Source organism: Equus przewalskii, chromosome 1 (assembly GCF_037783145.1).
Source record: "Equus przewalskii isolate Varuska chromosome 1, EquPr2, whole genome shotgun sequence".
NCBI classification, from domain to species: domain Eukaryota; kingdom Metazoa; phylum Chordata; class Mammalia; order Perissodactyla; family Equidae; genus Equus; species Equus przewalskii.
Genome location: NC_091831.1, coordinates 93,583,352 through 93,652,364, shown reverse-complemented (window position 1 = coordinate 93,652,364; position 69,013 = coordinate 93,583,352). Strand labels below are relative to the sequence as shown.

Here is a 69,013-nt window from a genome sequence, read left to right as displayed (position 1 = left end):
CACTGTGTGCAAGTTTGGTGGGTGACACACGCTTCAGGGGAGGAGGGCCTGGGGCTCCAAAGGGCTGGGGAGAAGGCTGTGTCCTCCCTCTGCGTCCGGGTCACTGAGACAAGGTGACGTGGGAAAAGGTGGCATGAGTGTGGCTGTCTGGGGACCACAGGGGTTTCCACTCCAGGAAAGGGATCACGATGCCCGGGGAGCGGGGCACCATCCCTGCAGAGTCTCTGAGACCGGAGATCCGAGACTGGAGCCAGGTGGGGAAGGCCACCACGGCCCTTCCTGGCCCCTTACCTGCTTCTCGAGACACCTGCTGGCAAACACCGAGCCTGCCAGAGAGCCTGCCAGGGCGGGCCGGCTGCCCATCAGGTTTTTCCAGTTCAGGCAAGAACATCTCCCCACACCCCATTGAGGCGCCCACACGCCCTGGCCTGGAGATGAAAGGGGACCCTGTCCTGTGAAGGCAGCTGGCGCCTGGCAGGGGCACGGGGCTCTGCATTTGGGAACAGCCTTTGGAGGCGGACATGGTTCCTGGGCCCCAGTTTCCAGGGTGACCGAGGACCGGGTGGTCAATCCCTCCTTCGAGAACTGGCATCAAGGAGCGTGGCTCCTACAGGAACTGGCTTTGTGGCCCCAGGCAAGTTACCCAGTGCTAATAATAGGAGCCACCAGGCCTGGTGCAGGTTCTGCTGCCAGCACTTTGCATATTTCACTGGGAAGGCAGGTGCTCAGTACCACCCCTGTGTAGCCAGGAGAGAGTCACAGCCCTGGGAAGTCGCAGACCTGGGATCTGAACACACGTCTTCAGGTCCCAGTGTGAGCTCCAAACCATTGCTTCTCAATCTTTTCTCTTAATTGTTATGATTTCTAATCCTCGCAGACTGGTGACTTATCAACCCTTCCTGGCTATCATGGCAATGTCAAATTGCTATGGAAGTTTCAAAATGCTACTGTCATTGCTGTGGAAGCTGTCACCAGGAGCACAGCTCTGAAGGCGTTCTTAACCTTTCTGTGCCTCAGTTTCCTTATCCGTAGGACGAGGGTGATGGTCAGTATTAAATTAGATAATGCACTTTGAGTTGGCACAGGCTGGCACTGTAACTCTTAGGACCACCAGCCAGTCCGCTGACATCTGGATTTTGCCATCTGTCGAATGAGAACAAGAGGGTTGCCCACACAGATGCTGCCCGTATGGATAGCTGCTCAGAACCCGGCAGGGAGGACCCCGTGGCATCATGCCTGGGAAGCGCTTTGTAAACAGTAGAGGGCTGTGCCGGGGTGAGTGGACGTGCTCCTTCCCATGCCCAGCCTGTCTTTCTGAGTTCCAGGAGAACTTGTGTTTCATCCTGCGCTGTGGCACCCAGCAGGGACTCCACCCTGAGTGCTCCTGGCCCAGGACACTGCCCAGCCAGTCCTTGCCTCTCAGCAAGGTGAGTGTGTTGTGTGTGAGTGTGCTTGATTTTCACACAGGAAGCCTCCTGGGCATTTAGTGTCAAGGAACAGGGGCCAGCACAGGGGGGTCTCATTCTCGGAGTCTCCCCTCCACCCTGTGACCCACTGGGGCTGCTTTTGCTCAGGGGTGAGATGAGAAGGTGCCCAGGGATCCCAGAAGAAGACTCCACACTCTGGTGAGGAGAGCTGGGTTTTGTAGTTTGTTTAGGAGTTTGGTCTGTTGAGCTGCCTTAATGAGTTGTGAAATTTCGCCTAGTGTCTGTGACGAGGGCTTCTACAAGCCGCCGCAAAAGCCCTTCCCACCTCTCCAGGGCTCCACTCTGGCACTGGGGTCCGGAGCGCCTGTCCCTAGGCAACCCAGGGCTCTCGCGTGAGCCACAAACTTGAGCTGGAACCTCCCTTTGAGTCCGGGTTCTTCTCCAGCATCTCTTTCCTTGCATCTGATTTGGTTACTTTTTCTCCCCAAAAAGAGGAGCTGCTTTTCTCAAGTGGCCATGCTCCCGCCACCCCTTCGTGGAGTTTACTCCAGGTGTTTCCAGTGCTAAGAAGAACATGCCGGGTCTCTCAGGGCCCTGGGTGGGTCACACCATGTGTGTACATAGAGTGCAGTGTAGAAGCACGAAATTACCATTTACCAGACGCCAGCCCCCAGGCCTGGCGCTGTCACCCGCATAGGCTTATTTAACTTCTCTGTCATCCTGCAGGAAAGGCAGCTGTTATCCCATTGCACAGTTGAGGAAACTGAGGCTCTGAGAGATGAAGCAGCTTGTCCAGGGCCGTACGGGAAGTGGCTGAGCTGACTCCAGAGCCTCCTGCTGCCCTCAGTCAAGGGCCTGCCCTGAGGGTCCCCAGACCCCACAGGCTGTCCCCACAGCAGGGCGAGTGGTGAGGACACCATCACCTCCACCACAGACCTCTAGTGAAGGCCAGACCTTTGCTTGTTTCATAATAGTCACCTCCACTAAAATCATTTTGGCCTTTGGGTCACAACTCCACGTGCGTTTCGGTTTTAGCGCCTGGGGACACGTGGCCCAGAGCCCACCGCTCTACAGATGAGGTCTTCTAAAGCCCCTAAGTGTCATCCTTTAGGATCCGGACTGAAAAGGAAATCAGTTCCCACTCTGTGCTGAGCTGGCCACTTGAGCACTTTCTCCTCTGCCATGCGTGGGCCGCCCCTCTATGGGGACCTGCCCTCCACTCTCCTTCCCAGGCCCCACTGCCCCTCCAGCCAGGCCTCCCCAGGGATTTTCTTGTCTCTACCCTCCATCCTCTTGCTCCCCTCTTCCAGCCTGCATCCCGAGGCCCACTTCAGCCCTCCCCATTAGCTCCTGGTAATAGACAGATGGACAGACCCACAGCGCAGCGCCCGGCTGGGGCACCCCATCCTGTGGCCCCAGCCTCCTCCTGCCTTCTCTGCCGGGTCTCTCCCCTGAATGTCTCAGATCTCAAGTGCATTGTGGGCTCCCTCCTTCCTCATGGCATCTTCCCTCCCCAGCTAGACTTCAGGGGTCCTCAAGTGGGTGTGTGCACGTGGGCTTCCCCCCCATTTCATGGTCCTGCCCCTCAGCTCACCATGTGAAAGTATCGTCTGGTCGGGGACTGGGGAAAGCGTGCATTTGCACGTTGTTCCTGCTCGCCGCTGATGACAGCGTGTGTGGTCGGCCGTATGTGTGTGATGTCTGCGTGTGTACACTGTCAGCCTAAATGTTTCGCCAGCTATCCCTCCCCCAAGGAGATACATGGAGGCATTACGTGAATGAGAGAGGCATTCTGTGCTCATCTCCTGGCATAAATCTGTACTCAAGTTGGATGTGTGGGTGACTGCAAAATAAATGTTGATTACGGCATCGGCTTCAGGAGGCAGCCGCTGCCAGGGGCTCTGCCGGGGTGGAGGCCCTGGGATGAATCACGCGGCTGCTGTGGGAAAGAGGGAGAGGGCTCAGTGCCCAGGCCACGCTCCTCGCCCGTGCTCGTCCCTCGGCACCTTCCCTGCCATCTCTGCGCTCATCTTTCCTCTCTACCTTCCTTCTCCATCCTGTGCCTCCAGCCTGGGCAGGCTGTGTGCATCTCTCCCTGCATCTCTTCTCGCATCTCTAGGCCTCCCCAACCCCTCTGCCTGCCCTTTGTGCACCGAACACTCGGATCATGCTCCCAGGGCTAATGGGCTCAGTGAAGTCTCCTAACAACTCTGGGAAGTGGGCACCGTTACCCTGTGTCACCAGTGAGGGCACTGAGGCTCACACAGACTCACGTGTAAGGGATGGGGCCAACTCCGCAGCCCATGCTCTGAGTCTCCGTTGCCTCCAAAGTGCCAGTTTACCTGGAAGAATGTTCCCGACCCCTTAGGTTTAAAAAAAAAAGCAAAGTTCCATTGTTGTTCTGTGGTACCCCACACATTTAGTGCGTCTTTCCTCTCTGATACTTTGCTCAGCTCTTCCGTGGTTTTTAGTCTTGTCTCACTAGCCAAATTGTGAGGTCGCTGAGGGTGGAATCTTCATGCCCCACCAGCCGCCGGCACCAGCCTGGCCCGTGGAGTGGATAATGAGAAATAATAATAATGGCCATAGCTCCTTGTGACTGAGTCCTCATGACGCACCAGCCTTGTCATCCAACACTTCATTCCCCTTAGCTCCCTTACCTGAAAAGCACAAGCATTTAAGTTACACCCAATAATGGAACCCAAGCTCCACCTATTCTCTGGTGTGTCTGGTGACCTTGGGAGGGTCATTCAACTCCTCTGTGCCACTGTCCCTGCTTTACATACATGACCTCCTCAGGTACAAGTCTGGCCTGAAGGAGGGGCTCAATACATGGTGGATCCTTCTCATGTCACTATCCCCATCTTACAGACAAGGAAACCGAGGCCCAGAGAGGCCTCTGGGACTGAGGAAACTGCCCAAGGCCACACAGCTCGGCAGTGGCAGAGCAGGTGGTGCCGGCCGGCCTGCCAGCCTGAGGGCCGGGTCCTTCTCCCTCGGTTCCTCTACAGAGCGAGGGGCTCTTCCCCATTCCCCCATCTCTGCTGCTTCCCCTCTCCTCCTCCCCAGGCCTGCTCCTGGGGCTCCTGAGGTGCTAAGCCAGCCTTTTAGGGGAGAGGCAGAGCTGTCATGTCATTGGCACCTCTGAGGGCTCGGCAGGCCCAGAGCATCTTGGGGCCAGGCCTTGCCAGCTGCACCCAACGGGGCCAGGCGGGAACTCCTCCAGCGGGGCCTTTGGGTCCCGGGACTTAGGGGCGGCTGGTACCTCCCCCTGGCCCAGCAGCACGTCACAACTCCAGCAGATGCTCACACGGCCTGCAAGGTTCCCGAAGGTGAGGGCCCCCTTCTTCTCCATTTGACTTTCGTTTCCTGGCAGACTTGCTCCCGTTTTCCCCCAGCCCATCTCTTCTCTGTCACTGGGATGCTGGGCCCACAGCCATAATCGGCTTGCCTGGTTTTCTGTGGTAAATCTCTTTGTTTCTCCTGTCGCTTCTGATCACGCCAGATTAAACACAGAAACGTAGAAAGCAGGGATTGAGAAGGCTGGCCCAGGGGTCCGTGTGACCCTCCCCTCCCCTGAACACAGGAAGAAGGAAGTAAAAGGGGAGAAACCTGATTCTAACCAGCTCAGATCCTGCCTTTACCTCCTACGTGTGATGGCCTTGCCAAGCCTCAGTTTGCTCATCTGTAAAATGAAAATTAAAATGCCCATCTCCCTGGGTGGCCTGGATCGTGCGCCTGGTCCATGACAGAAGCTCAGTAAGTGATGGCTGAAAGGAAATTGAAAGCTGCTGACAACCGTCACTTCTGCCTTACACTGTGGAGACACAGATGCAGTTAGCAGAGCCCACAAGCTTCGGAGTGTGGGGAGCTGGGTACACTGAGCATCCGCTGTGTGCCCGGGCCAGCGGCCAGGCACTGTGTCTTGTTCACGCATTCCGGCAAGGCAAGGTGGGGCCTGGAGGAGGAGCACAGAGCCGTGGGTGGGTGGGCTCTCCCTGAACTGCGGGGGATTCCTGCTGGGCCAGCACTGGGAAGGATGCTGGGCCTGGCTTAGCCCACCCTCTAGGTCCTGCCTTGCTCTGTCCTCAGGGGGCCTCCAGGGTCTCCCCCAGCCCGGCCTCAGGGAAGCAGGGCCAAGTCCCGAGGGTGAGCCCTCACCCCCTGGACACCTGCCACCTGTGTGTTCTCTCCCTCCCTTCCATAGCTGTGGTCAATAGAGAGCCCGCATGGTGGCAGGCAGGGGGTCCATTCTGGGATTTGTCTGAGTCTGACCCTTGGAGATGACCTGAGAGAAAGAAGGCTGGGACTGATGAAATGGGTTTCTTTTTCCCTCCTTTCTTTCTTTCTTTTTTTTAAGCAAGAGATAAATAAATGTCGCCCTGAGATGACAAGAGAACCCTGAAGGAGATAAAAGGAGAGTAAAAGGGAGCGAGAGACCAGAAGCAGAGGACAGAGGGGGATCTGGACCATACACTGCGATGAGGGGAGAGATGAAAGAGGAAAGAGAGATGGGAACGCAGGACCGAGCGGCAGAGAGGAGGATGGGGTTGCCACGGAAACAGAAGGAGGGGAGGAATGGAGGGAGAGGAAGACGGGATGGAGAAGCAGAGGGCTCGGTGTGGGAGGGGCCTGAGACGAGGCTCCGTGAGGAGGAAGGGAAGCCAGAGGGGCTCCCAGAATCAGGCCCCCCTGTGGGGAAACTGAGGTCAGCAGGGGAAGATGACAGGAACCCAGAAAGCTCATCCCCACCCAGAGCTGGCAGCGTGCAGACAGCTGGGCCTGGACCCTGGGCTGACCCAGCTGGGGTCTGCTCCACCCAGCCTCACCTTCCACAGCTGTGGGATGGAAATGGCGCTCCCTCCCCAGAGGGCTGCGTGGAAACCTGGAAACGTGTGTGCTCATCACAGGGCCTGACCGAGGTCAAGCCCAGTCCATGCTCCTGGTGTTTCTTCATCTGTGGTTCTTGTCTTTGTCCCGTGAACTTGTGAGCCCGAGTTTTGTTTGTTTTCCCCTGTTACATTCAGCTGGTCATCTTTGGGTCCAGCAGAATGTACTTGTTTGGGGTACAAATGTGCTTTTTGCTTCTGGAATTGCAGGAAACACACAGAGCCTTCCAGAAACATGGGGCCTGCTGTCCCTTCCCCTGGGAACAGGCACTGGTCCTGAAGCTCAGAGACAGGAAGTCCAGGCTGGGGGCGGGGGTTCCCACCTGGGGCTCAGTGAGGGGCCTCTTTTTTTTTCTTTGCACTCAAATATGGGTCTTCTCAAAAAGGGCGACGATTCCTTCTCTGTGTGCACTCTGCTAGGAACACAGCGGCAAGCATACTGACAGGTTCTCCGCCCTGGCCTTGTGGAGTCTCTGATCTAACTGTGATGCCAGAGATTGAGCGAGCAATTATACACTTGAATCTATCATTAAACATGTGACAAGGTCCGAGAAGGAAAAGTATTGAACTTATCACTGCTTAGAGCTTGAGGGACCAGACGTGGTTGGGGAGAAGGGAGTCAGGGAAGCCTGCCTGAGGCAGTGATGCCTGAGTCGAAAGCTGAAGGATGAGGGACGAGGAAGAGTATTCCAGGCACGGGGAACAGCATGTGAAAAGGGTGTGCGTACAGGAAAGTCTGTTAAAGAAAATGACAAAAGCCTGCGTGGATGGAGGGGGATGAGTAAGGGGCCATTGGTGTGCTGTGAAGATGCCACGTAGGCAGAGACCAATTGAGCAAGCTCTTATAGGACCTTGGTGAGGTGTCTGGACTGGCTGCAGGCTGGCAGCCTGGTGGGGATCCTGGGTGGGGTGGCCGCCTTGTTTGACATGGATGGAAGGAAACACACCGGGAATCAAGGGCTCTCGGGTTAGTCCCCGTCGTGGGGTGTGAGCCTTGTGGCCTCAGTTTCCACATCTGTAAAATGACATTTGGGGACAGGAGGGTCCCCAAAGTTCCTTGAAGCCCTGCGGATTCCAAGACCCACCTTGAGGGTACAAGCCAAAGTGGCCAGGGCGAGGGGCCTTTGGGAGGCCACTGTCCTGCTGTGGGAGAGCCCCGCTTCCCTCCTTTGTGATAAAGAAACAGACATGTCTGCCCCCGGGGGCATGTGAGGCGTCAGCCGGAGAATGCCAGGCCCACAGCTCCTGGGGACCAGGTCAGAGGGCCCTCATGGCTCCGTCCCGCCCCGGGGGCAGCTGCCCGGGTGCTGTGTGTGGCTCTGCAGGTGGCTGGCATTTGCCCCGGGAATGTGCACAGCGGATGCCTGGTGAGTTTGGGCAGGCTCGTTTTTTGCAAGGATCAGGGACCCACCCAACTTCCTCAGGACGCGGGGACAGCGAGGGCCCCTGAAGGGTCTAGGGCTCCTGGGACCCCTGAGGGTGCCTCCATCCTCCCCTGGGGGCACCCCCGCTCCCTCAGGGCCTCTGCCTTCGGGCTTGTGCCCGACCCCACCTCTGCGTGTTCCTTGGGCTCTGCTCCTATCGTCGAGGGTGTGAGGTTCGATGCTTGGCTGTGTTTCCAGGAGGGGAAGCTGTTTGGCCTGAGTCACTCAGGGGTGTGGGGAGGCGCCGGCCTTAGGTCTGGGCTCAGCTCCTGTATGAACCGCCTTGGGGAGGAGACGGGGGGGCTGCATTGGGCAGCCCTGGGCTGGGGGTCCGGCAGCTGCCTTAGGGGAGGGGGAGGAAGGAGCCCACCTGGGGACGGTTTTCACAGTGTGGGGGGGCACGCTTAATTCACCCTCAAGGCCAGGTCACTATGAGAGTGCTCATCAGCTCTTACTAATTAATTCGGAAACTCAGAACCCTTTGGGGAGCTTTGGGGAATGGGATGCTAGGCCCCACACCCAGAGATTCTGGTTTGACTGGCCCGGGATGAGGCTCGGGCACTGGTCCTCTAATCAGACAGTGCCATTCGGACCCTGTGGAGCCAGGGCCAGTGGCCACTCTAGGGTAGCCAAGCCCTCCCAGGATGGGTCTAGGAGCCCCCAGGCCGGGGAGATCAGCGGGGGAAGGGCTCTCCCAAGAGGCCTTGCTGTGGGAGGGACTGTCCTGCCTGCAAGGGTGTCAGGTGTGAAGAGCTCAGAGCTCCTGGGCCCAGCCCCTGGGGACTCTGCCAGAGCAAGGCCCTTCTCTGTGCAGCCTGGAGGCCACCCCTGGCAGGGAGGCAGCACTGTCCTGGAGGGGAGGCAGGTCAAGGGGCAGAGAAGAGCAAACCTTGTGTAGACCTCTCAGGCAAGGCTTTCCCCGTGGGTCTCATTTGTCCCTTCATTCTGGGTCCATTGGCTTTTTCTCTTCCCCTGTCCCTACTCTGGTATCTTTCTCTCCTCTGCTGGACCCACTCTGTCCCCCTACAGACCCTGTCCTCTGGAGGGGACCGTCTGGTGGGGGAGATGACCCACAGTCAGATACAGTCATGAATCAACGTGACTGTGTCAGGTTCTCCAGAGAAACAGAACCCGGAGGACGCATATGCAGAGAAAGAGATTTATTTTAAGGGATTGGCTCACACAGTTGTGGGTACTGGCAAGTCCGAAGTCTGCAGGGCAGGCTGGCACCTCAGGCAGGATTGCTGTGAGACGGTCTTGAGGCAGAATTCTCTCTTCTCTGGGAAACCTCAGTTTTCCTCTCAAGATTTCAGCTGATTGGATGAGCCTGTCCACAAGAAGGAGGGTAACTCGCTCCACTTAAAGTCAGCTGATTATAGATGTTAATCACGTCAACAAAATGGCTCACAGCAACGTCTAGATCAGTGTTTGACTCAACAACGGCACCACAGCCTAGCCCAGTCTGCACATACAATTAACCCCATGTTCTCAGGCTGTGAAAGAGGCCCTCACCCCGCCCCCGAGGCTGAGGAAGGTTTCCCAGGAGGCAATGCCTGCACTGAGTCCTAAAGGATGAAGGGATGTTCACCCAGTGCAGGGAAGGGCAAGTCCTAGAAGAGGAGCCTGTGCAAAGGCCCCGTGGTAGGAGACAGCTGTGTGTGTGTGTGTTTGTGTGTGTGGTGCAAAGCGACAGGAAGCCTTGATGGAGGGTCAGGCAGAGCCTGTCTGGGGACAGCCTTGGGCAGCCAGCTAAGGCATGGGAACTCCACCGTCTAGGCCGTGTGGCTGAGTGTGGGCTTCTGAGCCAGCAACCTGCATTCTAGTCCTTACTTTGCCAATGTCTCTGTGTGTGACCTTGGACCAGTCCCTTCCCTCCCTGGGCCTCAGTTTCCTTATCTATAAAAAGCAGTGGCTATGCATGGTGAGCATCAGGCCCTCGTGTGGTTTGTGGGTTAGTAGCTGTGTGTCAGTGGCCCAGCCACTCTGGCTCTTGGTGGCGGGGCTCAGCAAATCTGTCCACAGAGAAAAGGGGAAGCTGAGGCAGAGAGAGAATCCTGTAAGGAAGAGACTCACACCGTCCCCCCCGGCCGCCCTGCCCGCACCCCTGACGCCCCATCACGCTGGCCTCGCGCTGCCGAGTCGAGTGAGGCCCTGTGGGCCGGGAGAAGTGAGACTGTGGCAAGGAGCCCTGAGGTTTGCACAGGCTCCAGCTTTTGCTTTCGCTTCCTCTTCCTTCCCGGGGGTTTCCCTTTAAGGCTGCCTCGAGGAGGGCACAGAGGAAACAAAGAGGGTGGTTCTGCCGCACGTTGAAGTCCCAGGAGTGTTTCACAGCCCTGTGAACCCCTAGGACTTCCTTTCCCCTCCCTGGGCCCAGCTACCTGTCCCGCCCCACTCCAGGCTCAGCTTCTCCCCAACCCAAGGCCTGGGGCTCCCAGGGACACAAGGCTCACACACACATGCATGCACACACACACACACCCCGCAACAGTACAGCTGCTGATGGGCAGAAAGATTCAGTTGCAGGACTGGAGACCACAGCCTCTGAGCCGCCTGGTGATTCAAGGCCAGCATGAAGGGCCCAGGGGCAACCTGTCCTCCCAGCCTATGCCCGGGGCCCCGAGGAGTCAGTGCTGGGGAGCAGGCTCTCAAAAATCGCCATTAAAGCAAGTCGACCACAGGATGTTTGGTGACATCCCAAGGCTGGGCTGGCAGAAGCCACAGCGCGTTGCCATGTCTTCAGTTGGTTTTTGAGATGTCCCTGGGGGTGGGAGTGAGTCAAAGAATAGCCAGGTGGTCACCAAGTCCTGTTGGTTCTTTCTTCAAAATGACTCCTGTCCCGCCAGCCTCAAGTGCCACCCACCAGAGCTCTGTCCCACCGTCTGTGTTCCAGGGACACTGGCCGCCTGTAGCTCCCCGACCCTCCCCTGAGAGCAGGGGTGTGAAAAGGGGGTCTTAGGGAGGGACCCTGGATGACAGGCAGGTAGGCCAAGGGCGTTGAGGGTTAACCTAGAGGTTAACCCACCCTTGAGGTTCCAAGAAGCCTCTTGTGCCCATTTTACAGATGAAGAAACTGAGATCCTGAGGGGTCAGGTGGCTTGCCCATAACAAGTCACTCGTTAATTCATTTGACAAGCTTGTGTCACTGTTCACAGGAACCCCAGTGGAGCAGTAGATGAAGTAACAGGGGAGGCCTCTGGGGGGCCCAGGTCCCTGCGCGGGTGGCACAGGCCTCCTTCTGGACCTCAGAGGATGAGACTTGGGTCCCTCCCCATGGGGGCTGGCCTAGCCCTCAGGCCCCAGAGCGGGTGATGCTGAGCCCTGGGAAATAGGCCAGCCCTGGGCTTCTGGTGTCACCGCACAGTCCCTCCTCTCTCTCCGCTCTCCTCCTTCCCCTCCCCCTCCTCTGCTTTTGTTTCTTGGCCTCCTCAGCCTCTCTCTCTCCCTCCCTTCTTCCCTCCCCTGTCTCATGGACTCCCCCTCCCCCTTCCCTGTCTCTTCATTTTCCTCCTCCCTCCCTTCCTCTCCCTCCCTCCCTCGCTCCCTGTCTCTCTCTCTCTCTCTCTCTCTCTCTCTCTCTCTGCTGTGGCCTCCCTTCCCCCCTCCACTCCCAGCACAAGTCTTTAAACTACAATCAGGCAGCTACTCTATTTCCCTGCCTTTGCCATTTCCTTTCTCTTCCCCTTGGGGACCGAGGGGGCCTGGCAGGAGGCCCATGCGTCCCTGCTGGTGGACGCCCCTCCCGAGCCCTGGAGAGCCCCGGGCAGTCTGAGCTCCCCTTCCTCTTGGACATTGTGGAGAGCTTTTGTTCTGAGACCCAAGCTCCAGGAGTAGGGAGAGGCCTTACCCTGGGGAGGGAGGGGCCTCAAGGGCCCCCCCCCAGCAGATGACAAAAAGGGGCCTTGTTGGGGGGCACCCCAGCACACAGGTGGTGCGCACCTGGCAGGCTCTCCTCCTGCCCTGGGCAGCTCCATGCCAGGGCGTAAAACAGGAGGGTTGGAGCTTGTGAGAAGGATCCAGAGGGGGCGGTAGAGCAAAACGATGGCCCAGAGGAGGAATAGTGATGCCGGGGTTGCAGAGCCCGGCTCGCCACTGCTCATTTCTCTGTGTGATAGACAGACAGAGCACGCATGCGAAATGCAGGTAAATTAGATTCCCTCCCTCGTCTTTCTCTTGGCCTCTGTCTCCGCAAACAGAGCCCCTCCCTCCTACACACACACGCGCACATGCACACGCACGCACGGCCTGCCTGGCCGCCCTGCCCCAGGAACCGGGCAACATGGACATGAGGCCCAGCCCACCCCATAAGCCCCATTAAAGGTGTGCTTACAGGGCACTGTGTGTCCCGGTCGGGCAGGTGGCATCCACTGTAACAGGGAGCAGGGGCCTGCCTGGCCAGCTGGCAGATGCTGGATGAAGCCTTCAGGAAGAAGTGCTGTCTGAGTGGAGACCCAGGGGGCCCTCTGGCTGCCCTCTGGGGGTTCCAGTTCCCCAGTCTGGGTGGGCCCCTGGACCAGCCAGACAGGAACGGGCCTGAGGCCTCACATCGCAGTCTGCCCAGGGCCTGCCCACGCGCTCCCACTGGCTCCTCGTAATCTGGGGTGGGCAGGGGCACCTGTGAGCCAGGAGGCCAGGCCCAGAGCCAGGACGTGACCTCCCAGGTAGCATAGCCGAAGGAGCAGAGCAGGGCGACAGGGCCAGACAGGTCCAGGGGCAGGCCCAGCTCTGCCCCTGACTGACAGGGCACTCTTGACATGTCACTTAGACCCGTTTCCTGGGCTGTGAAATGGGGTGCACACCACACCCACCTGCACCCCCAGTGGGGTTGTTGTTAGGATTAAATGTCTCGCCTGGGACCTGTGAGCACTCAGTAAGAGGAAGCTGGCCCTTCCACCTGTCTGTGGTTCCTTGTTGGCACTCCCATGTCCCCCCAGTTTGGGCATGCATCACACAGGGGCACGGACTCTGGGCAGGTCCCCTTTCACACCCAGACACAGAAGCACCTTCTCCAGTCCTCAGCACCAGAGTCAAAACCGCCCGCCTGTCCCCATAGGGAGGGCTCGCCAGGTAGCGGGGGGCAGGCTCGGCTTGCACCAGGGGTCCTGGTGTGATTGTCAGGAGTGGTCCCTTTCACGCTCAGGAGCTCCCTCCTAACAGGGATGGTAAATGCCCCTCCCTGCAGGGGACCACACCAGCCCTGTGCCCAGCTCCCACTGGCAGGCGCTGCCTGACTTCTCGTGGGCTCCTCCACCGATGGAGCCATGTTCATGGTTCTTCGCTCCCCTTCCCTTGAGGTTTTGAGGAGGGGGTGGTGCCGGGTGTTGGGGCTCGGTTGGAACAGACAGGGAAGGGAACTAACATCCACACTGACAGCCTGACCTCGTCTCCTCACTACACGCACTCGGGCACTGCGTACCCCTTCATAGAGACGAGGAAACTGAGGCTCGGGACACGGCGGGGTATGCGCCGAACGACAAGAGAGCAAAGCCTGGATTTGGACTCGGAATCCAGGGCTGAGTCCCTGGCATGGGTCCCACTGTTGAAGGCCAGTTTCTCCCTTCTGCTGGGCCTGCCTTTGGGGAAGTCCAGAAAAAATGCCGAGTTTGTTGTTTGTTCAAACCCGCAGCCGACACGAGGGCTGCTGCCGGGGGCTGCCGGCGCCGTGTCAGACAGGCCGCTGCGGCCAAGGCAGTGCCGCTTCCCACTGGGTGGCTGTGGTGGGCACAGGGGCCTCCTCTATGGCCTCCAGGTGGCAGGGACCCTGCCTCCTCCGCCCTGCACCTCCCAGCACAGGGCCTTGCCCATGGCGGTGATTCAGCAGATACTTCTCACACAAATGAATGAATGGATGGATGGATGGACGGACGGACGGATGAATGAATGAATGAGTTCTTGGTCCCCGGAGGATGTCTGCTGAATCACCCAAACCTTTGCTGAATTTGGGACCCCAGAATGGAGAACTGCCTCCGCTCTGTGGCTCTCATCAGAAACGGCCTCTTCCAAGATCGGGGCAGACATAATAACAGTGATTCCTCACTTGCCGAGGGCTTTAGAATTATCGGGGCCCCTTCACCCACATCCTGTCCTCTGGGCTCTCACAGCCCTTCCATGGGGAGGTGTCTTCATCCCCATGTATTAGATGGGGAAACTGAGGCTCAGAAGTGACTTTGAAGTGACTTTGCTTAGTCATTTGTTAATGACAGGGCTGAGACTTGTGGCCAAGCTGGCTGACTCCCAGTTGAGTGCTCTTTCCAGTGGGCGGGTGGGCGTGGTCTCTGAGTCAGGTTTAGCCCCTCCAGCCTGTTCCAGATGGACTGGTGTCAGAGGTTCCATTCCACCTCACCCCTCCCCGAGAGCCCCACTTTCAGCTTAATAGTTTAATCTTTAGTGTCCCTTTCAAGGAGGCTGAATTCCTGTCTAGGGTATTTTATTTTTAGTCGGCTTCAGGAAGGGGAAGCTCCGCTGGGCTGTGGGGGAAGGGAGACACCAGGCCGGGCGCCGGTTTCCTGAGGAAGGGCCGGGGCCATGTGCCTGACCCCGGTCCTGGGAGGAAAGCAGGCGAGGCGGGCAGGAGCCACCCCAGTAATGTCTTTCCTCTTCTCCATGGAGCGCCTCTGACATGCGGGGCGCTGAGCTGGGGGCGGGGGTCCAATCACAAGGAGTGTCCGAGGCCAGGGAGGAGGCCCTCCCACATCCGGGATGCACTGCTCCCTGGGCCACCAAAGTCCTGGGGAGGCCCTGAACAGGTGGAGTTTGGGAGAAGCCTGGGAGGCTGGTGGGAGGAGCCAGGAGCTCAGTGGGGTGGGGGACCCGGCGGCGTGTGAAGGCCAGGCTGCAGAGCTCACAGGCACAGCTGTAGCCCTGAGAAAGGCAGGAAGCGCCCGGGGTCTGGACCTGGGCAGGTGGGCACATTGGCTCTTTTAGAAGAAGTGGTTAGATCAGAGAGCGTGACCATGAACCTGGGATCTGGTTTTAGCATTTGTTTCCCAACAGTTGTCTCAGACATGTTAGCCATCACAGAGCCCTTCTTTCCAATCAGATCTTACCTAGAATTCCAGTACAAATCAGATAAAAGCTATGTTTTTCCCATCAGTATAAATTTAAATATTTAAATTATAACGTTTAGCTCATCAAGAACAATGACCTGTGGTGACCGCCACAGACGTTTAGCATCAGGCTGACAGGTGAGGAGTGCCCTCTGAGATTGGCCTCACCACCTAGTTTATTTTTTTGCATTGCCTTGTTTTTGCCTGGTATATATATATATATATATATTTTTTTTTTTTTTTTAAACCAAACACCTCGTTTATATGGCCAAGCCGTCGCAGATGGTGACAGTTGGTTAACACCTCACCGTACAGTCTCAAGGTCTGTGCAAAATTAATTACCTTGGCAACAAAGCCAGCAGGGCAACTGAATGTGTAGGAATGCAGTCTATATTACATTTAAGTAGATGGGTTTTCTAAAATAGGTTTTTAAAAATAGAAGAATATTTTTTTGCGACACTGAATCCGAATTTTGAGGCACTCCTGAAGGATGCGTGGAACATAGTTTGAGAACCACTGATGAGACCCACCCTCCCTGCCTTACAGATGGGAAGACTGAGGCCAGCCGGGGGGGGGGGGTGGGGGTGCCGGCAGGGTTTACTCCGGATCCCTAGGAGATAGAGATGGTCAGATTCACAGAGGGTGTCCTTGCTCCGCGTAATTAGCGTGTCCTGTTCCCAAGGCAGGAGTAGAAAGTGGTCAGGGACAGACACCGGAAGTCGCCGAGCCCTTGCTGAATGTGTGTCTGTCTGTGGTCTGTCTGTGCAGTGCCGAGCAGCCGTAGTGACGTTCCCTTCTGCTCCCACAGCGATGCCCTCCTAGCCAGCCGCCGAGGGATGGAGGGCTTCATGGACTCAGGGACACAGACCGATGCCGTGGTGGTGCTGTCCTTGGCTCAGGCTGCCGTGCTGGGCCTGGTCTCGGAAAATGAGCTCTTCGGAGCCACCATAAGCGCCGAAGCCTTCTACCCGGACCTGGGGCCTGAGCTGTCCGGGGCGGCTGTCGGGGAGCCCAGGACCCAGGGCCCCGACGTCTACCAGCTGGCCTGCAACGGGCGCGCCCTGGAGGAGCCGGCGGAGGAGGAGGTGCTGGAGGTGGAGGCGGCCTTCGAGAAGCACACCCGGCGGAAGACACGGCCGCCCGTGCGCCTGGTGCCCAAGGTCAAGTTCGAGAAGGTGGAGGAGGAGGAGGAGCAGGAGGTGTACGAGGTGTCCGTGCCCGGCGATGACAAGGATGCGGGCCCCGCGGAGGCTCCCGCGCAGGCGGCCGGGGGCGGCTGCGAGGCCCTGGTGCAGAGCAGCGCGGTCAAGATGATCGACCTGAGCGCCTTCAGCCGCAAGCCCCGGCCGCCGCGGCCTCCCGCCCGAGCACCCCGGCCCGAACTAGCCGCCGCCGCCTACGAGCCCCGCTTCCCCGAGCCGGCGCGCCACGGCTTCCCCGAGCCCGGCGTGGCGCTGCCCGGGCCCGAGGCCTTGCCGTCAGAGTGCGGCTTCGAGCCGGCGCCCCTGGCCCCGCTGAGCGACCCCGAGGCTCCCGCCATGGAGTCCCCGGAGCCCGTGAAGCCGGAGCAGGGCTTCGTGTGGCAGGAACCGGCCGAGTTCGAGGCGGACGCGGCAGGCTCGACGGCCGAGCGCCACAAGAAGGCCCAGCTGGACCGGCTGGACATCAACGTGCAGATCGACGACTCCTACCTGGTGGAGGCGGGCGACCGCCAGAAGCGCTGGCAGTGCCGCATGTGCGAGAAGTCCTACACGTCCAAGTACAACCTGGTGACGCACATCCTGGGCCACAACGGCATCAAGCCGCACTCGTGCCCGCACTGCAGCAAGCTCTTCAAGCAGCCCAGCCACCTGCAGACGCACCTGCTCACGCACCAGGGCACGCGGCCCCACAAGTGCCAGGTGTGCCAGAAGGCCTTCACGCAGACCAGCCACCTCAAGCGCCACATGCTGCTGCACTCGGAGGTCAAGCCCTACAGCTGCCACTTCTGCGGCCGTGGCTTTGCCTACCCCAGCGAGCTGAAGGCCCACGAGGTGAAGCACGAGAGCGGCCGCTGCCACGTCTGCGTCGAGTGTGGCCTGGACTTCTCCACCCTGACCCAGCTCAAGCGCCACCTGGCCTCCCACCAGGGCCCCACCCTCTACCAGTGCCTCGAGTGCGACAAGTCCTTCCACTACCGCAGTCAGCTGCAGAACCACATGCTCAAGCACCAGAACGTGCGGCCCTTTGTGTGCACGGAGTGCGGCATGGAGTTCAGCCAGATCCACCACCTCAAGCAGCACTCACTCACCCACAAGGTAAGGCCTCCTCCCGCGGGGCCCTGGCCCACAGGGGCTCCTCCATGGGGGCGCTGCCTTCTCCTCCTCCAGCCTTTCATCCAGTGCTTCCCGAAGGACCGGATGAGATCACTGAGGTGGTAACATACATGGTACACGGAGGAACATTTACTTTTACAGTTACGTATTTATTTTGTTGAGCATTAGGAAAAAATATAATTGACGGTAGCTTTTGAAATAGTAAAACCTTACTTGTTTAAGAAACCTTTTGAGGGAAATGTTTGCGGAATGCTGGCAGGCCCCAAGGAACACAGTTGGAGAACCACTGAAGTCACCTACCCTCCCTGCTTTATAGATGGGAGGACCGAGGCCGGGATGCCACGGGGAGACGGATGAGATGGTCAGAAGTCCAGAGGGCTTCCTTTGCTCCTCCTAACTATAAACACCTCTCACAACCTGTGACTTCCCTTTAAGAAAAAGCTGAATATATTTCCTTTTTAAAGGGAATAAATGTAAGGAAAAATGTTTGTTGTGGAAAAGTCCGATTGGGTCTGGAATATGGCTAAACCCGGCAAAACGGTCTGTGGTGATGGAAAATTGAACAACACTGTTCTGCTCGCTCACGGGTCCCACAGTCGCCCTCTGGCGCTCGGCCTGGCCGTGGTTTCTACCCGAAATCCAACCCACTTCACGCTTTGAAGCCGAGTGTGCAGAGCCTCCTCTCTCCGTCATGGCAGCCTTAGAGATGCTCCAGGTCAAACTGTGTCCTTCCCTCTCCCGGTGGACTCTACAGTGAGCGAGGGAGTAGCAGCGTGCCAGGCCAAGCCTGCAGCCTTCCCCAGCCCTGGGAACTTTTTCCGCTAGAGCAGAGATGATGTGTAGGTTTCATTGCAGGTGCTCCTGCAGTCACCTGGTGTAGCTGCCTAGAGTGTGATGTTAAGAAGGATTCTGAGGCCGAACCTGGGGCTGGCTGGAAACCAGATGATTGATTATTAATGCCTGCAGGGGTGAGCGTGGAGAGTGACAAGTACATGTGCTATAGACCTGCCATCTTTCTTCTCTACTAGGGAACTTAAAAATCCCTGCAAGCCCACAAGCTGTTGAAAGATAAGTGAGACTGTGAAGAAAAGCTGAAAGCAAAAGTCAAAGGCTAATAAAATTGAAAACGTCCCTGCCCTCAGCCTAAATGTGTACAGTGTGCATAGCATGCGCTTACAGAGTAAGCTCCCAAAGGGCAGGGCCCCCTGGTGGTCATTCACATCCTCCATGTGTCCAGTGAGTGTACAAGACGTGTGGCCCGTCTGCTAAGAGAAACTGACGTGGAAACCATTAGGTTGTAATACGAGACTTTGCACCAAGAGAGCCATGGGGACAGCGGCTGTGACCACAGAAACGTGTCTGTCCCACTGCGGTTCTACTGAACTAGCCAGCAAAGAGCTGAGCCCGCAGCTTGTGCCCTAGCTCTCCTCCCCAGACGATGAGTTGCACCCTCTGTGCCCAGCACCTCTCCTGCTCGGGGCTCACCTCCATGGAGAAGCGTGCTGACAGTCCAAACCAGAGGGTTCTCCCCGGAGTCTTTGTCTCCGGGGGCGCTGTCCCAAACTTCATCGATGATAAGAATCACCTGGGGCCATGTTGGGATTGAAATTCCCTGGGCCCACTGAGTGGGAGTCTCCAGGGAGCGCCTGAGCGGCTATGCGGTCAAGAGCTGCAGGTGGTTCTTATCACCAGGGGGCTTGGAAAGCGCTCAGGGGTCAGTGGATGGGCTCTGGTGAATGAATGAATGACCTGTGTGGACACCTGCCCTGGTGGGCAGGAGACAGCAGGTATGTGGGTAGGACCAATAAGACCCAGCCAATCTCTACCTATTACTGGAAGGCTTCCTGGAGTAAGCGGTCCTGCCCCTAAGCGGACATGCTCCCAGTGCTTTTAATTAAGTGGTCCCTGTTCAGAACCCTCCAGGAAGTCATTTCCCAGAACTGCGCACACTCTGACGCTGCGGTCCCTACGCACACACTTCCAGAGGCCGTGCCCGTTGCGTGCCTCTGACCATCCTCCCCCCTCCCTCCCCCGCAGGGCGTGAAGGAGTTCAAGTGCGAGGTGTGCGGCCGGGAGTTCACCCTGCAGGCCAACATGAAGCGGCACATGCTGATCCACACCAGCGTCCGGCCATACCAGTGCCACATCTGCTTCAAGACCTTCGTGCAGAAGCAAACCCTCAAGACCCACATGATTGTCCACTCACCCGTGAAGCCATTCAAATGCAAGGTACCAGGCCGCGGGGCCCGAGGCGGGACTTCCCCACGGGCGGCCTCCGGTCAGCTGGACTGCAGCGGCTGAGACCCACCGAGAGCCGGCCTGGGCTGAGTGAAACCGCCTGGGCTTTGGGGGCTGGAGTGGACAGTGGGGGATTCAGGTCCCACAAGCTGCTGAAGTTGTGTTTTTTCAGAGTTTCAGGGGTGGTGACGGTCACAGTGCAGCCACAGGGAAAGAGCCCAGGCCTGGCACTCAGTGCAGTCAGAGAGCTGAGCCCTGGGTTTCTGATAGCTCCAGCTCAGAGGGAGTGGGGCAGACCCAGAGGAATGGTGGCCAGCAAGGGGTGGTTTGGTTCTCAGCCTCTTGGGCCTCTGGTGTCACATAGGAAAGGACAAGGCGAGCGCCGTCCATAGCGAACGGGCCTCCAGCCCAGCCATGGAGTGGGAGTGGGCTGGGGTTTGGGGAGGCCGGGCTCCGCACAGGCTGAAGGTGCTGGCTGGTGTGTTCCAGGTGTGCGGGAAGTCCTTCAACCGCATGTACAACCTGCTGGGCCACATGCACCTGCACGCGGGCAGCAAGCCCTTCAAGTGCCCCTACTGCTCCAGCAAGTTTAACCTCAAGGGCAACCTGAGCCGGCACATGAAGGTCAAGCACGGCGTCATGGACATCGGCCTGGACAGCCAAGGTGGGTGGGCCATGCGCAGTGGACAGAGCAGGAGCAGTACCATCATGGGACACTCAGGAGCCTCCTGTCCGGTCAGGGGGGTGGGGAGGCTGGCCAGGCCTGACACCTCCTTGGGGTGGGCTCAGGTCTGGGGAGGGGGCACCCGGGAGGGCCGTCATGGTGATAATGAGAGGATATTTGTGTATCCTTCAAAGGACTTAAGTGAGTTCACATAAACAATAATAATAAAATAACTACTAACATTTATTGAGTGCTAACTGTGTGCCAGGCCTTTATTAACTCATAGGACCCTCACAGAGGTCGGCCCTTTCATTATCCCCACTCTACTGATGCAGAAACTGAAAGTCAGGAGTTAGGTAACTCACCCTAGACTGCAACACACAGGAGGTGACGGACACTTCATCTCATTACTACGAGATGACGTTTAAAATAAATGGATGGGAAAGAAAGTAACAAAAGGGAAAATGACAACTGGAAAGATAAGGGAGAGCCAGGTAAGGTCACAATTCCAAGTGTACCATGGGAGGTCCTATGGACATGCAGAGGGGAGCTGTGAGCTTCCCAGCAGCCAAGGCAAAGAGTGTAACACAGTCAGTCACACTCCTCATAGTGCCTGCCAAAGAGAACGTAATGCGCATACTCGAGAGGGTCCCCACCTCTACAGTCGGTCGGTTTCATGGGCTGTTATCATCCCTAAGTGTCGGCGACAGCCTCTCCCTGCGACATTCATCAGTAGTGGAAGAACTTTAGCCTCTCTGGCCTTATTGTGAGGAGGAGCCCATGGCACTTCAGGAAGGCTCCTTGTACAGTCTGCTGCTCTTTGACTTTCTGATGCTCCTTCTCAGACAAACTAGCTGGGGATGGGCCTCGCCAATAACCGGGGAGCTGACCTGCCCCTAGGAGATTACTCGCTAACAGTCGATCAGTTGTCAGTGGCTGGCTGCAATCGCCCTGATTGGGTTCTGCAGCAGCTGACGAGTAATGGCCTGGGTTTTCTGGCAGAAACAGGTCTGCTCAGTTTTCTGTTCTCGTGGGTGAGGATGAAACCCTGTTGGCTGCTCATCCATGCTCTCTGTAGCCCCTTCCTATTCTAAATGAGGTACGAGAACCAGCAGCGTTGGCATCCCCTGGGATCTCGCTGGAACTGCAGACTCAGCCTCCCCTAGACCTGCTGAATCAGAGTCTGATTCCAGAAAGATCCCAGGTGACGTGTGTGCACAGTGACGTTTGAGAAGCGTGGAGCTAGAAGGCGGTTTGCAAACTTCAGTGTGCATCGGAATAATGAGGAGTCTTGTTAAATTGCGGGACCTCCCCCCCCAACCCCCCCCCTGCCCCCAGCTTCTGAGTCTGTGGGTCTGCGGTGGGGTGGGTAAGAATTTGCATTTCCGACAAGTTCCCAGATCGTCCGGAAGCTGCTGGTCAACGGCCTCACTTTGAGACCCTTTGATCTAGACGCTGGAGGACTGGTTCTCAGACTTGGCAGCACATGGGGAATTTTTTTAAATGCTGACGCCTCAGTCTCGACCCCAGAGATCCGGATGTAACTGATTTGGCACGCAGCCCCGGATCAGGACTTTTCAGCACTTTAGGTAATTCTATGTGCCGTAGAGTTGGCACACCTAGAGCCACTCCTCTAGAGGACCCGCCATATCTCGAACCCCGCGGAGAGACCAGAGCAGAGCCCGTGCTCCTGGGGGTGGGTAAGGCGCAGGCTCTTTCCATCTCAGGGCAGGAGGGGGATGTCTTCTCCCTGTCTGAGCCAGATGACAGAGAGGAAAGCGGGGATGGTGCTGGAACAGCTGGGACCCGAGTCCGCCTGCCTCTTGCGTGTAAGCTTGATCTGAGAAGCCCAGGCTGACGCTTGTGCATGAGGAAGGCCGTGTACACTCTAGATGGAACCACCTAATAAACTCCGGGACTGTCACGTGGGAGGTGGGTCGATGTCCTTGTAAAAAATGGTACAGACTATTTCCTGGGGTCAGCTGGACAGGACCAATAGAGTCAATGAAGAAACAAAGCAGGGTAACAGAGATCCAGAAGTTTTCCCCAGGGTGCTCCATTTAGCTTGTTTTTAATCAGCTGCATGATATGAGGGTCTGGCACTTGGGTTGGAGGAAGAGGCGCCTAGGGTCTATAACATTTGAGACCATTGGCCTTGTTTTCTTGTCAGGAAGACTCACAGTGTGTCAGATGCTCTGGGCACAAGTAATAGACACCCCATTCAGACTGCCTTAAACAATAAGGAAACAGACTTAAGAAATGACTTGAAGTCCAGGCCATTTTCTGGGTCTGATTCAGCCCCTCACCAGTGACATCAGGTTGAGGCTCCCTCTGTCTCTCCACAGCATTAGCTGTGATCTTCCTCATGGTCACAAGATGGCTGCCAGTGGCCTGCAGAGCAATGTGCTTCCTTGTTCTCATCCAGTGGGAGAATAAGAGCCTATTCTCCTTTGCTCTATGAAACCAATGAGAGCATTCTGAGAACTCACCAGCAGGCCTTTCTTCATGGTTCGTTGGCCAGAACTGGGTCCCATTCCTATTCCCGAACCACTCAGTGGCAAGAAGTGGGATTACCCTCAGACCAGTGGGTCTCAATTGCAGATGAGTTTGCCCCCCGCTGGGCTGAGTCTGCTGCTTGCCAGAACACATCGCATCTAGGTGGACCGGGGCAGAACGCATGTCGGGGCTCAGCCACAGCCCCTGCCTGCCAGCCTCCCAGGGTCCCCAGACAGGACGGGGCCCCCTCCCTCTGTGAGTCATTGGAAAACAGCCCTAGGCCACCTCCGTGGCGTTTTCCCTCTGGCTTTGTTCTAACACTAAGAGCTTTACAACAGGATTTTTATTTGATAAAATCACAAGAAGCCTCTTAGAGTTCTTGCCTCGTGCATCTTTCTTAACCTACCTCAGTGTGTGTGCGTCCTTGGAGAGCGAGGCCCGAGGAGAGCACTGGGTAGGACCGGTTCAAAGCACTAATGCTGGCAGGAGGTCAGAGAACCAGCTCCCTGCGGCCATCGGAGGCAAAGCAGCACAGTGGATCAAAACAACAGCACTTGCTGGGTGCCCTTTGGCAAGCTGATTAACCTCTCTGAACTTCCTTTTGCTCTGCTCCGGGGGGTTGCCGCGAGCATGCAGGTATCCTGTGTGTGAAGGGCCTAGCACGCAGTAGGTACTCAATGAGTGGCATCACAGAGACATGACGTAGAGCGGCAGGCTTTCATGTGGCAAATGACTACGGGTCGTAGGACGAATGGGAGACATTGCAGAGAGTACGGAACTCGGGCTCAGTGACTTAGGAGGGCAATAGAAGCCTGACTCAAAGAAGAGTTCAAGGCTGGGCCTGCGCCCGCCCCGCACCACACACAGCTTCAGGGTTCAGCTCTAGTGACCCATCCAAGGAACCACAGGAGCCTTGGGGCCTCCCCGAGCAGGAAGGCCAAGAGGCAGCTGAGAATCCTCTAGAAGCCATGCCCGGGAAGTCTTTTCTTCAGAAAGGCCATCTGCTTCCCATGTGGGAGTGGCTGGCTCTGCCCACGGGGCGGCTTCCGGGCCTGACTGCGCCCCTCTCTTGCAGACCCCATGATGGAGCTGACGGGCACTGACCCATCGGAGCTCGACAGCCAGCAGGAAATGGAGGACTTCGAGGAGAACGCCTACGCCTACGCGGGCGTGGACGGCAGCGCCGAGGCCAGCGTCCTCACCGAACAGGCCATGAAGGAGATGGCCTACTACAACGTGCTATAGCACAAGCTGGGCTGCCCGAAGCGGGCGAGGCGCGCCAGGGTGTGGGGGTGAGACCACGTGCTGCGGGCTGCCCCGCCCGCGGCGAGAAACAAGCTACTGCCCCACTGCCCTGAGCCCTGCCTGCCTGCCCAGCCGTTTGCACCACTAGGGACATCTAGACCAAATGGAGACTGTACTACTGGCCTCAGCTGTGAACCGGGCCCGGGCCCCAGGCGCTCCAGGGAAGGAAGAATGACACAGGAGGCCCGGTCTGGGTCTCCGTGGCCTGCTGCTGTGGGCGGATGGGAGAGATGCTGATGGGGGCCACTTGGGGACAAGTGACAAGGGCACAGGTTCTCAGGTCTCTCCGGGCCCAGCAGAGCTGGGGCAGCCAGTGTGGGCAGGGCCTTCCTGCCGGCTCCTCAGGGTCCCGACGCTGGGGCAAGAGATCGTTGAGCCATGCCTTGTTCCTCCTCTGCACCGACGCCTGCCTCTCAGGATGTCTGAGCCCCTGTGCTGGTCAGCACTGCCCCGCACCCCCGCCGGCCCCTGGGCTCCAAAAAGCCCCGGCCCCAGAGCCCCCGCCCCCGTCCTCAGCCAGCCAGGTGGCGCCCTCTGCCTTCTACCTCCTGGTGCCTCCCGCGCCCTCCTCGAGCCAGGCGTGCATGCACCCCAGTCCTGGCCTTAGGAGAGCGGGGTACAGCCCAGCCCCCAGCTAACACCCTCTCCAGTCAACTCCCAGAAGGCCCCCGTCTTACAGCCCTGTTTGGAAGTAGGTGTCCCTAACGTGGATTTCAACAAATGTCATCCAGTTCTGTCTTGAACTGGGGCACCACACCAGGGTCCCCCAAAGTGAACAAAGCCAGGATGCGCCTTGCATCAGGCACGAGCTAATAACACAGACAGACGGAGGACCCTGAGTGAGGGGCCGGGCACAGTGAAGGGATCATGAGGGGCTGTCCTCAGAGGAGGCCGAAGACCACCTGTATGCGGGGAGGGGGGCTGGAGTATTTTCTTAAAACAAGTATCCATTTTGAGGACGGGACAGCCAAGAGTCAGCAGGCTCCCCGGGAAGAGCAACATATATAAAAAGGAAAATGAAAACCATAGAGAAAACAATTTTTTTGAGCAATGGGGGTATTTTGAAGGTAATTTATTTTTTCTCCCTTCCAATTCTGTGTCACCTATTATCTTTTCTGACGGAGATCATTTTCTTTTCCCCAGCGGAAGCTTGCTTGTGTGCTGTGCGTGCTTTGTGCCTCCCCCACCCAGAGCGGCCTGGCCAGGCAGGACGCGGGCCTGGAGGGGCAGCTGCTAGCAGGAAGCCTCAGGCGGCCAGGACGGGAGGCCAGAGAGGCAGGGCTGAGCGGGCCCTCCCCCTACCCTGCCCGGCCCCTCTTGCTGATGACCCTCTGCATCACCCCTGCAGTGGCCAGGGCCGCTCCATCCTGCTCAGCCAGAGGCTCGCTCCCTCGCTTGCCCACTCATTGCCTCTGTCCCCACACCAGCTCCTGTCCCTGGAACCCCAGACAGGCCCAAGGCAGTGAAATAGCACATTCAGGAATGCCAGGGCACCCAGACTCCTGCCCGCTCACCTCCTGAGGCCTCAGAGGGGAAGGGCAGGCAGGGCCGTCCCCAAAGGCACAGAAGGAGGTGAAGCCACCAGCTTCAGCCCAGAAACCAGGCAGCGGGGGGGAACAGCCAGGGGTGGGATAACCAGTTTGAAATGCAGCTACCCCCCCAGGCTGTGTCCTTAGTGAAGGACCAAGCTAGGCCTCAGGGTGGCCGGGATCAGGTCTGAGGGGGAGCACAAGGGGCCTCTTCCTTCTCTGCTGGAGTTGGTGTGAAGCAGCAAACAAGAGGGCTGGGGGCTCATGGGAGCCTCTTCCCAAGTGTGGCTCTCCAGACCCCGAGGCCCCCCGGCCTCCCAGGTGCCCGCCATGATGACCCTCAGGTGGCAGTGACGCCGTCACTGTAGAAGACATTTTCTCCTGCTGAGCAGAAGCATCGTCCCCTGCAAACTACCTCTTCCCACAACGTCTTTGTCCCCTGGTACCAAAAAGAACCCTGTACCTCCACCCCTTCCTCCTCCTCTTTCCTGCCAGCCCAGTGGCCTTGGTCTTGGCAACCCAAGGGAGAAGGTCTGGCCCCCAGGGTGGGGCTTTCCTCCCCCCCTACACCCCGCCCCGCCAGCAGCGCGGCCCTCTGCGAGGTTCCATACTTGAACGCCCCCCTGCCCTGTGCCTTGGACCTGGGCAAAACTTCGAGAAGGAAGCAGCACAACTCACGACTTGAGCCGGGGGGTGGTCTCGGCAAGGCTCCCGTCCTCACTCCTGCCCGACCTTTTCGAGAGAGGCGCACGCGGCCTCTTGGGTGACTTGGAAACTCCTGGACGAATTCCATTCTAACTTATTTTGACATGTATACAAACCAACTGTTTAGAAATTCCACTTGTGCAAAGCCCTACTGTGTTTTTACGTTCCTGTTTAAAAAGAGAAGTTTACTTAGCAATAATTATAAATAAATGGATATTCTTTAGTGAGGTGACTGCGGGTGCTTCTTCCCATGGTTCTTGGGGACGAGGTCCTCACCCCTCCCCCGGAATAAACTGTCAGTAAGGCTTCCCAGCCCCACACAGTGGGGCATCACTCTGCAAGGACCTGGAGGAGACCCAGACCAGCCTCGCACTGGAATGGCCACCTGCAGGGCCAGGCTGCCACGGCGACCTGCTCCAGGCGCAGGAGAGGGGGCATGGGCCAAGCCCCCCCAGAATTCCCACCACTTGCAGAGAAAAGCCACTGCCCCTCCTTACCCACCAACAGAGCACCAGGACAGACGCCAGCTCACAATGCCAGACCGGGCTTCTGAGGCTGTGCATTCTGGGGAGCTGCCAGCCCTTTGCGACTGATGAGCAAGAAGGGGCTGGAAACCTTGGACCTCCCCGCAGGAGCTGGGCCTAGCAGAGCCAGCACACCAGCTTTTCTTTCCACGGCGCTGGGAGCTGGGTGCGACTACTGAGGAAGAGCGGTTGTTGGAACGGAAGGGGGCCACCAGTGTGGGGGGGGGGGTGCTAGAGCCCATCTCAAAGCTACCCAGGTTCCCACGTGTTGGGTTTCAGGAGCCGTGAGAGTTCCCCCAAAATCTGGGAAATGGACTGTGGGCTGCCAAGTATTTATTTCATCAAGTGAAGATGACACAACTCTTCCCCAGGACATTTTAACACCCAAAGTACATTACAGTCATGCGTCGCTTAACGACGGGGATCTGCTCTGAGAAATGCACCCTTAGGCGATTTTGTCATGCGAACATCACAGAGTGCACTTACACAACCCTAGTGGATACAGCCCACTCCACGCCTGGACTCTATGGTACTGATCTTATGGGACCACCAGCCTGTATGCGGTCCATCGTTCACCAAAGCGTTGTTATGCGGCGCATGACTGTATGATCAACCCCTGCGTAAAAGATGACCCTTTAGTTGGATCTAGTCAGCTTTCCAGCATCTTTATAACCTAACTTTTCTAGTTTTGTCAAAGAATGGTGAAGATGAACCCAAGCCTGGGACCCAATGGCCTCAACTGCGTGGGGGCCCCCATTCACCCTCCCCACCCCCAGCCTCAGGCGGCTGTGGAGGAGAGTGGAGAGGTAGCTCCTGGCTGGGACCTGTTTTGAGGACCAAGAGAAAGGCAGATAAAGAGGCCTGGAGATGTTTAAGAGGTTAAAAGCAACAAAGGAAAAAAATAAATAAAAACGTAACCAGATTCTATCGGGAAATAACAACAATCCTAAAATGGAGAACAGGATATAGGAACCGAATCGTGCCGGGAAATTCCAGGGAACCACAGGCCTGCGTTCCAAGAGCCCCAGCGGCAGCCCAGGCCACTCCTGTGGACTGCAGGGGGCTCACGCCGCTGCCCGGGCCTCCTGCCCCCGCCCTGGTGGCCCTCTGACTGGACAGAGGCCTAAGACGGACACTATGGTGGCCTGAAGCACTCGGGTCTGTCCCTGGCCGAATCTCGGAGCCCTCGGCCTTATGCTGCGGCCACCTCCTTCCCCTCAGGTACACACACAGCAGACGATTTTGTGAAGAGCTCTTTAGTAGCTAAATATGGCACCATGTGCTCCAGGGGCGATATAAATTACAGTATGTGAAACATACTGACCGGCTGAGGTAAACAGGCTGCTGCGGCCTCACGTCACCGTGAGGGCAAACACAGACAGAGACTTCTAAAAACATCTCGCTTATAAAAAACGTCCCCCACAAAGGCCTCCTGCGAGGGGCCGGGAGCAGCCGCGGCCCGCCCGCCCGGCCCAGCTTGGCGTCCATACGCGGCCCGCGGCGCCCCCGCCCGCTACTGCTGGCCCAGGGCTCTGTCCAGGCTGCTCTTGATGGCGTCCAGGAAGTCCGAGGTGTTCAGGAAGTGCTCGTTCAGCTTCACACTGCCGAGAGAACACGCACGTGAGGGGCCCCCCGGCCTGACCCTCCCAGGGCAGAGCCTCTCGTCCCCCATGGGGAGGGGCACACCCAGGCCATAGGTCAGAGGTTACTTATAGCCCACGGCCAGAGGGCCACGGCAAACTCAGCAGGACCTTGCTAGGGTCTGTTTGCTTTTCTAGGTGACCAGGCAACTGGGCACAAGCCCTCCTGGGAGATGGGTGCGGGAGGGGTGGAAAGGCTCTGAGCCCCTGGCCTCAGGCATGAGGACCAACTCCTGGGCCTGGTCTGGGAAGGCCTGGCCTGAGGCATCCCTCAGGACTGTGGACCTGTCCTGCCCCAAGCCCCTGGCAGCTAAGCTGACTCAGGGGAGGGCCTCAAGAGGGGTCCTCTGGCTTCTTCCCACCCGGCCCTGAGGTCCCGGAAGGCCAGCCCTGCCCTCTTCCCGAGGCCACACACTTGCTGAGGCCGTGAATGCAGCCTGCCAGGTCCTTGGTCATGGCTCCGCTCTCCACTGTCTCCACGCACACCTTCTCCAGCGTCTGGGCAAACCTGCAGGGGACAGACGGGGCAGAGTGAAACCCCAGCTGTGCAGAGCCAGGGTCCAGAACCTGCCATGGGCCAGCTCAGGCCCCACTCTCTGCACTCACCTGATGAGGTCCTGGTTCCCGTCCAGCTTCCCCCGGTGCTCCAGGCCACGCGTCCAGGCAAAGATGCTGGCGATGGGGTTGGTGCTGGTAGGCCGGCCCTGGGGGTGGGGTCACAAGGGGATCAAGAGCTGAACCAGGCAACGAGGGGGCCACCTGGACGGAGCTGCCCATCCCTAAACTGACAGGGCCAGGCCCGTCCTGCCAGTGGCTTCTGGGCCCCTCGGGTAGACAGGCATGTGGCCACGGGCCCCACACTCACCTTTTGGTGCTCCCGATAGTGGCGGGTGACTGTCCCATGAGCAGCCTCAGCCTCGATGGTCTTCCCATCTGGGCAGACCAGCACGGACGTCATCAGGCCAAGGGAGCCGAAGCCTGAAGAGGGGGAGGACCCTCCGCTCAGTGCCAGTGCCTTTCCTAGGACCCCCAGGGTGGAGCCCAGCAGCCCTCTTGCTATCATAGCTGCCTCTCAGCGGCTGTCTCCACCCACCCCCAACTGTATGGGAGGACAGGACTGTCCACCCTTGTCGTGGTCTCCAGTTGACAGCCACTCAAAGGTGGCTATCATCAGCCCGTTGGCATACATCTGTGTCCCCACCGCCAGGCGTCCCAGAGCCTGTGGCCCCCAGGGCCCGAGACCCCCACAGAGCTCTGCCCACCCAGCCTGGCTCGTGACCAAAAGGCTCATTTTCAAGCAGAAAGGATAAAGCCTGCTCCCGGCTAGGCCACCCCCATCACTTTATGTGCTGCTGTTTTAGGCTACTTTAAAGCTTTGTGACTTATTTCCAAATTTTTGCAAATCCAGGTGTTGACCTTTTCTGTTGTCCAGGTCTCCCGGGCTTCGAAAGTACTCCATGGCACCAAAATAAGGAGGAAAATTACTTGTCTAAGAAATTCTGCTGTGGGGGCAGGGGAAGGGGGACGCCTTCTCCATCGTTACCTGCACCTTCCCACTCACCGACTACTTATGTACATAAGGGTAACTTTCATGCCTTGCTCTTGCCTGCTATGGCTTTCCACCCTTCCATCTGAGATGGGAAGGGTTCTAGAGAGAGGATCACCACTGAACTTTTCAAAATAAAGCCAGAGGTTTTATAAAGCATTGAGACCCACTGCCTTTCATGGCAGCCTGGCATGGGCCTCCTTTCTCCTCCCAGGGGCTGGACCTCACCCCATCCCACGTGACCGTGCTTCTCCATCCCTATGTTTTACACATAGCTGACTCCCACCACCTTTCCTGCTCCTGCTCCTGTTCCCAACACGATTGGATGATTTCTCACAGTTCTTCTCTAACGGCCTCACCCACGCTTTCTGCTGCAATCCAATTCGTCCTTCAGAACACCCTAGGGCTTGGGGGTCTGCCATCTTCCCCACTATTCTCCTACATCCAAAAAGGCTTACTGTGCAAACCAAATTCTCTGTAATTTAAAGAACATCCAGTTCTGCTCGAGCCAAACCTAGTCCAAACCTGGAGCCAACACAGTCACGGGGCCCCTTCATAGACAGGAACAACCCGAGAGCGGACACACCCAGCCCTTTAGAACTGGAATTCCTGCGTCCTTTCTCTGTGTCAGCAGCCTTAGTAATACACCAGTCCAAACGTAATTTGTGTGGCCCTTCCTCACTCAGAGGCCAGGGAGCTCCTGCCCCCTGCTGTCCACAGGGGAGCCTGCAAAGGGCAGGCAAGCCGCAGTTCCGCTGCTACACTGGAGAAGTTTTCTACCAAAAGGGTCTGAAAAGCCCCCCAGCCAAGAGAAGACCAACAGTCCATCCCCACAGGGAGCAGGTGTTCCCAGCATACCCTGGGCCAGGATATCCGACTGCACGTCTCCGTCGTAGTTCTTGCAGGCCCACACAAAGCCGCCGGAAGACTTGAGGACCTGAGCCACCATGTCATCAATGAGCCGGTGCTCGTACCAGATCTTATTCTTGTCGAAGTCGGTCTTATAGTGCCTACGAGCAGAAGGGCCTGTTGTGGGGAGAGGGCAGGAGGCTGACAGGTTGGGGATCCCTCCCTGAGCCTCAGAGCTGTGCCGAACGCCCTGGGATAGCGAGCGCCCCAGTAGGATGGGGCTGGAGGCACAGGGAGGAAGGGCTGTGGAGGCCCTGGGGAGCAGCAAAGGGAGAGGCTGTTACTTGTCAAAGATCTCCTGGAAGATGTCCTTGAAGCGCCCGTCATAGGCTTTCAGAATGGTGTTCTTGGTGCTCATGTAGAGGGGCCACTTCTTCTGGATGGCATACTGGAAGCAGCTGTGCGCGAAACCCGAGATGGACTGTGGGGACAGAGAGAGGTCCCTGGCATGGTCCCCCGGGGCGAGGCCCAGGCGCCGGGAATGGCCTCCCTTCCTCCCGTGCGACCCTCTCCGCAGTCTGGCTTAACCCAGCCCCCCTGGAGGGAGCATCTGTCGATGCCAGTCCCGCATCCTCCTCCCAGCTTCCGAGAGGCAGCGGCCCCCAGCTTTGCTTTGGAAAGCCATCTCCCCCTCCCCAATTCTTAGACCACATGGCTGGGGGGGGGGGCGGGGCGGCTAACTCCCCCAGCCCCCCCGCCAGTCTCTAGAGTCCACAGTGTGTCCTGGTTTATCCAGTCAGGACCCTTCCTCTCCTGGGACTCCGTGATCGGCTCAGAGATGGTCGTGCAACCTAGGCCTGGCACTTTTGCTGGAACCATGAGCAAAAAGGCTCTTTTCTGATGGGGTAGCGGAGCTGGCAGGGTGCCTAGAGCTACTGGTGGCCACTTCTTCACGGCCTGAGGAGGAGGCCAACCACAGAGGAAAGGAAAGCCAAGAGACGGGGGACAGGGAGGGCATAGGTGTTTAAAAGCCCAGCTTGTTCAAGCCAAGAGTCCTGACAACTAACAGGCCCCCAAAGGGGCATCAGTGATGAGCACGGGAACTTGGGGAGCAGGAGCATCTGGCTCAGCTGTGGTCTGACAGCACCCTCCACACGGGGCCCCCTGAACACATCCAACATGCACTTGCTCATGGGCCTCTGACCTTCCTCAGGCCACTGACGCAGGAACAGCCAGAATCACAAAGCCAACGTGGCCCAAGGACAGGCTGGGAGAGGAGGGAGCTCGGGAGCCAAGTGCCGGGGACCCACCTTGTCGGTGTTGTACATGCCCATGCCCACGCCACCATCAGGGAAGTTGTACACCTCCCACTCCTTGGCACTGCTGCCGTCCTTCGGGGTGAATACTATCTTGAACGTGCCGGCCCGGTCGACGACAAAGTCTGTGGCCTTGTACTGCAGAGACAAGAGGGCGGCTCAGGCCAGGGGCTCCGGGTAGGGGTCCCAGGCCAGCAGAGTCCACACCCGCCGCGGCCAACCTGGTCGCCATGGGCGTGCCTGCCAATGGTGATGGGCTTGCTCCAGCCAGGGACAAGGCGAGGGATGTTTTTGCAGATGATGGGCTCCCGGAAGACAGTCCCCCCGAGGATGTTCCGGATGGTTCCATTCGGACTCTTCCACATCTTCTTCAGCTTGAACTCTATGAGGACAGAGATGAAGTGGCGTCACTGGAGCCCCCACCTTCCAACCAGAATTTGAACCCCAAGCAAGGCTGCAGCCAGATGGGGGTCCTAAAAGTCATCCTGGGGAAGCAGCAGAGCCCAGAGGATGAACGTGTGAGCTCAGGAAATGGATCTCCTGGCTTCAGGATTCAGCTCTGCCTCCCCTCACTGTGCACCTTGTGCAAGTGGCTTCGCCTGGGCTATCAAATGAACTTACTGATAAAATACCTAGCCTGTTGGCTTGCTGCGAGGACTGAACGGGCTCACATGGTAAGTGCCCTGTCCTTATTCCCACATCATGCTCGGATGGGGTGGGCAGCACACGGCCTCACGCCGGACGCCCTGGTTCTAGCCCCAGTCCTGCCACTACCCGTGGTCCAGCCCACGTTACTAAGATTGTGGCCCTCTACTTCTTTGCCCATAAATGGGGATATATAAACTCCAGGCTTCAGGAGAAATAAAAGAAACCCTGCGACAAGAGCTTATACTAAAATGCTTCCTCTACGCTGAGGTCAGTGCAACCCGAAAGACAGGAGGAAGCAGGCGAGTCTGGAGATGAGTGCTAAATGCTTTCTTCTAGCTCCCTCATTGCAGGAAGTAGGGACGAGAACTCTGCAAACTCTAAACCACCCTCTTTTTTTTGTTTTTTTTTGGTGAGGAAGATTAGCCCTGAGCTAACACCTGTGCCAATCCTCCTCTACTTTGTACATGGGATGCCTCCACAGAAAGGCTGATAAGTGGAGTAGGCCCACACCTGGGATCAGAACCTGAGAACCTGGGCCACCGAAGTGGGGCACGCAGAACTTTAACTACTCAGCCACAGGGCCAGCCCCTAAACCACCCTTTCTTGAATGATCCACACCTGGCCCCTTTATCCACAAACTGGTGCCATTTCATGGAACCCTCGAGAGCAGCCCCCAGAACCAAGGATCAGCAACCAGTCCAAGCCTGGTGGGGGCACCTCCCTGAGACCCCTCCATGGCCACAGGGCCAGGGGGCCGACCTGCAATGCCAGGACAGTGGCAGGACACGAGCAACCCTTCCCACAGCCCTCTGGGGCTCTGAAGGATGCAGCCTGATACACAACACTCATCTGGACAGAGGCAGCCCAGTCTCTCTGAAAGCCTGCCTGCAGGACAGCCCAGGAGGCCAGAGGAGCGAGCTGCCCAGAGGCTATCCTTACTGAGACAGCGTCAGCACTAGCTTCCTCCTCCACCTCCTCCTCACTGGCCAGAGCCACACGGCACAGCAGCAACACCACTGGCCTGGGAGCAGGGCACATGGATTCTGGTCTGAGCTCTGCCACACCCTAACTGTGGAACCTGAGGCCAGCCCCACAGCCGCCTCTCCCAAGCCTCGCAGAGGGACCGCTAAGGCTCCACTGTCTACCAGCCCTCCCCAGAGAGACTGGGGTCACGTCCCAGCCCCACAGCCCCAACCCACCCCCCTCCACGCCCTCGCACCTTCCACACGGGCCTCATCAGGGGTGATGGTGGCACACTTGACAGCCACACTGTACTTCTGGGTGGCCAACGCGGAGTCGATGGTGACCTGGTCGTTGGTCTGGTCACGATTTGGGAGCCCCAGGTCGAAATACTTGAGCTGGACGTCAACGTGGGGCAGGATGAGCTAGGGACATGAGGCCAGGGCAAGGCATCAGCCCAGATGACAGTGACTCAGGGGCATGAGGAGAAGTCTGCGGGCCATGGCACGGACAGCCCATCAGGGCAGGAAGCAGGGAAGGCCACGGAGGGAGGGGGCAGTGCAGCACAGGGCTGGGGTCAGCCATCCTCAGAGGGGCCAGACCAAAGCCAGCAGGAGGCCAGGGCTCTGGAGAGAGATTGGCAGACCAGGCCGTGGCCATTGGAGGGCTCGTCTCTTAGTGTGGACCATCTGCCCCCGTGATGGCCCATGGACTCAGCTGAACCCCAAATCCAAGTGCACCCAGATTTTTCTATACAGTGGGCTCCCTCTTCTTCCCCAAAGAGAAGTGGTGGTTCTTGACCTTCTTCTCGTGACGTACACACAATGCGGGGGTCTGCACATGGACGACACACTCTCCTCAACAGACTCACACCACAGCGACTTTGGAGAAGCTGAGCAGCCCCCCTGGGAACCACCTGCCGTGGTGACTCAAACGTACCTATCACTATCCTACAACACACACCACGGCCACGACTCCCGGTGACATCCTGGAACTGCTAAGAAAAGGTTAACCACGTGCACAGCTGCGGGCTGCGTCTTTGCCTGCACACGAGCCCAGTTCTCCGTTCCCTCCCTCGTGGAAGCACGCTGGGAGGCAGCGGATCAAGACGGTATGACAGAGGATCCACCTTGCATCTGCACACATTTATGGCAAAGCATGCAGGCCTTGGTACCAGCAGGAGACAGACTGCTGAGGACAAGCTGCCACACGTCATCAGAACCACAAGTGGGCTGGACACGAAAGAAGGGTGGAAGGGGGAGACAGACAGGAACTGCTGCTGCCCACCGGGGTGACGGGTGAGTCCCGGGGAAACCTATGCTGAGACTGAACGCTGTGCCTGGCCAGCCGCCCAGAGAGCTGCCCACTGTGGGAGGGAAGTACCTTCTCTTTGATGAACTGCCAGATGATACGGGTCATCTCATCGCCATCCATCTCCACCACCGGCTTTGCCACCTTGATCCTCTTGTCAGCATCTAGAATCAGGCATACGCAGCACATCACGCTCCTGGGGAGGTTGGTGGGGGAGCCCCTCTCCTCCCCGGCCAGACCCACCCTTCTCCAAGGAGGGGGCAGGGGTCAGCCAGGGTCCAGCCACCCAGTCTTAACTCCCCCTTCTGCAGGAGCAGCTCTCACACCACTGGGGGGACCTGGATCCCCCACTGAGTAGGGCCAGCCAGGACTAGCTAGAAAGATGCCAGCCTGGCTAGTCAGATCCCCTGCCCCTGAATTGGAAGGCAGAAGAGACCAACACAGAGGATGAGAGCCAGCCGGGGCCGCCGGGTCCAGTGGGAAGCCGGGGAGAGGCTGCCCACGGGCTCCTGCTTCCAGTGTCGAGGGGCAGCCCGGAATCCCCTCTTGTCCAGGTCTCGGTTCTTTAGTTTCCCTGCAAGTCTATGAGCTACCCCATGTCCTTCCAGTAACTTCCTCTCAAAGTTAGCAAGTCATCAACTCTGTCCTTTGCTTGCAACCTGAGAACCCCACAAACTTGAAGTGAGAAAGGAACTTGTCCTGAGCACCTCCCAAGTCCCTGGTGGTCCATCCCGCCCTCTAGATGATTCCATTAACCTCAAAACCAGTCCCAAACGGAGTGTCATTATCCCCACTTTAAATGTGGGGAAACTGAGGCTCAGAGAGGTTACCTGCTTACCTCCCAAGGTCACAGTTTGAAAACAGAGGACTCATACTTTGCACAGTGGGAAGGACAGGCCTAGGACACCTGAGCATGCAACTCAGAACTCCTGACCCAAGCTGGCTCAGGCCGGCCAGTCCTGCCAGAGAAGCAGCCAAGGACTGGACGAGGGGCCGACCCAGGGCCAGGGAGATGGTGGAGAAGGAAACAGGAGCTGGGGGAGGTTCTTCAAGGAAAGTCTGACTCAGGAGAAAAAGCAACCATCTGGGAAGTGAATTCCAAAGGAAACTCAAGGAAATGGCCCATTCAGTTCATCGAGGCAGTGCAGGCAGTGCTGACCCCGAGCCTGTGACAGACGGGGCACCGAGCGCCAGCATGGTCCTCTGCCCACAGGCTCGGGAGAGGCAGCGACCGCAGAGCAGGGCAACAAGATCCATGCCAAACCTGCAGTCCGGCCTCAAGTCAGCAGAAGTCTCGCTCGCTGCTGAAACCCGGGTAGAAACAGGACCCCTGAGAGCTGGGCCCTGTCCCCAAAGGAGCCCTCCTCGGCCCTCACTTGGGGCCCATTTACCCTTATGTTCCCCACAATCCTTACAGATGTAGTTATGGGTCCTCCACCTCCCCGTAGATTAGACCCAGCAAGTCAGAAGGGGGGACAAGGATGCTCACTCGAAAACACCAACAGTCGAAGAAGTGACATTGGCCAGGCTGACAGCACGGGACAGGAGCCTATGAAAAACAGGTCTAGGAACTAAAAGCGCACAGCCACTGAGGGACATCTAAAACAAAAGTGACAAAAGCCCAGTAGACCCCATGCATGTCACTGTCCTACAACACACACCACGGCCACGACTCATGATGACATCCCGACCCACGAAGAAAAAGGTGAATTAGGGCAGCAAAATAATTGGCTTTCCAAAGATATGCAAACAGATTTTTTTTTTTTTAATCTAAAAAGAATCTTAGAGATCATTCCAGGAGAAAAATGAGACGCAAGGAGCATGGCTTGTGTCGGAGACAGGCTAGAACAGACCCCTGGCTCAAGCGCAGCCTCTGGGTGCCCTTGTGGGTCAGCTGCGGAGAAGCAGAAAGCAAAGAGACTGTAAATAGTTCAGTCCCCAGGGAACAAGGTGGATGCTGCTGGCACTGCTCTACCACCCTTCCCAAGATGCAATGGGCTTTGGACCCAAGCTGCAAAATTCCTTCACCTTTTCTGGTCTGAAGCTTCAGTGGAAAGGGCTTCAGGGCCTACAGTCTACTGGGGTGTTGCCGAGCTAGCTGAGTTTTTAGGAGCATCTCCTTTGAGTTAATCTGATGAGAGCTAACCAAATTTTTAAAAGTATATTGAACCTGCCATAATCAGGATCCCCAACGAGATTCATTGAGGGGCCGGTCCTAAAGGTTTCTGCCTAAGCCAGGGCTCCACACAAGTTTTGGGCTTCAGGCACAGCAGCCAGTGGGGCTGTGGACACCACACCTCCTCCACAGAGGAGTTCGACATCAAGATCACAGCAGGCAGCCCTCGGTGCTGTGCATGCAGCTGTCAAACCCTCAGAGACCTCAGAGCCCAATTATTTATCAGGCGCTAAGCACCTCTTCCTGAAACACGTAAACCACAACAGCTGGGCGGCTGTGGGAGCCCAAGCAGCAGACACTCATTTTGTTCAGCGCAGGTATTGCTTTGGGTTTGTTTTTTTTAATGTTAATTGATGACCTAGGTTTAAAAATCAGGAAGGTTCAACAACGACAACAAAAATAACCCGATTAATAATTGGGCAAAGGACTTGAATAGACATTTCTCCAAAAATGATACATAAATGGCCAACAAGCACATGACTCGACATCACTAGTCTTTAGAGAAATGTAAACCAAAACGACACAATACCACTTTATACCCATTGGGATGGCTACAATTAAAAACACAGAAAATAACAAGCGTTGACAAGGACGTGGAGAAATTGGAACCCTCGTGCCCTGCTGGTGAGAATGTAAAATGGTGCAGCCATAATGGAAAACACCATGATGGTTCCTCAAAAAATTCAAAATAGAATTGCCATATGATCCAGTAATACCACTTCTGGATATAGACTCAAAATAATTAAAAGCAGGGTCTCAAAGAGATACTTGTGCAACCACGTTCACAGCAGCGTTACAACAGCCAAGAGGGAGAAGCACCCCAGGTGCCCATGGGTGGATGAACAGATAAACAAAATGTGGTATGAACCTTCCAGAGGAGAACAGGATTCTAGAAGCTAATCCAGGAAGGTTAAGAAAAACTTTCCTCCAAAAGGTTATATGATGTTCGTTATTCCAAGTTTTTCCAAGACTGGGCTCCCCACCACTTACACATGGATGCACTTGCTTTGACACTAAAAAAGGAAGCACTCGCATGTTTTAATGATGGATCTGGACCTACCCCAATTGCTTTTGCTGCTTGTTCTTTTGTTTCAAATTCCATGAAGGCAACTTCCCTTGGATCTCCACAGACTTGTATAAACAACATTGCCACATTTCCCAAAGACGCTTGCAATCCAGCTGTAAGTAACACTTTGGGGAAGTAACTCATATAACAAATTAGAAGCAGTCATAAATATGTAAGGATTTAATAACTATATTGCCTAAGCCTTTCACAATTTCTATACCTTACTCAGAAGGTCAACAAATTTTAACTTGAAATTTTTTTTTTAACGTGGTATATTCAGTGATCCCTGGTATCTGCAGGGTACTATTGGTTCCGAGATCCCTCATGGAGACTAAAATCCACAGGTGCTCAAGTCTCTTATATAAATGGTGCAGTATTTGCATATAACCACGCACATCCTCCCGGATACTTTAAATCATCTCTAAATGACCTGTAATACCTAACACAATGTAAATGCTATGCAAATAGCTGTTGTATTGTTTAGGGAATAACATCAAGAAAGAAAGTCTGTATGTGTTCAGTTCCGTGTACATGTTCTGTGGACGCGGAACCATCAGATATGGAGGCTGACTGTACATACAATGGAATATTATTCAGCCTTAAAAAGGAAGGGAATTCTGCAGTATGCTACAGCATGGATGAACCTTGAGGACATTATGCTAAATGAGACAAGTCAGACACAAAAAGACAAATACTGTAAGATTCCACTTATCTGAGGTACCTAGCAGACAAAATCATAGAAACAGAAAGTAGAACAGTGGTTGCCAGGGGCTGGGGGGAGGGGCGGATGGGGAGTTGTCTCCCAGACATACAGTTTCAGTTTTGCAACATGAAAAGCTCCGGAGGCTGGTTGTACAACTGTGTGAGTGTGCTTAACATTACTGAGCTGTATGCTTAAAAACGGTTAAGATGGAAATTTTTGTTATGTGCTTTTTACCACAATAAAAAAAATAAGAAATTAAAATTAAAATTTTTTTAAAAAATTTAAACCAGTCCAAAAAACCCAGGAGATTTGACATAAAAAATCCAGCCTCTCTTGAAGGCTGAGTTGCTTCCGCCTCACCGAGCAGATGCTCGTCCCAGCCGAGCGGAGCACAGCCCCTCCCTTCAGTCCAGGCCGCCAACCGCCCTCCAGACTTTGCTCAGCCAGTACGGCAGAGACAGCCTCTGGGAGACACGTGGTGACAAGCGACCTGAAATCCCAGAAACAGCAGCTGGGGCTATCTGAAAGCCTGCAGGGGACAGTCACCAGGAAACCTTCCGACGACGCCTTGCACAAACACGGTCCTCGTGGCTAGAGTGTGGGATGGAATTACACCAGTCCCAAGAGGCCCATTAGGCCAACCCTCCTCCCCGTTTGGGCCTCCTAGCACCCAACCCATGTAAGGATTTCAAAACCTGTCCCTATTCAGATCTGCTTGCTGCTCCGCACCCAGGGCCCCTCCCAAGACGGCCGCCCCAAGAGTCACTGCTTTCACCACATTCCTACCCACGCTGCTCTCAGCAGAGACCGCTCAGCCAGCTCGGCCCAGCAGAAAGCAGGGGGAGGCCCCCAAGGCCCGGAGCTCAATAAGGCAGCGCAGCAATTCCAGAAGAGACTCTACCATTTTCCTCGGTGTCATCCTTCAATGCTCCCTTTCTCTCACACCCACATCCGAACCATCAAAAAGTCCAGTTGGCTCTTCCTTCAAAAGACATCCAGAATCCAACCACTTCTCACTCCCTGCAGTGCCACCACCCAGGTCCAAGCCACCACCATCCTCTCGTCAGATGATGACTATGGCCGCCTACCAGATCCCGGAAGCCAGGTGCTCCTGTTAAACTGTAAATTAGGCATGACACACCTCTTAAAACCCTGCAAAGCCTCCCCTTTCACTCCGAGTAAAAGCCGAAGTCCTCAAAAATGGTGTGCGAGCCCCACATGGCCCCATGGCCCGACCTCATCTGCCATCACTCATCCTTGTGCACTCCGAGCCGCCATGGGCACCGGGCACTCCTCCCTCACTGCTCCTCCCACAGGCAAAGGCGCACGCCTCCACCAGGGTTCTTCCCCTGATAACTAAGTGGGCTGCTCCCTCTGCGCCCTCACGGCTTCTTTCAGTGAGGTCTTTCCCGGCTGCCCCAGCCAAAGTTTCCTGCACACAGTCCTTGCTCATCTGTTCTCTTTAGTTCTTGTTACCATATATGATGCTAGTCAACCCCCACCGTGTTGACTGTCTGTCCCGGCACTAGAATTTAAGCTCCATAAGGGCCGAAATCTTTCCTCTCATTCCCAGCTCCATCCCCTTGCACAGGGCCTGACACACAGTCGAAGCACAATATTTGTTGAAGGCATGAATGAATGTCAGCTCGCAGTCAATTAGGCCGGTGGTAAGGGCTGCCCTGCCCTCAGCTTCTGTGAGGATGACATGTGCTCCGTCCCCTCCCGCCCTCCTGGCATGCAGTGCCGCACAGAGGCCAGGGAGTTCCCACCATCAGACGGTACCAGACCATCACAAACGGACACGGTGGCATCTCTGCCTGACAATGGGCTCCCAGCCCTGGAACGGCTCACAGTTTAGAGCGTATTCATATTTGCAATCTGCTGGCATTTCAAACATGGGTTAACAGAAGTGGTAACCCCAGTGCAGGCCGCAGAGCCTGGCTTCCCGTATTTAGACAGCCGTTTCCAGCACCTCATACCCTGAATGCAATCAGCACGAGACACCTCAACCTTACAGAGAGGATTTGGGAGCAGGCCCCAGGCTTTCTAGAAAGGCTCTTCCTCAAAACCTACTGGGCCTAAACATGACCACCCAAAACCGCTCTGGTGAGACGGCAGTGGTCTTCTCTGATGTGGATGAAACAAGGCTCAGCGAAGAACACATAAGAACTCTCCTGGTGGGTCTGCAAAACTTTGAACCATCATGAAATAATTTGCCCTGGGATCTACCAGTGCAGGCGAGTCACCAAGATCTGAAAAGTTAAGGGGCAGGGTGAGAAAAATAAGAAGCTCCTGGGCTAGGAGTGGAGCAGAGAAAGGCTGAATAAGTAATTCTTCCATTGAGCAGTTACACAGAGCGCACCCTCATTTCCCCAAACTCTAACTTATCAGAACCACCACCAGCAGTCGCTGGCGGCCTAGGACTTGCAAAACTAGAGACGTGTGTGGGAATTGCCCGGCAGCAAAAACACCAGACCGTTTAGCCAAAAAATATTCTTTCCTTGTCATCACGGGGAATGCCAAGTATTCTGTCTCCAGCAGTGTTGCCAGGTAACAAGCTAGCAGAGGTCACAATTTATAGCCTCAAGTCCAACTAAAATATCAGGCATTCAGCCCCTTAAGAAGCAACCCACTCGGGGACTTCTGGAAGGACCTGCAACTGACTGCTCTTTTTATGTGTTACCAAAATTCAGGCCCCAAAAGGGGCTTTGTTTTCTTGTTTGTGTGATTTTTGTTTCCTTTTTTACCATCAATGCAGAAAAAAAAGGGGAAAAATGGAGAATGTATCTAACTTCCACCATACTTTGCTGAAGGTGGTGCCATATGGCAAACTTTGGGGCCTGAGGGCACTTGGAACCTTGGAGTTGCAGGGCTGACCCCTCACAGAGACAAAGCCCAGAAGGACAAACGCAGAAATGCCCCTTTCTCCTTGGCAGGGGACGTGGGGGCGCTGGGGCCCAAGTTCTTCCCCTCCCGTCCCCTCCCCTCCCCCACCTCCCAGCTCCGGTCAGCTGCTCGAACACTGGGTTAAAGATTACCTACACTACAGTGAAGCCAGGCCGCCGGGGCCCCACCCCCTCTTCCGCCCTCTCCTGGCTGACACCAAGGGGCTCCCGGCCAGGTCGGGATAGGGGTTTCCGTGGCAACAGGCATCAGACAGGACCAAGGGACCTAGCCTGTTCCCTGCCTTTTGCAGCTGGCGATGGAGAGCCAGGGTGCAGACCGATGCCCACAGGCCAGACCGGGCAGCCCGTGTTGGTGACGGAGGCTCAGCCGAAGTCCTGCTTATGTCTTCTCCCCTAAGCAGGGAGCTAAGGGTACCACGGGGCTGTGACAGACGATCCGGGAAAGTGACATTTCGGCGCGCGGCTGCCAAGTCTCCCAGCCGGGTGACCGGAGCGGGGCCAAGAGCAGCGCAGAAGCCGGCGAGCGAGAAACGGGCAGGTCAACCCAAGGAGAGGCCCCACGATGGAGCCTCCAGTGCGGGGACAAGGAGAAGGGGGGCGTCCAAACAAAAGGGAAAATAAAAAGGACGCTCCTCCAGCTGTCTCCTAAGAGGCTCCAAAAATAGCTGACGAGGGCCTGGCAGCCAGGAGGGAACAGAGCGCGGCCGGCTGCAAAGGAAGGGGAAGTGGATGCCTCCTCCCTGGTCGCCTTTGTCTGAGCAGACTCGGCGCCGCGGCTCTCCCTCCCGGGGAGGCAGCGGGCCGGGCGCCCCAGCCCCACTCGGCCGCTCGTCTCCTCCAAGGGCGCACGGCGGGCAGGGGACCCTCCGGGCCCGGGACACCTCAGCACCCGCTACGGGAATATCCGGGGGCGCAGAGCAGCCTGGAGCCCCCGCCCGCCCGCGCAGGGCCGCAGGGCCAGTATCGCCCGGACCACCGGTTGCCACAACCCTTCCAGTCCCCGGCCCTGCGCCTGGCGCGGCCTGGAAGCTTGGGCAGGGGAGATCGTTCCCCTACCCCGGCTCTTTGTGTGCCCAACCCCGCCGTCCCCGGCCCGCGAGCCGCCCGGGTCGCGCTCCCCGGTGCCCATCTGGGAGGCCGCCACGTCGCGGTGCCGGGCGCGCGCCCCGCCCGGACCCTCCTCGTGGCACTCACAGTGGCGCCGCGGCTGCTCCTGCAAGCTGGGGCCTGTCAGGGCTGCCGGCGCCCAGGCTGGCCCGGAGCCGGAGGCTCTGCAGAGCGAGCGTACGACCCGCAGGTAGCCGGCCATCCCGAGCAGGCGGGCGGACGCACAGGTCAGGCGAGATGCTAGCGCCAGCTGCCCGGCGGCGGGCGGCTGGGACCCGGCCGGGCCGGAGCGCGGGCAGGACGGGGCGGGGCGGCCAGGGGCCACCACACGATTGGGCCTCGCCGGCGGGTGGGCGGAGCCCTGGCCCGGCCGGACTCCTCCCCCGGCCCTGCACCAGCCGGGATCCCGCCCCCGCGCGCAGCCCGCGCTTCCACCTAGCGGCGGGAAGCCCAGCCGGCAGGGGCGAGGGGCGTGAGTGTGACCCACCCTGACGCGCGAGCGGGGATGGGAGCTGGAGGATGAGGGGAGCCGTTAGCGAGGCTGAACCCCTCCCTCCAGGAAGCCCCATTGGAACCAGGGTCTCATTGCTGACACATCAGCTTCAACCGAAAAAGGCAAATCTGAGCAAACTCCTGGGTCCTTCGTGTTTGCTGGGCTGAAACTCCAGGGCGCATTACCCGAGTGCGGGCTCCGCGTTCTTGAGCTAAGACCACGGCACCCCAATTCTCCTCCAGCTGGCTCTCAGATCCTCCTAGCCCCTCCACGGGTTGTGAGACTGACCAGAGTCTAAAGCTGAAACCCCTCCTGTGCTTCTCACCAGAAGGTCCCTCCTCGGAGTCACTCAGCATCGCCAGGGTCTGTTTTCTCTCGTCTGAAATGAGAATGATAACAATCCTGGGGCTGCCAGGAGACCTGGGTGAAATAACGTATGTGGAAGGCCTGGGGCACACCCTGTGCTCCCCGGCCGTTGCACCAAAGCTTATCACGTTCCAGATGGGAGCTCATGCAGCCAGGGCTGAATAAACGCAGCATGTTCCAGGCAGACAGTCCCATTTCTGCCCGCTCTCGTGCAAAAGAATATTGACTGGTTCTGCAAGAAACAAGCAAAGTCTCTCTCTCTTGCTTCCCCCTTTTTCTTGAAGTGAGACACCAGCTGGGTTTTATTTTAGACAAATCTGACCCCAGCCCCCTACTTTGCCAGTCACACCAACTCGTTCCAAATACTAACAACCTCTCTGCCCTGTGTTCCCAGCTCTCCCCCTCCCTGCCTCCCGGTCAACACGGCCAGATGGAGCTGAGCCAGGAGAGCGACCTTGAATTACCGGCTTCAGAGCCCGGCAAGGCAGGGCTACTGCTTTGGCCCCGAGAGCCAGCAGACTGGCCCAAGGGGAGGCTGCTTTGGGCCCCCACAAAGTCCGAGGCCTCAGTTGAGAGCCTGTTCTCAGGCCAGCATGCCCCGGAATGACCCATTATGCCTTTCACTCTTTTCCCAGTTCTCTTGCTCGAAACACAAGCACAGCCCATGGAGCCTCTGGTATTTGGTTTTCATGCCATCCTGGTATTACCAGGCACCTGGGCCTCAGCCCATCCCTGAAACTGGGAGACTGGACGCCCTGAGGGTCCTTCCAACCCAAACAGTCAGATTCAGCTCTGTATGTCAAGTACTTACACTCTCACTTCTGAGCTGGTTATAAAGAAATCACAGCCCACGCCAGGGGCTCATCTGTTCCTCTACGTGGTGGACCAGGGCGTCAGGCCTGAGAGGCAGTCCTGCAGGCTCCGAATGTTCCAGAATCTGGCCTCTGCCTGCAGCGGGATCAAGGTGGAGGCACATGTGTCCTTTGCAAGCAGAGCAGCAGCCCAGGCAGTTGAGGCAAAGTCTTCAGATTAAGCTGCCTCTCACTTTTCCCAGGGCTCAGCTCCATGCCCGCCTTCACCATACAGTGCCCATTTGGTGAGGCAGTCACTGTCAGCTCCATCGACTCAGAGAGGTTAGGATACTCGCTTAAAGTCACACAGCTGGAAAGTAGCAGAACTCTAGTTGATATTCAGACACCTGGCTCCCAGTTCATTGCTATTTTAAGAAGAAAGAAGAGGACACCAGAGCCCCTATTTATTGCACTTATTTGGAATTCCTGGTGGTGGTAACTAATGGCCCTAAAAGCCACTGCAGAGAAAGATGGGGTTTAAAGGAGAGATGCTTAGATCCTCAAGTTTGGGGTCAACCCTTCCCTATTTTTAATCAAACCCCGATTAGCTATTGAGTCTAGGTGACATAGAAGTTCCCCGTGGAGGCAGAAAAACGCACATCACTCAGTCTCTACTCCGGGAGCCAAACACGCATCTATGCGATCATCACAGACCAGGCACAAGAGGAAGGAGTCCCAAGATGCCAGAGGCCTCGCAATGAAAAAGTCATCTCTGATGGGGGCACCCCTGTGAGCTCAGGGCACAAACACCCATCAAGTTGGCTCTCAAGGGTATTTAAGATCTGGGAGGAGGCTGGACAGGCAGGCTGGCAGAGGTGAGGGACTGGCGCTCCATCCAGGTGGACGCTCCAGGGCATTAGTTTTGCCGTACCTTTGCAGGCAGTGGGCAACATGTGGCAACAGCAGTGAGGGGATGTTGGGGAGTAGGGGCTCAGACCTGGGGAAGGGAGACCAGGGTCCCTGAACCCGGGGCAGGCCTGACACGGGGTCCTGGCAGCACCCTCCAGAAGGGCAGGACTCCAGAGATGATGTAGAGGTGGACGCAGCAGGAATGGCAGCTGGCTGGACTTCGGGCGGGGGAGGAGTCAGAGTGACTCAGACTCCCATCCCTGGAGCTGAAAGAATGGTGATGCCATTATTAGAAAATAGGAGGAGGAGAGGGTTGTGGGAGAGGTGTTGATAGCAGAGCTATTTGTGGTCATCTCTAAACTGATTCCCCTGCGGCAGTCTGTGCTCCCTCCTCCAATCCGCCCTCTTGGCTGCTTCCACTGCTTCCAGCACGCCACCCTGAAGCACAGCCCTGAGCCGTTCCTCCACAGCTCAGAGACCTGCAGGAGCTCTCCACTGCCTGATACACTACAGTCTGACAGTCTGTAACATTTATGGCCTTCACCTCCCTCACCACCCTTCTCTTCTATTTCCTCTCCCCAAGAACCTGAAATTTAGCCATTCCCCTGAGTAGCCCGGGACTCTGAGCCTTTGCACCATCCCTTCCTTCCACCAAGTGGACTCTTTCCACTCCTCATGGCCAGACCCACTCATCCTTGGTGGCCAAGTCCAGGCGCACCTTCTCAAGCCTGTACTGGGGGCAGGGCGGGGGTTGGGGGACACACCGTTCTTTTACACCTGAGCTGTCACCCAAAGTGAACAGCTCCCCAGACCCCTCCCCCCCAATAAAAGAGCAGAGAATCCTACTCCGGTGTTCAACTTTGTAAAATAAATCTCTGGACAATTACAGGCAGAGTCCAGAAACAAATTTGGAAGATTTTAAAATTTTATTTAACTGCGTGACATTTTCTCTCAGCTTGCTTAAGTTAACCCTAAAAATTCCTAATAAAACTAGAAATGCAAAGTTGGAGCAAGGGGAAATCATCGAAAGGCAATAGAAAGAACCAGAGGCGACATTACTGTTTAGCAGCAGTTTCCCTGTTTGCCGACATCATTTGTTATGACGTCTCATTGCCCGGGCAAGTCACTTACCTTCTCTGAGCCTCGGTTTCTTCATCTGCAGATGAGGATAATAACACCTACTTGTAGTAGTTGTTAGGATTAAATAAACTCATGCGGATCAAATACTTAGCGTGGTGCCCGGCACACAGAGAAGAAACCTGTTGGTGGTGTTAATATTATCCATTCATTCACATCCACTCCACATCTTTTCACTGAGCTCCTGTGACATGCCAGGCATGACCAGGGATGGACAAGAGGGCACATTCCAGTCCGGAGAGGAGCTCGGTCCACAGGGGTGTCAGGGAGATGGATGTGTAAACAGGTCATTTCAAAATACAGTGGATGTGGCTGGAGGGAGGGTTGGTTAGTTCAGTCCCTTTGGAAGGCCATTCGCCAGCATCCATCCTTTTATAAAATGCTCATACTCTTTCTTCCAGCAGTTCCACTTTGGGCACTGACACCACAAAAACACTCACCAAATCGAGGAGAGACTATGTGTAATGTGTTCGCTGCAGCACGGTTTGTGACAGAAAAAAACTATGAAAAATATGTGTGAAATGTTGAGGGCATCCAAACCAAAGTGGGGGGAGGATTATGGGAGATTCTCAATTTTCTACTTTATACAGTTCTGCAGGGTTTGAAATATTATATAACAAATATCTATTACCTTTGTAACCAGAGAAAGAACAATTAAGATATATATTTTTAAATTTTTTAAAACAAATCGTCACAGTAACTTAAGTGCTGTACAGAGTGGCTCACATCCCAGCAGCTTCCTTTGGATTAAGGCTTCTCCCCTGGTCTTTCCGTCCTGGGGACACGGAAGGGTTACAGGGGCTGGAGGAGGGGAAGAGGAAGTGAGGTCGGAGGGGAGGGAGGGAGCGGCCCCGCGCGGAGACCGGGCTGCGGCGCCCGCGCCTGGAAGCTGGAAGCTGGAAGCTGGAAGCTGAAAGCAGCCACCGGCAGGTGCGCCGGAGGAGGCCGCTAGGCGGTTCTTGGGGACACAGAAGGACGAAAGGGCAGAACATAATGTGGAGTTAGGTGGAGATTAGGACAAGATGGTGGGACCTGGAACAACGGTTCTCAGATGTGGTCCGCGGATCCTGGAGGAGGAGGGGCGCGAGTATCCGCGAGCTCAAAACTATTTTCGTAATGATCCTAAGGCCGAACCATGAGCCTTTCTCACCGTATTGACATTTGCACGAGTGGTGCAAAAGCAACAGTGCGGGAAACAGCTGGCGGCTTAGCGTGAATGAGGACAGAGGCACCAACTAGACCGGTAGTGATTTTATTGCTCATTGCCATGCCCTCTCCGTCTTTTTTAAAAAAATGTCTATTAATAAGGTATCCTTGGGTATACATCTTTCTAATGTTCTATATAATAAAAATGGGAAGTGGGAATGAAGCCTTGTGCGGCAGACCTGAGTAAGATGGTGTCTCCCGGGAAAGCCCTGAAGCTTGCTGGAGCCGTGAGCTGAAGCAGCTGCTTTTTCCTTGTAGCTGGAAAGATTAACTGATAGAGAAACCATAGTGATTCGGACCTGCATGTTGGCAGATATTTTCTCAAAAAGAAATGAGAGAAGCTGGTCACTTCAAGAAAATAATTGACATTATTTTTTGTCAATGATACAATTGGAGCTTTCAAGGGAAAATTAGAATTTTGGAAAACTTGTCTATACCACCCTGAGCTGGAGAGCTTCCCAATTCTTAAAGATGTTTCTAATGAGATTAGTGGTTTTATCAAATATGATTTTTTTTCATATTGTATAATAAAATGTGTCAACTTTTGGAAGATCTCCATACCTCAGTGATGCGATATTTTCCAAATGAACAATGCATGAGTGCATGAGTAAAAGATCTATTCAAGAATGGATTTGAAAAAGGAAAAATAAAATCTTTTAAAAAAGGGGGCCAGCCCCGTGGCCGAGTGGTTAAGTTCACACACTCCACTTCAGAGGCCCAGGGTTTCGACGGTTTGGATCCTGGGCTTGGACATGGCACCACTCATCAGGCCATGCTGAGGCGGCATCCCACATGCCACAACTAGAAGGACCCACGACTAAAACTATATAACTATGTACCGGGGGACTTTGGGGAGAAAAAGGAAAAATAAAATCTTTAAAAGAGAATGTATTTAGGGGCCTGCCTGGTGGCGCAGCAGTTAAGCAAGCACATTCCGCTTCTATAGCCCGGGGCTGGCTGGTTCGGATCCCGGGTGCAGACATGGCACCGCTTGGCACGCCATGCTGTGGTAGGCATCCCACATATAAAGTAGAGGAAGATGGGCATGGATGTTAGCTCAGAGCCAGCCTTCCTCAGCAAAAAGAGGAGGATTGGCAGCAGTTAGCTCAGGGCTAATCTTCCTCAAAAGAAAAAAAAAGAATGTATTTGAATGCGACAAGAGTAGGAAAGGTGCATAGATGTTTCAGATTCCACGTTGCAATTAACCTTTGAGAAACTATCACTTGTACATTTTGTTATAGTAAAAGAATGCCCTGGATGGGGCCTCACCTTGTCCTGTGAGCAGCCCATGCAAGTCAGGGTACCCCTGGTGCTTAGGGTGCCCACCACGCCCACATACATCCCCTCAGGCCTGGACCATGGTGCAGCGCTGGTACATGAACCAGTCCCAGGACGACTTGACGTGGCCCCACAGCCTGGAGCCACTGCTGCCCGCTGTGCCTGGAGCAGCTGTGCCAGCTCAGAGTCCTTTACTGGAAGCTGACAAATATGAGAATGATCCAGAATTAGAACAGATCCGAGAAGAGGAACTACTCCTAGATGGACATAAGAGCCATATGCAAAGATAAACTGCCAAATTGTGAAAAAAAGATGGAGGTGTTTTATGAGGAAGGAGCATCTGCACTTGGGTGTAAGATTTGCTGCATCCTGGAGGGCAGCGGACACTTTGATGTAAGAGGAATAGTGGATCCAGATTTTCATGGAGAAAGGAGACATGACAACTCTTCTTGCAGGAATTTATCACTGCTTCACGGTGGATGAGAAGAACTACATGACGCCACGTGGCTGTTTGTGGGAGGAGCAGTGTGGACCTCGTACAACTGGCCAGCTGACCATTTCTAGGTGCAAGCACGTGAAATTTTTGGCATAGACAACATAGTGATGCTTCCTGGGACCTAACACACCCTTTGTAAAGATCCCAAACATGATAACTGAGCAGAAAATCAATCACTTTCTCTTTGCTTTTATATCGTAGGCTTGAAGCTAGATTATCTTTCTTTTGCAAGATTATTTGATCAGACTTTTTTTTTTTTTTTTTTTTGAGGAAGATTAGCCCTGAGCTAACTATTGCCAATCCCCCTCTTTTTGCTGAGGAGGACTGACCCTGAGCTAACATCCATGCCCATCTTCCTCTACTTTATATGTGGGACACCTACCACAGCATGACTCAAATGAAAGTTTTATCTCCTGAAATGTAACTGCTTAGATGCTCTATCTGGACATGATTCTTAGACTTTGAACCAGCTTATCAGTCAATGCCATGCCTGCCTTATAAGAAGGTTGTGGTATAAGAAATATATTGGATCTTTGTCCCTGGTTCCTGGCACAGAGCTACTAAAACCCTCGGAATTTCCTAAGTGACAGGAGTGGCCTTTGTTATTCATAAGCAGCCCCTTTGAGCATCCCTGTTCCACTGAGACTGAAGCTCCTGTGCTCAGGACCCTTCTGGACCTCGCTCTGTGTCCTTCCTCATCTGGCTGTTCGTCTGTGTCCTTTATAATAAATGAGTAAATGTAAATCCAGGTTTCCCTGAGTTTTGTGACCTGTTCTAGCAAACTATGGGCCCCGATGAGGGGGTCATGGGAACCCCCAATTTATAGCCAGTCAGTCAGAAGTACAATTGTCCTGGATTTGCAATTGGCATCAGTCTTATGGGGCTGAGCCCTTAATTTGTAGGATCTGAGGCTAACTCCAGGTAGATGGTGTCAGAATTGAGTTAAATTGTAGGACATTCATTCCTCCTGAGAATTGGAGAATTGCTTGGTGTGGGAAAACTAACTAGAAAGGTGTAATGGTAGATGATATTACTAACCAGATAGAAGACACTTTTTTCTCCCAAAATTATGCCTCCGAGTGAGGAGTAGTAAGGGGGAAGAGCTCTCCTATTAGGGCACACTCTCAGTGGCATATGCCAGATGCCACTTGCCGCTTGCCTGTTCAAAATAAAGAAACTGCCTTAATTTAAATTTGTAAAAAGGCCACCTGTGTCTGGCCCCCTCCTGCTGCACTGAAACCTCAAATTCCACAGACTTTGCATGAGGGCTCTAATTCTGTACGCTGCGTGTGCTTGTTTTCTCATCTCTTATTCTTTTTAAATTCATGCTTAACTACTCTGGGAGAGAAGAGCTGTAAACAGTTTTAATTAAACCATACTTATAGAAACCGACTTTCTTATACTCTATGCTTTTGGCATTGCTGTTCTTGAAAAATTAAAAGGTCTTTGATAAATGGGGGGGGGGGGAGAATATCCTCAGTATCTGAAACAGCTGTAAAAATACTCCTTTCTTTTCCTTTCCCAACTACATGTCTCTGTGAGGCTGGATTTTCTTCATATACTTCAACCAAAATAACCTTCAGCAGCAAACTGAATGCAGAAGCAAGCGCGAGAATCCAGCTACTGCCAGTAAGTCAGACACAAAGAGATATGCAAAAACATAAACAAAGCAACGCTTCTCGCTAAGTTTTTTGTTTTGGAAAATGTAGTTATTTTTAAATGACTGAGTAAATATTTTTTTTAATTTCTGCTTTAACTTTTACTTCTGTAAATATGGTTTTATATAACCCATATAAACAAAAGCTCTTTGGAATCTTCAACAACTTCTAAGAGTGCAAAGAGATCCTAACACCAAGAGCTTTGAGAATTATCCTGGCTCAACAAAAATGGGGGCCATGTTATCAGACACAAGAAATTTACCATTTATGCAATAATACTATGTCAAATATAGCCTGCATTTTTTTTTTTTTAAAGATTGGCCCTGAGCTAACATCTGTTGCCAATCATATTTTTTTTCCTTCTTCTCCCCAAAGCCCCCCAGTACGTAGTTGTATATTCTAGTTGTAGGTCCTTCTGGCTCTGCTATGTGGGATGCCGCCTCAGCATGGCCTGATGGGCCGTGCTAGGTCCAAGCCTAGCATCTGAACCGGCGAAACCCTGGGCCGCTGAAGCAGAGCATGAGAACTTAACCACTCGGCCATGGGGCCGGCCCCTGTAGTCATATTAAATTGTCCCAATAATTCCTTTAAGTGTGGGGAGGGAGTCTGGGATCCAGAGTCTAATCAAGGATCATGCATTGCATTTGGTTGTCATGTCTCATTCGCTTTCTCTAGTCTAAAGCAATGCCCTGGTTTTTTGTGGGTGGATGGGTGGAAGGTGTCTATAACCTTGCTGTTTATTTTTGAAGAATCCAGGGCAGCTATTTTGTGGAATGTCCTAACAATTACATTGCTTCTTTTGTCTAATAATTTCCTTAACATTAGATTCAAGTGAAACTTTTTTTTTTTTTAAAGATTTTATTTTTTCCTCTTTCTCCCCAAAGCCCCCCAGTACATAGTTGTACACTCTTTGTTGTGGGTCCTTCTAGTTGTGGCATGTGGGACGCTGCCTCAGCGTGGTTTGATGAGCAGTGCCATGTCCGCGCCCAGGATTCGAACCAACGAAACACTGGGCCGCCCGCAGCGGAGCGCGCGAACTTAACCACTCGGCCACGGGGCCAGCCCCTCAAGTGAAACATTTTTTACAGGAACATTACATAGATTGTGTCATTCCCATTGTGTCACATTAGGAAGCTCCCAGATGTCCTTTTGTCCTATTTTAGTTATGCCTGACTAGGTTCAGGAACTGTCTTCCTGATGGCCATTTCATATTTCATTGCTCTAGGGCTATATGCTCTGTCTTCTTTGGCACTTAGTGGCTCTTTGTGGTTCCATATGTGGCCAGATTTGTCAAATGTGGTCAAATGTGTACTTGAAAACAAAACATACAGCTCCCTAATTGTATGCAGACTTCTGCACCTGTCCTTTAGAGCATGCTTGTCGGTTGTTCTTCAAACAACCTTAGGTTCCTCACATCTGTATTCTTACAAATTCTTATCAGCTTGATCTGTTAGTTTCCGGGAGAGGTGTGAACATCTCCCAGTGTGGCTGGGGATGTGTTCCTTTCTCTTTGCAGTTCCATCCACTGGTGCTGGATATATTTTGAAGCTGTGTTGTTAAGTGTTAGATTCATGTCTGTATATTTTTCTAGTGAATTATTCCTTTTATCATTAGTAGTAATGATCATCCTATACCTAATATTGCTTTTTGCTTTAGGATTTATCTTGTGTTATATTATATTGTGACACCAGCTTTATTTTGGTTGGTATTTGCCTGATATTTTTTTTTCATGCCTTTTACTTTCACTTTTTTTGTCACGGTGTTTTATGTGTATCCACATGTAGCTGAAGTTTCTTTTTGTAACATACTTGAAAAGTCTCTGTCTGGGAGGGTGGGGGTCAAAAGGGGTGATTAGGCTCACATGTGAGGTGATAGACTATAATTAGTTTGTGGGGGGTAAACATGATGTGATCTACACAGAATTCAAAATATATTATGATGTACATCTGAAAGCTATATAATGTTATAATCCAATGTTACTGCAATAAAACATAAATAAATATTTAATAAATAAATAAATAAATATAAAAATTTAAAATTAAAAAAATTTTTTTTAAAAAGGCTCTATCTTTTAGGGGCCAGCCCCGTGTCTGAGTGGTTAAGTTCATGCACTCCGCTTCGGCAGCCCAGGGTTTTGCTGGTTCGAATCCTGGGCGTGGACATGGCACCATTCATCAGGCCATGCTGAGGCAGCGTCCCACATGCCACAACTAGAAGGACCCACAACTAAAATATACAACTATGTACTGGGGGGCCTTGGGGAGAAAAAGGAAAAGTGAAATCTTTTTTAAAAAGTCTCTGTCTTTTAATAGATAGATTTAAACTATTCACATTTATAAGGATTACTGAAAATTTTTACTTATTTCTATCACTTTATTTTGTGTTTTCTATTTGCCATATTTTTCTTTTACTTTTTTCCCTAAGTTTTATTAACATATACTTGACATACAGCGCCGTATGGATTTAAGGTGCACGGCATAGTGATTTGAGTAACTCTTGCTTCTTTTCACATCCTTTTTAATTTTCTATTGCTCAATCAAGATTTCTTTAATGTCCTCCAGCCCCCTTACTGGTTTAAAAACTGTATATTCTATTTCTACTGGTTTAGAAATTAAATTCTTGACTTTACAAAGTTTAAAACTCACTATTTTCTCTTTTTTTGCGGGGGGGGGGAGAGCAGCCCTGAGCTAACATCTGTGCCCATCTTCCCCTATTTTATATGTGGGATGGCTTGATGAACAGTGTGTATGTCTGAGCCCAGGATCCAAACTGGTGAACCCTGGCCCACCGAAGCAGAGTGATGAACTTAACCACTAAGCCACCAGGCCAGCCCCTCGTTACTTTCTTTATCCTTCTTAAAAATATGAGAAACTTAGATGATTTCTCTCCAATTTCTCCTCTCCTATCTTCCATGTTATTATTCCATAGTATTTTAGTTCCACCGGGTCTTCTGACCCCCCTCTTTTGTTTCAAACAGATTGATCAACATGTTTGCTAGTTTCTTGGTTCAGTATTGTGACTTGCATTCCACTCCTACTTCCTGGGTTCAGTTTCCTAGTAACTGAGGGGCATGATTGAACAGGTCTTCCAATAAAGGTCTGTGCATAATTGACTTTTCTCTGTCTCAAATTTTAATTTTACCCTCACTTTTTTTTTTAGTTTTTAATGAAGTATAATATATATATATACACACACATATACAGAAAAGTACACAAATTATTAACGTACAGTTTACGAATGTTCACCCAATCACTAAAACATAACGTCACCAGCACCCCCAAACCCCCCTCAAGCTGCCTCCTAGGCACTAACTTCCCCAAAAGCAACCACTATCCTAACTTCAACTAAAATGGACTGACTTTGCCTGTTTTTGTTTTATGTAAATGGAAGCAATCATACAGTATGGACTCTGTTGTGTCTGTCTTCTTCTCAATGTTACATTTGTGAAACTCATCCATGTTTTTGCATGTAGCTGTAATTTAGTAATTCTGTTGCCATATAAAATTCCATTTTATGAATCTGCTGGAATATGTATATCCATTCTACTATTGATGGGCATTTGGGTTCTTTCTAGTTTGGGGCTATTACTAATGATGCTTCTGTAAAGGTCCTGGCACTTGTCTTTTGCTGCACATTTGTATGAAATTCTGTTGCATGATACTTAAGAGTGGATTACTGGGTCACAGGGTACACACAGGAGTGTTCAGCTTTAACAGACGCTGCCAAAGAATTTTCCAAGTGATTGTCTAATTTATATTCTACCAGCAATGGATCAGAGGTTCAGTTTCTCTACATCTTCACTCATACTTGGCATTGTCGTTCTTTTCAGCTTTAGTCATTCTCGTGGGTATATAGTGGTATCTCACGGTGGTTTTAAATGGCATTTCCCTGGAGACTAATGAAATGGAGCTCCTTTTCAGATGCTTATTTCCATTTGAATGTTCTCTTTTGTGAAGTGCCTATTTCAAGTCTTCTGCCTGTTTTCCATTGGATTGTCTGTCTGTTTGTGATTTGCAGGAGTTCTATATACATTCTGATATGAGTCCCCTTTTTGGATGTATGTATTGCAAATGTCTTCTACTCAATGGCTTGCCTTCTCACTCTTATAATATATATATATTTTTTTTTAAGATTTTTTTATTTTTCCTTTTTCTCCCAAAGCCCCCCAGTACATAATTGTGTATTTTTAGTTGTGGGTCCTTCTAGTTGTGGCATGTGGGATGCCGCCTCAGCATGGCCTGATGAGTGGTGCCATGTCCGCGCCCAGGATCCAAACCAGCGAAACCCTGGGCTGCCAAAGCAGAGTGTGAGAACGTAACCACTCGGCCATGGGGCCAGTCCCTAAATATTCTTCTACAAGATTTTTTTTTTTAATAGCTGCCAAATAGGCATCATGTGCCTCTCCCTAGAGCAGGGGCTCTGCAGTCAGACAAGCCTGGTTAATCTCCTGCCTTCATCCTCTACAGGCTGTGTAACTTTCAACAAGTTATTTAAACACTCCGGGCTTTAGCTTTCCTGGGAGTTGCCCAGGTCTAGACCTGGGTGGATACATAATTGGATCTCAATCCCTAATAAATAGCTGATTGGTTTAGAAGCTTTGCATCAGCTGAAACAGTGGATCATTAACTCAAGAACAGTTATTTATTCATTAAAGTCCCCTAAAGACCTGGGATAGGCCATATTTCATGAGTCCACAGTTTTATTGCATGTGACTAAGAACAAAAACACTGCATTAAAATGAATGCCCTGTGGTAGTTGAAAGGCAAAGTCAGCATTGGCAGCATGAAGGAGTGGCCACTGAACCGCTTAACCATATTCCCTTGTCAGATTGTAAGATTCTTCCCTTTCTCTAGAGGCTGTGGTTAAGAGAGGGTTCCAACCTTGTCTTAGCTGGTTGCCTTAGGAGAGAATTGGTTGATTTCTGTGTTTCACTTTATCGTCTGTAAAATGGGTAGAGTAAAAGTTCAATACCAACCTCAAGGCGATGTTGTGAGGGTTAATGAGTATTGCCTGAGGGAGGGTGTGACAAGTGTTAGGTGATCAGTGGTGGCCACCATTATTGTCAGCCTCGGTGGGGTACAGACCAGTAAGATGTGGACATGTGAAGCTGCTCACTTCATTACTGAAGTGGGGAAACCCAAAAGGCTGGAAGGGGACGTGAGTCCTGTTTATCTGGGACCGGGGCGGCCCAGTGGCACAGCAGTTAAGTGTGCACATTCTGCTTCAGCGGCCCGGGGTTCACCGGTTCAGATCCCGGGTGTGGACATGGCACCGCTTGGCAAGCCATGCTGTGGTAGGCATCCCATGTATAAAGTAGAGGAAGATGGGCACGGATGTTAGCTCAGGGCCAGTCTTCCTCAGCAAAGAAGAAGAAAATTGGCAGCAGATGTTAGCTCTAATCTTCCTCAAAAAAAAAAAAAAAAAAAATCTAGGACAGATGAGGAACACTGAAACTCATGAGAAGTAGTGAAAGACAAAATTCCTGACATCAGTTTGTCCACTGAGGTGCTGGCAAATGTTTTTAACAACCAGCTCTATGTAGGGTGTGTGTGTGTGTGTGTATGCTGACTTCCTGATATAAACGCTTCCGCAATGGCTGATTTCAAACTACCAACATAACATCACTGAACACAGAGTTGTACAGATTCCCATTATATAGTATTTCCACCATATAGATACAATAGATATAAGTATACTCAAGAGAATAGATACTAGTCAAATAAATAAGAAGTGGTAAGTTTTGAGTCTTTTAATATAATTTACTTAATTGTAAGTTTATATAACAGTTTTTAATAATGGCTGTGTTTAACAACTGGCTTGTAAAATTCCTGAAAAATTAACATTTGGCTCTCATAAGTCTATACGAGCTGTCTCTAGCCACCACTGAATTAGTCCACTGGTCCTCATTTGGAGCCTTAATCGTGGACAAAGAGTAGTATTCATGTTTAGTTCAGGACCTGGCACCCCGGCAAGTGCTAAGTAAGGGCAGAGTCAATGTACTTCTAAAGACCAGTGCTCATTCCCTTGGTAACTGGGTCTCCTCCCCCAGGACACAGCCCAAAAGGTGACCTTTTCCTTCCCTGGATCTTGGCTGTTTATCATTCTGATCTGCCAGCACCTCCCCCCGTTCAGGATAGACTATCACAGGACTTCCTGGGACGTGCACAGAGGGCATCCTGGCCAGCCGCTTGCCGGAACTCATGTCAGATGCCTGCAAGGTCATCCAGATGGCCGGAAGGTGAACAGCAGCCCTGGGAAGGAGCTGCCTGCTCCTTGCCTCTCAGCCCCATGACATCTGTATTTTGGAGTTTGGAGTGCCCTTGGCACACAGACCCCACCAGTCCACTGCCCTCATGAGTTTCAAAACCTGGATCCACGCTACCACTTCTCAGTTTAACCTCACGTCTCTCCATTGCTTCTCTGCGCCTGCCAATAGCAGAGAGAGTCCTAACAGACTACATGCACTGGGCGCTCGCTCTAGAATTATCCCCCTTAAGCCTCATAACAACCCTATGAAGTAGGTACTATCCTTATCCCGGGTCTGTGGATGAGAAAGCCAGGGCTCAGGGTGGTGTGCATGATTACCCACGGTCGCAGGGGGAGGACCCAGTATTTTTCCTCTCTCCCTCAACTGTCTTCCTTCACGTGGTATCCTCAGTTCCTGCATGATTATTTTGCGTTCTTTAGCTTGTTGCGTACTGCTGAATGTTCTCAGCACCAACGCGGTTGTGGAAGCCACGGGTCTGAAAAGATTGCTCCAGGAGACAGTGTGCTGTGAGGATGGAGGCGGGGAGAGGAGGAATCGCTGATGAGATCCTGGGGGACACTGACGCCTAAGGGGCCCTGAGGAAGAGGAGACCCAGAAGGGCCGGCACAGAAAGTGCCAGATGTCCAGGGGATGGTCTGCAGGGGGGAAGCTACAAAGTGGACGAGTAAGTGAGCACCAAAAGGTGTCCCCTGGACTTAGCACTCCAGAAGCCATCGGTGACCTTGGCAGGGGCCTTCTTTTATTTCTTTACCAAGTGGGGAGGAGACTGGAGCAGGCAAAGCAGGAACCTAATAGCAGTGGGTTGAAGAAAGGCTGGGAGGGAGCAAGGTGGGCTCAGCCAGTGTAGACTTCTCTTCCAGGAATGAGGAAGCAGCAGGGGGATGCTAGATGGAAGGATGGCTTTGGGGATTTGGGTTTAGGTTGTTGTTGTTATTGTTTTTTAAACTGGGAATATCCTTAGCAAATTTATATGCTGAGGAAAAGGAGCCGGCAGAGGTAAGGCTGAAGATGTCAGTGAAAGAGGGGGGTGAAGGCAAGAGGTGGCCGAGGCCACACCCTGAGGGGTCCAAGCCGCAGACTGGAGAACATCCCTTCCTCTCCTGGGGAGGAGGGAGCTGTGACAGGTGCTGTCCGGTGGCCTCTATTTCCTCTGACAAATGGGAGACAGAGAGTGACGGGGACCAACAGAGAAGAGTGGTGGAGTTTGTAACAACCAGTTTGGGAGAACAGGAGGAGGTTGCCAAGAGACACAGCTGAAGGGCAGTGGGCGGTCCCCACAGGTGTCACGTTGTCCCAGCAGCGATAAACCTAGGCTTCTTTGTGAATGCTGGTTACGTCTGTAGCTCTTAAGCTCCTTAAGCTCATTCACCATCTCCTTTCTTATTGGTTTCACCAGCAGGAGGTGACGCTTTCTCCAGGTTCTAAGGACAGCACATCATGGCCACCCAATAAAAGGTGCACGAGGTGTCTCTGGATTTCTTTCCACCATATAGGTTACAAGATGCAGTCAGCTGTCTGCAACCTGGAAGAAGGTTCTCACCAGGGCCAGCCCTGGTGGCCTAGTGGTTAAGTTCAGCATGTTCTGCTTTGGCAGCAGGGGTTTGGTTCCCCACCGAAGACCTACACCACTTGTCTGTCAGCGGCCATGCTGTGGCGGCGACTCACATCGAAAAAGAGGAAGACTGGCAACAGATGTTAGCTGAGGGCAAATCTTCCTCAGGAAAAAAAAAAAAAAGAGGGCTCTCACTAAACACAGAATCAGTCAGTGCCTTGATCTTGGAATTCCCAGCCTCCAGAGCCATGAGAAATAAACGTTTGTTGTTTAAGCCGTTCATTCTACTGTAATTTGTGACAGCAGCCCGAGCTAACAGAAAAAACGCACCTAGTGACTCCACGCACAGAATGAGGAAGTTAGTTGTTTTGCCCAGAACAGAGCAGGACTTTCAGCTCTAGGTCAGTGATTTTTCCACTGCAGCACAGGACGTACCACAAGGTACCATGGCCTCCTGAGGTCTCCGTTTACTTGATCAAACAGAAAATACGTCCTTGGAATTGGACTCAGTGCAGGTGTGGGAATTCATCGCGAGCACTGGCCCTTTTCCTTTGATCCAGATTTTACCACTTCCATAATCTAGATCTGAGTTTCCTTAGGAGGTGGACAGGCTTCCTCTCTGATCTGTGGGTACTGGGTACACACAGCCCACCTGGAAAGAACTCTGTGTTCAATTAGTCAGGTCTGCCAAGGGCAAGGCAGTAGGAGAGTTAAGACCTATGCGCTAAATATTTGCCCAAGCTAGTAAGGGAGGGGAGGGGAGGTGAGAGTCATAAGGATTAGTTTTGCAGAAAAGCTTGGAAAAGGATGAGATTAAAGATTCCACAGAAGTCTTGGTTTTTCAGTTTGCTCACTGGGCAGTTGAGAGTAATGGCTGCTGAGTGAGAATGTTTATGTCTATTTGTGGGAGTCAAGGCAGCGCGTATCCAGAAGAAAGAAGGGAAAACAGTAGGTCTTGGGGTTTGTACACCCCGCAACCCGGTTAAATCCAGAGCACAGTGAGCAGGGCAGTTACCAAGCTTCCTGGGCAAGGCTGCCTCTTGGCACCCAGACTTGAAAACACGGGAGGCCAAGGGCCTGTCGAAATAGCCTGGCAGGAAGAATGCTGAGTTTGTCTTCCCGCCAAAGGCAGGCACAGGACGTCCCAAACGCAGCCTGGTCCTTTACTCTAGGTGCAAATGCATTTAGATTCTGCGGGGCCTGCCACTTACACAGTTAGGCTGGCCAGCTGGCGGCTTCCTTTTTAAGAAAAGAATACAGAATTCGGCAGTAACCCTTGGAAGGGACCTCTCCAAGTGAGGAGCCCTGAGGCTTAAACTTCTGACAAGATCACGTGTGGAGAAGAAAATAGAACAGGGCGAGGGGAGAGCACACGAAGGAAAGAAGCTGGAGCAGTCAGAGAAGGTTGACTTTTGAGCTGCAAGCCAAGTGACAAGGAGCCAGCCGTGGGGAGATCTGTGTGAAAAGCATTTTGAGCAGAAGGAAGAGCAGTGCAAAAGCCCTGGGGCTGAACCAGGCTTGGAGTGCCAGAGCTGGGAGAAGATCGAGAAGATCGGTGTGCCTGGAGTGTGCTGAGCCAGGGAGAGGCCTAGGCAGTGAGTTCAGAGGGCAGGGTTCACGCTGGGCCTCGAAGGCCTGGTAACCACATCCTTATTCCAGGATCTGTGGGAAGCCATCCAAGGCTTGTAAGTGAGGCTAGACGTGAAAAGATCATTATGCTGGTGTGCAGAGAATGGCTGGCACAAAATCCCTAAAAGAGGGTGGTGAGTGGAGGTGGGGTGTCAGCAGGACCTGGTCCTTCTAGGTCTGACTGTCAGGAGGACAGTCCCCGGGACAGAGGGTGTTTCCTCCCATTTCCCACAGAGGGTCCCTTGGAGAAGCCCCCTGTTTCTCGTGGTCACCCCACAGAGCACTTTGGGGACAAAAGGGTTCATCTTTCTCTGCGCTGCTGGACTTCCCAGGTCTGGACAGCTTCGGAAGTCCTGGGTCAACCCGTGGGAGACAGACAACATCAAGGTGACTTAGCAACCCCCAGGGACCCCAGGAGTGAGCACCCTTGTTTCCGGAATATCTGACAGCCACGTTTGCAGGGAAAGGAAGATGAGCCCTCTGAGCAGCCTCCAGGGTCCACTGGGGCCACATCCTCCCGGGCCCCGGGAAGACTGACCCCACTGGGAACCTCTGAGGGGCTCCCTCCTCTAGTGGGAAGTGTGTGGCACAAGAGGAAGAGGCCAGAGGGACTGAATCGCTTCTGGAGAGGGGAGAGGAACACAGAGGGGTTAGAGGGCCTTCCAGCCAGGGAAGGGGGCAGCCGGGACCTGTGGAGGATGACCCGCGGGCGGGGATGTGGCCTTTCCACCAGGTCCCCCAACCTCCGGCTGAAGGGACCACGGGCCTCCCTCGGCAAGGCCAGGTCAACGCCTCTGCAGCCCCTGGAGTCGAAGGCAAGAAACCACTCAATGTGGTGGCTGAAGTGCGAGTCCCTGGCTGGGGCTTGGGAACGGGGTGATCCGCAGGGACGGGAGCTGGGTCTCCCCCGGTTCCGGCCCGTGGGGAAGATTTGGGTTTCACCGTTGAGTTTGGGGCATCAGAACAAGGGATCTGGGCAGGTGAGAGTGGTTCCCAGGGGGCCAGGAGAAAGGCGTTTGCCCACAGTTCAGGTGATGAGAGAGAGGTAGCAAGCTGTACAAGCGGAGGGAGAAAATGGCCTTGAGAAACTCGAGGACCTGGGGAACTGGTTGGGGGGCCGCAGGCCTGCCTTGGAGGGAACAATAGCTGGGGAGGGGCCTGGGATTCCGGGCACAAAGCAGCCACCCAACCGTCCAACAGAGAGACAATGGAGAGGGACTGGAAACTGGTTCAGACCAGCGATGGTGGCAGTCCACAGCGAGGCTCTGCCCCCAGTCAACTGAAAATTGAGGCAAATAAAGCTATCTTCGGAGCGGTATAACAGCGAGGGTTGTGTGAAGCCATCAGTAGGAGGAGACCAAAAGATTGAAACGGTTGGGAACAGCCAGACTCTAACGCAGTGACCTGGGTGGGGTCCCAAGGAGATAGGAGTGTAAGCAAGTAAAGGAATTTTCATTCTATCTCCTGTTTCTTGGTCAGGAGAAAGCTCTTCTTGAGAAGAGGCAGGGCAGTTGGTCAACAAAGAGCCAGAAGGTGGCAGTGTCTACCCAGGGAGAGGCATCGGGCAGAGCCCCTGGCTGAGGACGTCTCCGTCACCCACCAAAGCCAGAGTCACCCAGGGGTGCAGCCTCGTACTGCCCCTCACCATGCTCCAAGCCTGCTGGGCCTTCTTCCCTTGACCTGGTGCCCGAGTTGGTCTGCCTACGAGGTAAGGCCAGGCAGGGAGAAAATGCCCAGGCAATGGCCTGCGTGCCAGCCAGGGTGGCCCTGGCCTTTGAGATCTAAATAGACTTCCATCCCACATGCAGGGGGACCCCCAGCATCCTCCTCACTGTTTCCAGGATTCAAGAGAGCTTGTTTTCTGGTCCCCTGGCTGGAGTCCTGCACTGCCGACCTCTTGAACCCCTCTCACTTCCTGGTCCCTTCTCGTCCCTCTGCTGCACCCATCCTAGACTCAGAGTCAGTCTCGTATCCATGATTTCTCCTGACACAAGATACAGCTTGGGGCAATAGAGGAGTATGCCTGGCAGGAAAATGAACAATTTAAAACAATATTATAGATCCTGGTCTTAAAAGTCCTATGGTATCAAAATCCCAGTGAAATTTTTTGCAGAAATAGAAAAATCCATCCTAAAATTCCTATGGAATCTCAAGGGACCTGAATAGCCAAAATAATCTTGAAAAAGAACGAAGTTGGAGGTCTTGTACTTTCTGATTTCAAAACTTACTACAAAGCTACAGTAATCCAAACAATGTGGTATGGACATAAAGACAGACATAGAGATTAATAGAATAGAATAGAGAGCCCAGAAATAAACCCTCCCATATATGGTCAAATGATCTTTGACAATAGTGCCAAGACCACTCACTCAATAGAGGAAGAACAGTCTTTTCAACAAATGGTGCTGGGAAAACTGGATATCCATGTGCAAAAGAATGAACTTACACTGTATACAAAAATTAACTCAAAGTGGGTCAAAGACCTAAGCATAAGAGATAAAACTATAAAACTCTTACAACAAAACTTAGGGGAAAAGCCTCATGACGTTGGATTTGGTAATGATTTCTTGGATACGACAGGCAACAAAAGAAAAAATCGACAAATTGGACTTCATCAAAATTAAAAACTTCTGTGCATTAAAGGAAACAGTCAACAGAGTGAAGAGGCACACAGTGGAAGAAAATATTTAGAAATCATAGATCTGATATGGGGTTAATAACCAAAGAATATAAATAACTCCTACAGACAAACAACTGAATAAAAAATGAGCAAAGGGCTTGAACAGACATTTCTCTAAAGATCACATATAAATGGCCAGAAAGCACATAAAAAGTTGACCAGCATAACTTATCTCTAGGGAAATGCTAATCAAAACCACAATGAGGGGCTGGCCCCATGGCCGAGTGGTTAGGTTCGCGCGCTCCGCTGCAGGCGGCCCAGTGTTTCGTTGGTTCGAATCCTGGGCGCGGACATGGCACTGCTCATCAAGCCACCCTGAGGCGGCGTCCCACATACCACAACTAGAAGGACCCACAACGAAGAATATACAACTATGTACCGGGGGGGCTTAGGAGAGAAAAAGGAAAAAATAAAATCTTTAAAAAAAAAAAAAACCACAATGAGATACCACTTCACACACATGAAGATAACTACTATTAAAAAAAGAAAGAAGAACAGAAAACAACAAATGTTGATGAGGATGTGGAGAAGTTGGAACCCTTGTGCACTGTAGGTGAGAGTGTAAAATGGTGCAGCCACTGTGGAAAACAGTATGGCTGTTCCTCAAAAATTAAAAAGAGAACCACCATATTATCCAGCAATTCCACTTCTGGGGGGATACCTAAAAGAATTGAAAGCAGAGTTTCAAAGAGATATTTATACACCCATGTCATAGTAGCATTATTCACAATAGCCAAAATGTGGAAGCAACCCAAGTGTCTACCAATGGATGAATGGATAAACAAAATGTGGTATATACACACAGTGGAATACTATTCAGCCTTAAAAAAGAAAGAAATCCATGGGAGAGCATGGGACCTCTGCAGTGAGATGAATGGGTCCGCTTCAGTGGGTCAGGTCTTGCACATGGGGCAGGATTGTGTTGACAGGGTATGTGGGCCTGTGGGTGGTGGGGCTTGTCAGCTGCAGCAGACTTGTACTTCTCAAACAGCCACATAGGGGATCAGCCCCACCTTCCAAAGCCTGAAACAATTGGGTGCTCCTGTGCCTGGGGCCAGCCCCACCCAGCTGCAATCCCGAGAGGGCTGACGACAGCCTTGAAGGGCAGAAGCCTACAGCAATTGTAAGCCCCTGAGCCTAGCAACCAGCCATGCTGGGGCCTGCTCACTTAACAGAAAAACTGCAGCAGGAATGTGCTATTAGACCTTGCAGCCAACTGTGCTGGGGCTCTGCATGCCTGATAAAGTGACTGGAGGGTCCATAGCAGCCACAGGCAGCTGGGTATTACAACCAGCCAGTCAGGGGAACAGCCTAGCCTCCCTAGGGACCTGCAGCAAGAGCAATCCGGCCACAAGAGAAGGACACATGTAGCCCACACAGGGGTCACTCCTGAAACATTTGGAACTGGTGATGAGAGGGAAGCACACTGCTGGGTTTCATAAGGCGTCTCATCCATCAGGCCGCTTCTCCAAGATTGCGAGACATAGCCAATCTACCTAAAACACAGGTATAAGCACAGAGAAGTAGGCAAAGTGAGGAGACAAGGAATATGTTCCAAATAAGGGAAGAGGACAAATCCTCAGAAAAACAACTAAATGAAACAGAGATAAACAATCTGCCTGATAAAGAGTTCAAATTAATAGTCATAAGGAAGCTCACTGATCTTGGGAGAAGAATGGATGAATTCAGTGAGAACTTCAACAAAGAATTGGAAAATATAAAAAAGAACCAATCAGAAATGAAGAATATAATAACGGGAAATGAAAAATTCGCTAGAGGGACTCAAGAGCAGAGTAGGTGATACAGAAGAACAGATCAGTGAGCTGGATGAAAGACTGGAGGAAATCACCCAAGGTGAACTGATGAAAGAGAAAAGAATTAGACAGAACGAGAACAGTCTAAGAGACCTCTGGGACAACATCAAGTGCACTGCCATCCGTATTACAGGTGCCCAAGAAGGAACAGAGAGAGATAAAGGGGCAGAGAATCTATTTGAAGAAATAACAGCTGGAAACTTTCCTAATCTAAGGAAGGAAACAGATATCCATGTACAGGAAGCACAGAGAGCACCAAACAAGATAAGCCCAAAGAGGCCCACACCAAGACACATTATAATTAAAATGTCAAGGATTAAAGATAAAGAGAGAATCCTAAAAGCTGCAAGAGAAAGGCAACAAGTGACAGGCAAAGGAAACCCCACCAGGCTATCAGCTGACTTCTTAGCAGAAACCTTACAGGCTAGAAGGGAGTGGCACGATATATTTAAAGTGCTGAAAGGAAAAAACCTACAGCCAAGAATACTCTCCCAGGCAAGGTTATCATTCAGAATGGAAGGAGAGAGGAAGAGTTTCCGAGACAAGCAAAAACTAAAGGAGCTTATAACCAAGAAACCAGCCTTACAAGAAATGCTAAAGGGACTTATTTAAGTGGAAAAGAAAAGACCACAAATAGGAATAAGAAAATTATTTATTTTTAAAAAAACAAACAAACAACAAAATCACTGGAAAAGGCAAATATACAGTAAAGGTAGCAGATCAACCACCTAGGAAGCTAATGTGAGGGTCAAAAGAGAAAAGTGCTAAAAGTACCTATTTCCATGATAAAAGGGTAACGGATACACACGTGCAAAAAAGGCTAGATATGATATCAAAAACATAAAATGTGGGAGGAGGGGAGTCAAAGAGCAGAGCTTTTAGCAAAAGGTCAAACTTAAGAGACCATCAACTTAATATAGACTGCTGTGTATGTAGGTTCTTATACATGAACCTCATGGTAATCACAAACCAGAAACCTATAATAAATACACAAAAAAATTTTTTTGAAAGAGAAGGAAATTCTGTCACATGCTACAACATAGACGAAACTTCAGGACATTATGCTAAGTGAAGTAAGCCAGACACCAAAGGAAAAATACTGTAATGATTCCACTTACAGGAGTGGTCAAATTCATAGATTCAGAAAGCAGAATGGTGGTTGCCAGGGGCTGGAGGAATGGAGAGTTATTATTTAGTGGGTACACAGTTTCAGTTTGGGAAGACAAATAAAGTTCTGGAGATGGAAGTAGATGATGGCTGCACAACAAGGAGAATGTACTTAAGGCCACTGAATTGCACACGTAGAAATGGTTAAGATGGCAAATTATGTTATCTGTATTTTTCCACAAATTTTTTTTAAGCCCTTTAGCATCCCTGCCACTGGATTTTTCTCACTGGAATTTCTCCCAGGCTGTGTGCTTCCTGCTGTTTTCTTCTGCCCCCTCCCCTTTCATTTCCCCGAACTTCTCTATCTTCTCTCTTTTGGGGTCCTTTTCCCCAGGTTCCTCTTAAAGATCCCCGTAAAGCTGTTTAGTTCCTCGTGAGTTTAACCATCTCCCTTCACCCGAGTCCCTGGCCCCTCCCCTTCCTCAACCAAAGTGGCTGATGGAGATATTTGCCTAAGCAAAACTGTTCTCACCCTGCTAAATGCACTGAAAACTTGCCAGCTGGGGTATACACTGGCCTCTTGAGAAATCGGGGAGTCCAAGACCACAGCTGAGACCCGGATCTCCTCTCCACCAGCTGCCAGGCTGACGGGAGTCCCGGGGAGTCAGGAGCGAATTTGTCAGGGGAAAGGCTGCTGCAGGCAGCCTCTGGGCAGCCTGCCAACAGCCCCTTCTGGCAACACTCCATCTGTCTGAGAGTTGAAGATCAAGCCTCAGGTGAGCAGGGCCTGAGGAGAAGACAGAGAAGGACGATGGCACAGTGATCACCAAGCCCAGGGGAGGTGAACTCAGCGTGGAACACAGAGGTCCAGAGCCACTGGGAAGATGGGAGGTGATGGAGGACTGGACATCGAGAAAGTCAGCACCTGCATGGAAACCCTGAGACGGGTGTGTGTGTGTGTGTGTGTAGACAGCCCTGGAGAGGTCTAGGGGGTGCGGAAGATTAATGCAAAGACCAGGAGCTCTTACTGTGGGTGAATAGAGGACTTCCAGGCATAGATCTCCAAAGCAGAGGTGAGCGGGCAGGGTGAGAAGTCTCCAGAACAGAAACTGCCACTTGACAAGCACTGACCACGGGCCGGGCACTAACACTCATGGTAGCTCCTTGCCAGGTATGGTTCAGCCAGTGCCATCTGATAAACGTACAACACAAGCCATATGTGTAATTTTAAATATTCCAGTAGCTGCACTTTATTCATTTTAAAAAACAAATGAATGGAAGTTTGTTAACCTGTACACCTAATACATACATGAGAGACACCCAGGGGAAATTGAAGACCTCGTCTGCATTTTAAAAAGTTTAAGGGGCTGGCTCCATGACCGAGTGGTTAAGTTCGCCCGCTCCGCTGCGGCGGCCCAGGGTTCGGATCCTGGGCATGGACATGGCACCGCTCATCAGGCCACGTTGAGGCGGCGTCCCACATCCCACAACTAGAAGGACCGGCAACTAAGATATACAACTGTGTACAGGGGGCTTTGGGGAGATAAAACGGGGGAAAAAAAAAAAAAGAGGAAGATTGGCAACAGTTGTTAGCCCAGGTGCCAATCTTTAAAAAAAAAGTTTAAAAATGTGAAATTAATTGTAAAAATATATTCTATTTAATCCAATAGATAAAAAATATTATTTCAACATGTAATCAATATAAGAAATTATTAATGAGATAGTTTACATTCTCTTTTCATATTAAGTCTTCAAAATCCGATGTGAATCAGACCAGCCTCATTTCAAATGCTCAGTAGGTGCATGTGGCTGATGGCTACTCTAGAGACACAGTCGTTTAGATATATTAATTCTGAATGTAAGTGCTGTAGATATATGAATTCATTGAGTCGCCATAACCATGCTTTTGCTATCCTCACTTTACAGATGAGAACAGTTAACCATAGAGAGAAAATGGTTGAGCTGGCATCTGAACCGCCAACCTCAGCCAACTCGTGTCTGGAATCTGGGCTCCTAACCACTGTGCCGTCCGGTCACCCTTATATGGCTCAGCGCCCTTAGGACTTAAAGAAAAAGGCTGCCTGCTATTATTACCTCTGCTGTACAGAGGAGGAACTGAGGACTGGAGAGGCTAAAGGATCTTGCCCCTTAGGCGGCCCGGCTGGCATCTAAACTCGTCTCCTACTTGAATGAGGGCCAGGGAGGGAAAGGCTTGGCCTGGCCACCTGCATCCCCCACTTAAGCTTGAGTCCACTTCGGAAAGTTCAAAGGCAAAATGACCCCATGGCTTGAACTGGGAGCTAGAAAGATGTTCGCACCATCTTCCACGTCATCATTTTAGATGGCTGCCTAATAGTCTATCAAACAATGTCTCGTAATTTATTTCAGCAGTCCCTATTCAGAGGCAGTTTTTCACTAGTAGAAGTAGCCCTGCAGTGAACATTCTTGTAAATTATCTTTTCCAATAATCCAGTGTACAGCCGAGAAGTTTTTATTCTCCACTAGTTAATTGTGTGGTGTTCAGAGTATAGGAGAGAGCCAAGCAGACTCCTGGGGCCTGACATGAGACCCTGCCCTTGGCCACTTAGAACCCTGGTGCCATGTGTTCATAATTTCCCTTTCTTGTCAGATAGGCCAGTTCGTCCGCATCCAGCACTGGGTTCCATCTATCTTTCTGCTCTCTGATGAGCTTCAGCCCAAGAAGAAACCTTTCTGGGGCCGCAAGGTCAGCCATGGCTGCCTCTCCTACTGGCACATTATGCAAAAAATGCTTCTTCAGGGCCTCCACTGGGCCCCTGCTCTCCAGAGAGTGGCGTTTAGAGCCACGTGGAGCCTTCACCCC

At 53.2% G+C, this 69,013-nt stretch overlaps 2 protein-coding genes, 2 long non-coding RNA genes and 1 pseudogene across 17 annotated transcripts in view; 3 read left to right on the top strand and 2 right to left on the bottom strand.

Annotated features, from left to right (window-relative positions):
* ZNF710 (zinc finger protein 710) overlaps positions 1-26,258 on the top strand; it is a 63,586-nt gene extending 37,328 nt beyond the window's left edge. For 6 of the 10 annotated variants that reach the window (XM_070617443.1, XM_070617371.1, XM_070617436.1 and 3 more), the window contains 4 exons: positions 15,592-17,080; positions 19,136-19,327; positions 19,826-20,000; positions 23,572-26,258. In XM_070617443.1, the coding sequence (XP_070473544.1) occupies positions 15,620-17,080; positions 19,136-19,327; positions 19,826-20,000; positions 23,572-23,741 (1,998 nt within the window). In that variant the 5' untranslated portion in view covers positions 15,592-15,619 and the 3' untranslated portion in view covers positions 23,742-26,258. Of the gene's footprint in view, positions 1-727; positions 1,428-14,983; positions 15,106-15,551; positions 17,081-19,135; positions 19,328-19,825; positions 20,001-23,571 lie in introns of those variants that run through there. The other 4 variants (XM_070617380.1, XM_070617395.1, XM_070617423.1 and 1 more) reach the window with 3 other exon arrangements.
* Positions 8,886-12,256, bottom strand: LOC139083020 (uncharacterized). The gene is made up of 2 exons (XR_011539518.1): positions 12,068-12,256; positions 8,886-9,067 (listed from the first exon to the last, which is right to left on the bottom strand). It is a non-coding gene; the product is annotated as an uncharacterized lncRNA (long non-coding RNA).
* Positions 26,259-27,799: 1,541 nt separating the features above from the next.
* On the bottom strand, positions 27,800-46,669 carry IDH2 (isocitrate dehydrogenase (NADP(+)) 2). Of its 3 annotated transcripts, XM_070617461.1 has the most exons (14): positions 46,478-46,669; positions 45,435-45,612; positions 44,458-44,594; positions 43,606-43,659; positions 34,902-34,993; positions 33,778-33,943; positions 32,132-32,292; positions 31,905-32,048; positions 30,939-31,075; positions 30,604-30,755; positions 29,065-29,177; positions 28,806-28,903; positions 28,615-28,707; positions 27,800-28,160 (listed from the first exon to the last, which is right to left on the bottom strand). In XM_070617461.1, the coding sequence occupies exons 4-14, from the start codon at positions 43,634-43,636 to the stop codon at positions 28,073-28,075; spliced, it is 1,275 nt and encodes a 424-aa protein (XP_070473562.1). In that variant the 5' UTR covers positions 43,637-43,659; positions 44,458-44,594; positions 45,435-45,612; positions 46,478-46,669; the 3' UTR covers positions 27,800-28,072. The 3 variants fall into 3 exon arrangements, with proteins under 3 accessions (XP_070473562.1, XP_008529968.1, XP_070473566.1); XM_008531746.2 differs by lacking the exons at positions 44,458-44,594; positions 45,435-45,612; positions 46,478-46,669 and having other exon boundaries at positions 43,606-43,934; XM_070617465.1 differs by lacking the exons at positions 43,606-43,659; positions 44,458-44,594; positions 45,435-45,612; positions 46,478-46,669 and adding an exon at positions 42,875-43,160.
* Positions 46,670-47,306: 637 nt separating this feature from the next.
* Positions 47,307-59,215, top strand: LOC103558643 (uncharacterized). 3 transcript variants are annotated; one of them, XR_011539466.1, is made up of 5 exons: positions 47,313-47,726; positions 51,006-51,092; positions 57,171-57,359; positions 57,809-58,053; positions 58,786-59,215. It is a non-coding gene; the product is annotated as an uncharacterized lncRNA (long non-coding RNA). The 3 variants fall into 3 exon arrangements; XR_546792.2 differs by lacking the exon at positions 57,171-57,359 and having other exon boundaries at positions 47,307-47,726; XR_546793.2 differs by lacking the exons at positions 47,313-47,726; positions 51,006-51,092; positions 57,171-57,359 and adding an exon at positions 57,502-57,638.
* LOC103558644 (acireductone dioxygenase pseudogene) lies at positions 48,907-50,207 on the top strand (annotated as a pseudogene).
* Positions 59,216-69,013: the final 9,798 nt, after the last annotated feature.

Excerpts from the sequence above, each read along its gene's own strand:
- IDH2 (XM_070617465.1), bottom strand. The coding sequence starts at position 42,989 with ATGGCCGGCTACCTGCGGGTCGTACGCTCGCTCTGCAGAGCCTCCGGC. Across the intron at positions 29,178-30,603 it reads GTCGGATATCCTGGCCCAGG|GCTTCGGCTCCCTTGGCCTG; the intron begins GTATGCTGGGAA and ends CCCCCTCTTCAG. Across the intron at positions 28,904-29,064 it reads ACTATCGGGAGCACCAAAAG|GGCCGGCCTACCAGCACCAA; the intron begins GTGAGTGTGGGG and ends CCCCACCCCCAG.